This window comes from Gossypium raimondii, chromosome 7 (genome assembly GCF_025698545.1).
Source record: "Gossypium raimondii isolate GPD5lz chromosome 7, ASM2569854v1, whole genome shotgun sequence".
Taxonomy (NCBI): domain Eukaryota; kingdom Viridiplantae; phylum Streptophyta; class Magnoliopsida; order Malvales; family Malvaceae; genus Gossypium; species Gossypium raimondii.
The window spans coordinates 1,081,741-1,151,167 of record NC_068571.1 but is presented as its reverse complement, the minus strand read 5'-3'; the positions used below and the strand labels follow the sequence as shown (position 1 = coordinate 1,151,167).

Genomic DNA, 69,427 nt, shown 5'->3' with positions numbered 1-69,427 from the left:
GCAAGCAATTTCGGCTTTTCACCAAATCCCATTTTCTGCATTTCAAGTAAACACCTGGTATCGTTTTCTGATGCATAAGCACTCCTAAGCCTACAGAACCTAAAAATCGACCAACAAATCTCCAGATTAATCACTTAATTCATTTTTAATCAACCAATTATGGAAGGAACTCGACTAAAAACCTAACAAAACCCTTACCTCGCTTGAGTAACCACGACTTCGCACAATCATAGCATCAATTCAAAATCACTAGCCCCTTGATTAACTCCTAAACACCAAAAAGGAATCCCCTTTTCAGAGATTAACCAAGAACGATTAACAATAGACAAAACCATTACTTACCGAACACACGCAACCAACGATGAACAACCAAATCAATTGGAAAATAAAGAAAGAAACAAAAGGGGAAAAAATAATGGAAATTTTGGCAGCAACTAGGGAAAAGAATCGGCAGATGAGGGAAAAAAAAGAAGAAAACGTTAGAAAAATTTTGGGTAATTGGAGAGAAAACCGAAACTCTAATCTATTTTCTGCAACAAAAAGATAATCAAATTATTTTCTGATAACCTCTCCTCCATTATCTCCTAAAATCACTCCCTATAAACTCACTAAAACACAACTACTCAGAATTTTGCCCATTAAAGCACAACTACTCAAAATTTTGCAAAAAATACAGTCTCCACAACATCACAAAGAATTGAACACAGGACCTCCTTCACACTAACACTCTACTTAACCACCAAACCAGCAGACCCATTCTATTAATTATTTATCAACTTTTACTTAAAAGTCTGCTGACCAAAGATAGGGCTTATTCATTAAAATACCAAAATTTGCTTAAGTCCTGCTTGAACTTGGGACCTCTCACACACCCATAGCACTTAACCACTAAAGCAAATACACAGTTGTGTCAAACCTTCATAAGAACAAAAATAAAAATTATGGGGCGTTACAGATTACATGCAGCTCCATTCAATTATGCAAACTGATCACCTATGGCCATCCTTGCGGGCTACAAGAGAAATCAACACTAAAAAAAAATTAATCAATAACTACATGCGGTGTTTGCAAGTATGACAGGTCAGTTGTAATATAATTGTACAACGGGGTACGAATAGTAACAGCTTGATATTCAATGGTAACGGAAACGATAATTCAAGGTCTCCAATTCTGATGAGTAAGCTCGTAAATTTTATTATTTAGTATTTATGAGTCAAATGTGGTTTTAGGAAGATTTTTAAATTAGTAATTTATGTTTTATAAGGATTTATTAGGTTAAATGGTTTAGAAAACAAGGTATCGAGACAACAATTCTATAAATCGAGCCTTAAATATTTTTATAAATATTTACAGAGTGTCATTATGGTAGTATTAAAGTTCCGTTAGAAAATTTTAACGTTTTGATATCTAATTATTTAAAAATGACTAAATTGAAAAAGGTATAAAACTTGCTAAAGTGATTAAATAGCATAAATGGTAAATAAGGAAGGACTAAAAGGACAAATATGCCAAGTGGAATGGCTGAGGCGGCATAACCATAGAAAAGAAACAAAAATCATATGATTTAGGGTAAAATGGTCATTTGGGGATTTAAGAGAAAAATTAAAATAAATTTTTAAGGATGATTTCTAGATATTTCTTCATCAATATTCAGCCAAAGACAGCCATAGGAGAGCTCCTTAAGCTGGTTTTCATATTTTAGCTTCATGTAAGTTCAATTATTGCCTTTTCTTATAAATTTTATGCTTTTAATACTTTTACAATTAGGTCCAACTAGTTATTTCATTAGTTTTAATTTTATTGAGAATTTTAAAAGTTACCATTACAGGATTTTTTTATGAAATAACATGAATTTAGAGCTTTAATTTTGTTTTATGATGGTTTTATTAAGTGATTTTGATAGATATTAATTTTAGGACTAAATTGTGAAGAATTGAAGAATTAGGGTTTGGTATTAAAATTTCTATGTATCAAGGGCTATAAGATAGCCTATAATATTTAGGTAAATTATCAATTAAGGAAAATTAGTTCATTTGATAGAATTAATTAGTAAGGGTCTAAATTGCAAAAGTTGTAAAATTAGGTAATTGTGTAATTTCAAAAATTAAGGGTATTAATTGTGAAGTGAATTGGAACTGAAATATATGCTAATGAATGGGTAATTATATATTTTAGATCAAGATCCCGTAGATACTCGTGAAAAAAAATTAGCAGAATAGTCCCTGAACTTCTACAAATTTTACAATTTAACCCAGGTAAGTTCGTATGGTTAAAATTTAATAATTATATTGAATTGATGAATGATATTATGTATTTAGTATATTTTTGAAAAATGAAATATTGTTAAATTATAAATTTGAAGTGAATATCCAGTTTAAATGGAACGCGGGATTGAGTACAATCGTTGTGTGGCAAAAAACAACAAAGGAAGAATTGATGGCAAATTATCCAAGTAAACTGAGGTTCAGCATTTTTGCGAACTTTCGTGTTTACTTTCCGTTTAACTCTTACGAGCTTCTGTTTAACTCATTTGAGTTTTCGTTCAACCCTAATGGGTTTCCGTTTAGCTCTATTGAGCTTCTGTTTAACCCTAATGGGTTTCCGTTTAGCTTTTATGAGCTTCCCTTCAACCCTTATGGGTTTCTATTTAGCACTTATGTGCTTCTGTTCAGCCTTCAGGCTTCTGAAAACAATATACTCATATCTGTAAGTCGTTCTTCGATTTGGTAAGATTTGGTAAGTTACCTACATTATTAAAATTGGAAGATTGGTTATTTATTGTTGGAATTGATCTGAAATGAGTGTATTCATCAACTGAATTTGTGATTGGCAAGAAGTGTACATTGAATAATTTACTTAATTGATTGATTATAGTAGTTCTGTAAGATTTATGTTTAACCTATTGAACTTACTAAGCTTCATTAAGTTTACTTGTGTTGTTTAATGTCCTTGTAAATAAACGTGAGGTCGGGAGATCAGATCAACACATCAAGTCATACTATTCAACTCATCCCAGTAGTTTTTGAAACGTATTTTATGGTTTATATGGGATGTATAGAGGGTTGGAATGGTTTTAAGTAAAGTTAGTTTGTGCAAATGTTTAAGAATCACATTTTGTTTATATTCCCAATCAAACTTATATATGTATGTGCAGTTTATCATTCTTGATTTTGGGTTGAATGTGAATTGAGGAATGGTTTATAAGAATGTTAATGAATGATATAGTATGGTACAGATGTCAAAGCATGCAAACATATGTTTTGATAAGTTTGGATAATTGAATATATGGGTTAATATGTCATACATAAGACTTAGTTTTGGCTTGGTTTAAATGTCTTGGATTGGCTTGTAAATGTGTTTAAGTGTTTATGTAGGTGAAAGACAAATTGGGTGAGAAATATGGATAGGAAATAGCCCTATTTCGTCCACACAGGCAGAGACACGGACGTGTGTCTTAGTCATGTGTGACACACGGCCTAGCACATAGGTGTGTGGTCCGGCCATGTGTCCTTTGTCCCTTTAAAATTGAGAAACAGAATGCACACGGCCCAGGTTTTTGCTCACGGCCTGGCACACGGGCATGTGGCTTGGCCGTGTGACCCCTACACCTTAATTTTACAAATTAATATGTTCACACGGCCTAGCACACGGGCATGTGGCTTCGTCGTGTGACCCAAGCTAGAGAGTTACACGGGCATGGACACGGGCTGAGACACGATCGTGTGCCTCTCATCGAATGCCCACACGGCCTAAGACATGAGTGTGTCTCTTGGTCGTGTGAGCAACACGGCCTGGCCACACGAGCGTGTGTCCCCTGCACTTTTGAAATTCTCCATGTTTTTCGAAAAATTCTCTAAGTTTCCGGTGTAGACCCGATTTACTTCTAATGTGTATTTTGGACCTCAATGGCTCATACAAGGGACAATATGAGTGATTTATAATTGGTTTCTAATATGTATATTAAATGTTATGAAATGTTCGTATATGATCTAAAAAGTCAGGCAATGCTCCGTAACCCTGTTCTGGCGACAGATAAGGGTTAGGGGTATTACACGGAGTACTCCAAGGATCGAACACACAAGAGTTGGCGATTGAACCAATTTTAGCTACAATCATGCACAATAAAGAGTCTAACCAACTAGTCACTAAACACGATAGCATGGGGAACCATAAAGTCAAAGGTAATTATACTAATTTACGAGCTAGCTACAAAAGACTAAATTGTAAAGCGTGTAAAGTTATGAAATTAACAAGTAAATAACAAATGGTGGTTGATTGATTTCGATGTGGTTCACCAATCCTCAAATTAGGGATATAAATTGCTTAAACTTCTAAAATGGTTTCATTTTATCTCTCAGTCTCAGTTTTACCAGATTAGACAAGTTAATCTGGTTTATCTCTCGATCTTACCAGCTAACCTGAGACTAACGAATAAATGCTCAACAAGATTACCTCTCGGTCTCACTTGCTTAGATTTTCCCTTAAGGGCGTCAATTCTAAGTTTTTAGATTTATTCAATTTAGCCCAATTTAATGCAATTTAGTCTCTTACTCAAAAATCAGCTTACCCACACCTCCATCAGTTAACCCCCTTAAGGTTTAGTTACTCATGAAAAAATCTAAGCTAACAAACAATAAAAAAAATAAAAGGAAACATGGCAGCCATTAACATCAAGGTAAACAAGAAAATGAAAGTTAAGATTTTTAACCTAGAAAACTTAAAAGAAAAGTAAAGACAAGTTTCTAACAACCAAGTAGTAAACAAAGAACTAGGGGTGAGTAAAATTTGATTCGATTCGAAAAACTCGATAAAAAATTTAAATTTTGAATTAAATAGTTTGAGTTATTTGAGTTAATCAAATTATTCGGATCAATTCGAATAAAAAATTAAGTTTTTGGCTTAACTCAAATATGAATTACACAATTCGAGTTATCCAAAATTGAATAAAAAAAGGCAAAACTACGTTGTTTTCATAAATATTTACCTTTTCTAAAGTTAAAAGTCAAAACTATTAAGTTAAAAAGAAAAATTACGTTGTTTTGATAAATATTTACTCATTAAGTTAAAAGGTAAAACAATTATATTGTTTATGTAGTTAAATAATCTTATACTTCGTCTACTAGTTAAATAATCGGTCCATGTAAACCCAACATTGAGTATAAATAATATGATCCGTTAACTCGACTCGACTTAACTCGAAATTTTTTTCACTCGATTCGATTCGATTCGAAAAAAATTCAAATTGAGTTCGATTGCTAAAGTATGATTCGTCAACTCAACTAACTTGAATTTTTTTGACTCGATTCGACTTGACTCGATCGAATACTCACCCCTACAAAGAACACTAAAGATGAAGTTTTTAATAGATGAAAATAAACGAAACTAAAATAACATTAACATAAAGAGTTAAATTCATTACAACTAAAGAAGAGGTACTAAATGTGAAAATAAACCCTAACTATAGTAATAACTAACTTAACTAACTTAGGAAATGGAAATAACAAGAAAATGCAGAGAAAATGAAACTACGGCTATGGAAGAAAATAGAAAATGTAAAAGCCTAGAAAAGATGAGAAAACTAAGAGAAAACCAAAAAAAAAAACTATCTAAATTATGCCTATTGCTCCCCTTCTCTCTCCTCAGCCAAAATTGGTTGTTTTAGCAGCAAATTTTGACCCACAATTATTGAGCGAAATTCCCTTGAATGTGTCTTTCTGATTGGTGCTTCGGTTGGACAAGAGCTACCCCTGGTGTCATTTTTTGTCTCCTCATAATGTCGATATCCCGATACCTAGGTCTGGATGTCACGATATCGCCGTCAGTTCCAAAATGGGAAATCCTTGGGGTGTTGGGTATCGTGATACCATTGTAGGTGATTTATGTTCTCTTCATTGTAGCACTGTTTAGGGTATCGCGATTCACAAGCTTTGATATCGTGATACCCCTTCGATTGGTAATGCTTTCGCTCGAATTCGGTCACCACAATGTTTCTACAACACTCAATCAGTCGTTAGGTCCCCAATAGCAGAATTGGCCAATTTGGGTCTCAAAATGAGTAAAAAGATACATGCGCACTTATTTAATTGCAAAAACTAAAATTAAGCTAAACTACTAAAAAGACATTTAAATTGCTTAAAAACAAGCTCGTTAAGTGACACGATGAGCCTAATTTGACTTATCAAATTATGGTAAATCAAAGATCTAATCACAAGAAAAGTCTATTCAACCTCAAATTTGTGCACATTAAACATGGATTAATACTCTAGAATTATCAACCTATGAACAATTAAGCATTCATAATTAAAAATAAATAACTAAGATTTTATTGCATAAAATTAGAAATCATCCTAAATTTATATCCCTGGGTATTAAAAGAATTAGTTCATAATTACAATAACAAACATCAAAAATACAATTTTGACACTACACCAAAACAGGTCTTTAGCGGCGTTTTTTTAGGCCTTTAGCGGCGCTTTTTAACGCCACTAAAGGTATTTGCGGCGCTTTTGGAAGCGCCGCAAAAAGGCCGCTAACGAAAACGACGCAAACGTTTGCGGCGTTTACAAACAAAAACGCCGCTAAAGACCATGTTCTTTAGCGGCGCTTAGAAAAAAAACACCGCTAAAGACCATGTTCTTTAGCGGCACTTAGAAAAAAACGCCGCTAAAGACCATGTCCTTTAGCGGCGCTTATAATAAAAACGCCGCTAAAGACGATGTTCTTTAGCGGCGCTTAGAAAAAACGCCACTAAAGAACATGGTCTTTAGCGGCGCTTAGAAAAAGACGTTGCCAAAGACCATGTTCTTTAGCGGCGCTTTGAAAGAAACGCCGCTAAAGAGCATTGTCTTTAGCGTTTTTCTAAGCGCCGCTAAAGAACATGGTCTTTAGTGGCGCTTTTTCACAAAAACGCCACTATTTTTAGGATTTTTTATATTAAATTTTTATTTTTCACCCTCTGTAGCAACAAATCAAAAGCAAACAGATCTAAACCAACCAAAAGTAATAAATTTATATAATATTCTAAATTAAACGAATAAAAATAATATTAATATAAATAAATAAAAGTGAATTCATATTATTTTTGCAAAATGTTAAATGTTAAAATGATAAAAATATTTATGTAATACACTATGGCGGAAGTTTCTGATGAAACATCTTCATCATAATCTGAAGCTGCTGCTGGAGTTCGTCGTACTTTTTGCTCTGCTCTGCTTCTCTCGCTGCGACCTCTGCTTCCCTCATTGCTAGTCAGCTGCCTCTGCTTTAAGTTGTAGCCGAGTTCTTCATATTTCCTTTGAACCTCAACTGTGGTCGCTTGCATCCGAGCCATCGGTCTTTTAACCTCTGAACTTGACTTGAGCTCGACTTCGAAGCCATGTATTGGTGCGAAATGGATCCAAAATATTAGGTTGGGCTAACAAAAGATCCTTGAAATCGAACTCGACCATACCTTTCGGGACCCAAAACTTCAGAATAATCGGTTATCAATGTCTTCAAGATGAACAGAACTATCACTAGAAGCAATCGCCGTACTCCACCTTTTATCCTTTAGTTTTCCTAATAAATAAATCACATAGTTAGGAACATAATATATATTAAAAACATATGCAACATAACAATAGTCGCATTAGAAGCAATGAATTAAACCATTAGAAAATAAACACTATAAATAACTAAAACAAGTCAAATCGTATTAAGTAAACATATCATTATTTCACCAGCTTCAGGAGTCATGGGAGATCCATCTTTCTTCCTATGTGTAATTTCAAAAAGTAGAAGGCGTCCAACTTTTTGACCGGACGACAGTTCCTACAATATATGTGTAAAAATGTGTAAAAATGTTATTTAATGGACGACAGTTCCTACAATTTCAAAAAGTTGAAGGCGTCCAATTTATGTAAGTTATGTAAGTTATGTAGGCTATGTATTATCTAAATAATGTAAGCTAGGAAGGTTTGTATTATCTAAATAATGTAAGCTAGGAAGGTTATGTGTTATGTAAGTTATTTAAGTTATGCAAGTTATTTAATTTATGTAAGTTATGTAAGTTATGTAATTTATGTAAGTTATGTAATTAGAAATTTTATCTTAATATTATATAAGTAATCTTAATATTGTATGAGTTATGTAATTCAAATCTTACCTTAATATTGTATAAGTTATGTAATTTATGTAAGTTATGTAATTAGAAATTTTATCTTAATATTATATAAGTAATCTTAATATTGTATGAGTTATGTAATTCAAATCTTACCTTAATATTGTATAAGTTATGTAATATTATATAAGTTATGTAATTGAAATTTTATCTTAATATTATATAAGTTACGGAAAATTATATAAGTTATGTAATTCAAATTTGATCTTAATATTATATAAGTTATGTAATTCAAATTTTATCTTAATATTGTGTAAGTTATGTAATATTATATAAGTTATGTAATTCAAATTTGATCTTAATATTATAAAAGTAATCTTAATATTATATAAGTTATGTAATTGAATTTTATCTTAATATTGTGTAAGTTATGTAATATTATATAAGTTATGTAATTGAAATTTGATCTTAATATTATAAAAGTAATATTAATATTATATAAGTTATGTAATTGAATTTTATCTTAATATTGTGTAAGTTATGTAATATTATATAAGTTATGTAATTCAAATTTGATCTTAATATTATAAAAGTAATCTTAATATTATATAAGTTATGTAATTCAAATTTTATCTTAATATTGTGTAAGTTATGTAATATTATATAAGTTATGTAATTCAAATTTGATCTTAATATTATAAAAGTAATCTTAATATTATATAAGTTATGTAATTGAATTTTATCTTAATATTGTGTAAGTTATGTAATATTATATAAGTTATGTAATTCAAATTTGATCTTAATATTATAAAAGTAATCTTAATATTATATAAGTTATGTAATTCAAATTTTATCTTAATATTGTGTAAGTTATGTAATATTATATAAGTTATGTAATTCAAATTTGATCTTAATATTATAAAAGTAATCTTAATATTATATAAGTTATGTAATTGAATTTTATCTTAATATTGTGTAAGTTATGTAATATTATATAAGTTATGTAATTCAAATTTGATCTTAATATTATAAAAGTAATCTTAATATTATATAAGTTATTTAATTGAATTTGATCTTAATATTATAAAAGTAATCTTAATATTATATAAGTTATGTAATTCAAATTTTATCTTAATATTGTGTAAGTTATGTAATATTATATAAGTTATGTAATTCAAATTTGATCTTAATATTATAAAAGTAATCTTAATATTATATAAGTTATGTAATTGAATTTTATCTTAATATTGTGTAAGTTATGTAATATTATATAAGTTATGTAATTCAAATTTGATCTTAATATTATAAAAGTAATCTTAATATTATATAAGTTATGTAATTGAATTTTATCTTAATATTGTGTAAGTTATGTAATATTATATAAGTTATGTAATTGAAATTTGATCTTAATATTATAAAAGTAATCTTAATATTATATAAGTTATGTAATTGAATTTTATCTTAATATTGTATAAGTTATGTAATTAGAAATTTTACCTTATTATTGTATAAGTTATGTAATTGAAATTTGATCTTAATATTATAAAAGTAATATTAATATTATATAAGTTATGTAATTCAAAATTTTATCTTAATATTGTATAAGTTATGTAATTAGAAATTTTACCTTAATATTGTATAAGTTATGTAATTCGATTTTTATCTTAACATTATATAAGTTATGTAATATTATATAAGTTATCTTAATATTATATAAGTTAAGAAATTGTAACTTTAATTTATGTATGTTATGTGAATTTTAACTTTAAAACAAATAAAAATAACTTTGAATTAAATTATGTATGTTATGTTAGTTTTAACTAAATTTTGTAAGTTATCTAAAATTAAACTTAAAAATCGGTCAAAGTTTGAAATTTTTTCCAAGATTCAAATTAAATAAAAGAAAACAAAACAAACTAAATTTCCGTGATTAAAATAGCAACTAAAGGAAAAACAAAAATTTTGGAGGAAAACATATAATTATTTTAAAACTATACAAGCTTTTAACCAAATGTTTATATTATTTAGAAATAAATAACCTTCATTTTCAAATAATTTACTTGCGATATAGAATAATATGTATACAACAATTAAGCATATTTGATATCAATGAAACTGAAATGTGAAAAGAAAGTGGACTAATTTGTTATTGAATGTAACGTATAGTTCCGAAATTTCGAATAATTTTAAAATAAAATATTTTAATGTAATTCCCGGTACAATTTATTAAATTGCTTCTATTTTGCTCAACATATATAACAATCGTTGATGGATAATACAAGAAAACATAAGTCAGAAAAGTACATGGCAGTTGTAAAATAAGTAAAATGAAACATAAGCTAAAGGAAAACAACCAAAACCAATTGCATGTATACAAAACCAGTGCCGCAAAAGAAACATTTTTCAAAAATCATCATGATAAAACTAGATCTGATTTAAGCTATGAACTAAAACATACCTTAATATTTCACTCAACTTTGTCTACTTCACTCACACCAACAAAGACAGACTGCAGTCAAAAACATGAATTTGGTTAAGTAATTTGGGAAAATGCATATAAATAAGGGAAAATGTATATGAATTTTTATGTACCTGCCCAAACAATAGTTTGGCCAAAACACAGGCAGCAAACCAGATTTCAATGGTCAGATATGAAAACAATTGCACCAAATATTAATTCTGCCTACAATAGATGAACCATGATCAGTTAGCAGCAAATATTTTTTCAGTTTGTAAAACTTTATCAATATGAGAACCAAATATGTTAAAAAAAAAGAATGCCATCTATGCACAAACGATTTTAAAAAAATTCAAAGACTTAGAAAATATTAAAACACTAAACCTTTACTGCATATATGTGTGCTGTCAACTTTTAACATTGAAAAAGTAATAACGAATAAATAAATTAGCAGTACTGAACAAGCTAACAAGTTAACAATTAAATAACCCCACATCAAGCATATCAAAAATCAAAATGACAACAAATCATTGTTTTTGACAACTTGGTAACATCATCTCTGCTTCCACTTCCAAGTGATTAAAAGAAATATCAAGTTCATTTAGCCTTGACAAATTGACAAAAACACAGAGCAAAATCATGCCTTGAAACTCATTGCTTGATAGAAAAAGTGACTCAATATTTGTTAATATTATATAATTAGCAATGAAGGAAAAGTGCTATTGAATTGATTGTTAGAGAGATCCAAGTGACAGAGTGAGATCATATTTCTCAAGCATGAATTGATACTTCCAAAGAGATTATTAAGAGAAAATTAGTTCTTTCAAAAATAGGTTGTCACGTAAACAGTTTGGAAGATTCTATCGTAATTAGCGAGCAATCTAAACTAAGGGGCGGTTGTAACTAAATTATTGAAATTTGGCTAAGTGCTTTAATAAGTTAACATTTTTTCCAGCTAATATCCATTGAAGGGGTTCTACTGGTTGTTGAACCCTAAAAGAGATAACAGAAGGCGGCATGCAGTTTGACGTCAAAGCAAAAGACTAGCACATGGGGACTGCAAGCTGAACCAAATCCCCCCAGAACACAAGCAACAAGTACGGAGACGCACGGATAAGAAGCATGCAGTTTGAATTTAAATCGGCATTCCAGTCTCCAGAAAATGTTCACGCATGAAGAAGAAAAAGGAAGTTGACGAACTTACCGATGGTTGCAGTACCAGATACGCACGGAGGCTGTGATGCAGCAAAGAAATCGGCGCCGTTCTGGACTACGTTGGGGAACTGTTAGGGATTAGGGGAAATTTTAGGGATTTGGGGGAGATGTCTGTTTTGGGGGGGTGGAGAATCGGGGAATTAATTTGGTTTTGTTTCGGTCAAAATGGTGGAAAACAAATGACGTCGTTTACGTCAACATATTTAACCCCTTTGCGGCGTTTATAAACAAACGCCACTAACTATATCGCCAAACGCAGTCGTTTCCCCATCAAGCAACTAAACCTCTTGGCGTTTTAGAAAAAAACGCCACGAATAATATATAGAAACCGGCATCGTTTGTATTAAAATTAAAACAACATTGCGGCGTTTTAAGCAAAGTGCCACTACTAACAATGGAAAACGACGCAGTTTCCTTAAGTTATAATGCAAATTTGCGGCGTTTAATAAAAGCGCCACTAAAACCAACTAAGTAAACGGCGCCGTTTTCCGTAACACCATTTCGATTTTGCGGCGTTTATATATAAGCGCCACTAAATATAAGGTCAAACGCAGTCGTTTAAAGCAAACTCCTGTAATCTTTAAAATATATTTGCGACGTTTTGGGTGTAACGCCACAAATATCCTTGAAAACGACGCCGTTTCTGTAACAAAGAAAACATACTTGCGGCGTTTTAGATAAAACGCCACTAAATGTAATAAGAAAACGACGTCGTTTTTCGTAACACCATTTCGAGTTTGCGGCGTTTATATATAAGTGCCACTAAATATAAGGTCAAACGCAGTCGTTTAACGCAAACTCCTGTAATCTTTAAAATATATTTGCGGCGTTTCGGGTGTAACGCCACTAATAACAAAGGAAAACGACGCCGTTTCCGTAACAAAGAAAACATACTTGCGGCGTTTTATCTAAAACGCCACTAAATGTAATAAAAAAACGGCGCCGTTTTTCGTAACACCATTTCGATTTTGCGGCGTTTATATATAAGTGACACTAAATATAAGGTCAAACGCAGTCGTTTAACGCAAACTCGTGTAATCTTTAAAATATATTTGCGGCGTTTTGGGTGTAACGCCACTAATAACAATGGAAAACGACGTCGTTTCCGTAACAAAGAAAACATACTTGCGGCGTTTTATATAAAACGCCACTAAATGTAATAAGAAAACGGCGCCGTTTTCTTCACAACTTATAGTATTTTACGGCGCTTTTATAATAAACGCCGGTATTATTTCATCTATTGCGGCGTTTCATGTTTAACGCCGTTAATTCTAATGCAAATCCACTAGAAAGCGGCTGTTTTCAATGAATACAATTTAAACCCTAAAACCATCTAATTTTGTAAGCTTCGATTTAATCCTTTTCATATATATATTTATTAAATTGATAATTTAAATTTAATTTAATTCGAATTATATTGTAAAATATCCACATTTAAACCCTAAAACTCATGACCCGTGACCCGTTAGCCGGAACACCGTACCTGAACCCAAAAACTAGAAACAACCATAAACAAACCCCAAAATCAAATATTATATCATAACTTATCTTTAAACCCTAAACCCCAAACCGGCCCTTAAATTTCCAAACCCCTAACCCCAAACATTAAACTCTAAACTCAAAAACCCAAACCCCAAACCACAAACCCTTACCCCCGAAAACTAAACCCCAAACTCAAAAACCAAGAATCCCAATCATAATATTATTGTAGTACAAAACAAATATTTTAGATTCTTATAATATCAAATGGTATGAATCTCAGTAATTAAATATAACATATATTAATATATATCTCTTAAGCCATAATTTCAACTATATATACTCATAATTTCAGTTTATTAAATTTATTATTATCTCTTTTACAATTACGTACATAAAGAACATATATTTAAAATATAAATTAAAAAAATTAATCTAGACCCTAAACCCTAACCCGACCCCTATAACCCTAAACCCCTAAACCCTAAGGCTTAAAGCCTAACGTCTAACATCTAGACCCCTAACCCCTAAGCATCTCACTTTGCATATCATTATCTAGAGAAAAAGATCGATGTTTCAACCCATTCTACCGGGGCATGGACTACAAAAATATTATTAGAGTTTGGTGCCCACTCCACATCGTTTTAGGAAGCTATATGCCATGCCCCATGCATATTATCATAATTATTCATCATTATCCGTACTAACCCGACTAATTAAATAATATATAATATTATTAATCACGATATTAATTTGGTGTTTTATATTACTTTGTTTGATTTATATATTAATTTAGTCGAACTATATATCAAAATTTTTCTATTTTTATTCTTTACAACACAACAATTTAAGTTTTATTATATTTTATTTTACTCATAATTTTATATATATATTTTTCTACTAAAGTAGTTTAAATAAACTGTGATTGAAAATAATAATAAATAGTTAGGACTTAATTAGGACTTCTCTTTAATTAATAAAAACATTTTGTATTAAACATTAATATTATTTGTTATCATTTAAATGTAAATTTGACCAATATATAATAAATACAACGAAATATTCATCTTATAATAAAAAAATATATCAAATCATGAGATAATTGGAATGGTTTTTTATTACTATTAGCGGCGCTTACAGAAAAACGCCGCTAAAAAACATATCATTAGCGGCGTTTTTAAGAAAACGCCGCTAAAGGCCCAAAAACAAAGAAAACGGGTCGTTGCCCTTAGGTTTTTTGCGGCGCTTCTCAGAAAACGCCGCTAAAGACAGGAGCATTAGCGGCGCTTTTGTAAAAACGCCGCTAATGGCCCAAAAACTCAGTAAACGGCGTCGTTGGCCTTATTTTTTTGCGGCGCTTTTTGTGAATCGCCGCTATTGCTTATTATTAGCGGCGTTTGTTGTCCAAACGCCACAAAATACGCCGCTAAAGACCTGTTTTGGTGTAGTGCGATTGAATGCAATTTTTGGAATAGAGACCTTTTACGTTTGAGTTTATCACCCGATTTGACTAAATGATTTTTAATTTTGACAACCTTATTTATTCTTCTTCCAAGATATAAAAAAGGCCATTGCCCTTCTTAGCCGTCCGTATTGAACAAAGGAAAAAAGGGTTGTGGATGAGAAGCTATGCCATACATTAGTTTAAAGAAGACTGGATGAGAAGCAACCCATAATTTCAATCGTTCAACATATTATCATATGATTTCGAATAAGAAAATTCCTAAAGTCCACCTTCCCACAATACCTACTTCTTTTAACAACTAATTTTAGACCTTTTTCTCATTCTAATCTAATAAAAAAAGAAAAAAGGTTTAGATTCACGTTATTGTCATCTCGTCAGATAAAAGCTGCAAATCCTTTGAATAACTTGCTAATGCAAAACCATTTTTGGATTTAAAAGAACTCCTAACGAAAATGTTGATAGATTCAAGCTAAAGATCTGTCAGAGCGAGAAGTAGTGTATGTCCGTTATCTCTAATAAAGTCTTCTACCACTTTCTTTGTATTTAGTGATGAACTTTCTGGTTTGATTCTCATTACTGTATTCTCTTGTTCTTGAATTCCTGATGTTTTGTCATCGATACTGGATTCCTATTCCTTAGTAAGTAAACTCGACACTTTCCTGCCATCCTGGCACCGGAGCACCAGCACAACAACGAAGAAAAATGGGTGCGTGTTATCCACCACTTCTGTTCGTTTTAGTTATGTCGTAATCAAAGAGTATGTTAAGACTAATTTTCTGCGGTTTGATTTTCTCCCTGAAACATGGAATTGCTTGGCTGATTACTAAAGAGTTTCTCAAGTTGATATGACTGTACAAAATTCTATCATGATGGTTAAAATCAAATAAAGACTCGGCAATTAGTTGAAGCGATCAATTGTCTATCATCTTTCTCTTGTTTCAAAGCTAGAAGATGAATATATGACATACGTCAAAACGAAAAAGTCAATTTCATCTCTAGATTTCGCATACTAGAATGAGGGTATCTGAACTTCCTGTTTATGTCGCTGACATCAAATATTGCAGATGGTAGGAAGCAGAAAAGGAGAAGAATGAAATCTGATTCAGATATCTCTCGCCCTTCTCCTATGCAGAGTCATATTGACGCTTGTGTTAGTTTCAAAGATAAACAGGTAAGCTTGTAGTGCATAGTCGTCCGTGTAGCTCTATCACAATCTTTGATATTTTTTCGTAGACCCAATTTACCTTTGCTTTTGTACTCAGGTAGCTGCGAGAGTCACCTCGGACGCCAAGATGGATGAGTGGTTTGTCGTAAAAGTGATGAATTTTGATGAGAAAACAAAAAAGTAAGTACAGTTCATATAGGATGTTTCGTTTTGGCTCGTACGAAAATCCCATCCAGGGTCTTCTTTATTCTTGTTTTTAAGCTGAATCTCCATATGCAGATTCGAAGTACTCGATGAGGAAGCAGGTGATGATGAAGAGGGCGGTGTCCAGAAGTAAGCTTTTCATACTTTGTTCTTTATCATGCTTATATTGGCCGGTCCGGAGGACTCTATCGTGGTTTAACTGTAATTACGAGAATACCTATATCGATGGCTCAATTTCTTTTATGTAGTCAGTCTTAAGAATCAAAGCTTTTATTTTTCGATTATTTGCATAGCTGAAGTTGATCTTGAAGATGTCATTCTTTTTTCCGGTTATTGCGATTTCAGGACGTACAAGCTGTCTGCATCTTGCATCATACCATTCCCGGAACGAAACGATCCTTCCGGTACTCAAGAATTCCCTGCGGGGAGAAATGTTTTGGCTGTTTATCCGGAAACAACTGCACTTTATAAAGCAACTGTCATTAGTACACCTCGAAAGGTGACTATTCTGGTCACCACCTTCATCATTCAGTACGCAATATATACGTTTCGATCATTTCCTCTCCTTAATAAACTGACTAACAATCTTCTTTGTGCATATTTGCGGGGGTACTCTCCACCAGAGGAAATCCGATGAGTAAGTGACATTCTCCATGGCCTTTTATTTAGAAGAACCCGGAATTGTTTTACCTGTTGTGTGTCACTGAAATGCATGATACCCTTTTCCAATCGTCTGTAGGTATCTATTGGAATTCGATGACGATGAAGAAGACGGAGTTTTGCCGCAAAGGACGGTACCGTTTCACAAGGTGGTTCCATTGCCAGAATGGCATAGGCAATGAGATTTGTGTATAAAAATGCGTCTTAATTCAGAATTTGGCGTTTTAAACATGTGAATCTGAACCCTGATTATCATGTATTGGCTTAGCATTGAAAGATTTGACAATCTGATATCCATTTTTGTTACTTAAAGCTCTGTATTGTTTCTTCGTTAGTATGTTAGTATGTTAGGGTAGCCATTGCATTCGATTCCACTTGAAGATGCTCGTGTCGGACATATAACCAAAAAATACACAGAAACAAATTAGGTAAAAGTACTGTGTTAAAAGTTGAATTACATTTTACTTATTTTACTCAAAAAAATAAATAAATTAATCTATATACATCAAATCAAGAAATAAATTAATTTTTTATTAAAATTAATCATTGTACATCAATATGAGACACACATAGTTTGATAATTCCGTTAGTCATGCTAACTTTAAGGGTAAAATAAATAAAATTTTTAACAAAAAAAATTAGTTTATTTTTCTTTTAAAATACAAGGATTGCGAAATTCAATCTGGTTCATAGTAATTGTCTATCGGTGAAGTTATATGAAAAATGAAGGAACTCATTTGCAAATGATGACATTCCACGTAAGCTTCAATATTTTCTATTGGTCCCCAACATTGTTAAAACTTCTCATTAAGGTCTTTTTAATATGACATTTGAGATCATTCTGCACGTAACAGATCTTTCGATACATCAAAATGGCGATTTCAATACATTTGAGATCAAAAGACTCTTTTACTTACTGCTTATGACATGCTTGAGTAATAAGAATTGCAGGGTCTGATAATGAGCCATTGAGTGTACGATCTGCAACATATTGATTTGCAGCCTGAGTGTAATGAACTCCATCCCAGCTTACAAACATAGACGGATTTTTGCACGAGGCTCCAAATACTTCGGTTTTGTTGATGATTGCTTTGTTCCCACACCATACATGATCGTAGTTCACGTGATATCCGCAACAGGGCTTTAATGGATCCGCCATTCCTGTAAAAAATAAGCACAAACTGATAAATAAAGTTACCCTTGCATAGCATGGAGATTAAGGGTCAGACATGATGGTGATGACAATGATGATTACCTAGATTCTTAGCATTGCCAATCATTGCAATCTTAGCGGTATAGACGTCTACAAGAGTAATCGAAGCTTCTGGGAGCTCGGTTCTTAACTTGATTACTCTGTCCTTAAGCTGTCTATTGAATTCCATGGCCATTTCATTTTGTTTCTTGACACAACCGTACTGATCAACATAACCAGGTTCGGGATTAAGAATGTAGAAAAAGTTAACTGGCAAGCAACCGATCGGACCCGTGTTGTGTATCCAGAAACTCCTCCCTCCTTGCTCATACAGATGCTGGATTTTAACATACTGATAAGTTAGATTTTGTTCCTTATCACAAGTATGGACTAAAAAGTTGCAATTACTTATGAAAGTTCTAAGAAAGCCATTGACACACAGATATTAGACCATCAACTGTAAAAATATCATGAAAACCATTGTACTAAGAGTCAGATTGTATTTTACTTTTTTTTCAAAAAATGAGTAAATTAGTCTCTACACATTAGAGCAAAGAGCAAACTAATCCTTTTATGTTAAAAATTTCATTCATTTTTACCATTAAAAACTAGCATAGCTGACGGAATATGCTTCATGTCGGCGTATACAGACTAGTTTTTAACGGTAAAAATGGATGGAATTTTTAATAAAATAACCAATTTGCTCTTTTATCTAAAATACAAAAATTAATTTGCTCATTTTTTAATAGAGAAGATAAAATACAATCTGTCTCCTAATACAAGGCCATAGTACTTTCTGACTATCAACATGTTATTCAAAAAGACTACTATTTGCACATATTTGATGAGGCAAAGTGTTAGAAAGCCATTGCCACACGCATATTAGACATTGCTAAAGACGTCAAACACAGGCAATTTTAAAACTAGAAGTTATGTTACTCGTACTTGGGTGTGTATCCTATTTGTTCATTTTTCTCTAAGGCTTCTCACTATATTTGCATGAATATCCTCGAAAAAGGGAAAAGTCAGAGCAACATAGACTCGAAAAACGAAACATACATGGACAGCTGATGCTAACTGGTTTATGATATCTGGGATGGAAGCACGCAGTTGATCAAAGCTCAATTTCCTAAACCCAACAGAAAGATCATTTTGGCCAATGTCAAAGGTGTAAAGCGCCTTTGAAAAGTCCTCAGGTCTTGGAAGTTTATCTTTTTCAGAAGGATCTTTAGCTAATAATTACCAAAAAAACAAAAAAAAGGGGTTAAAATAATGTCCAAAGATCAAATTATTAACTTCATATAAACATTTTATCAAACAGATAACATGAAAAATCTAACCTTGATTATACATTTCAGTAGCCCTTGCCTTGAACTGTTCGAATTGTATAATCTGCATATCTAAACCAAATGGACTTATCCCATATTCATAAATGGTTTCATTCGGTCTTCTTATGGTTGATCCACCAGTAGCAAAATTTGCTCCATGCCTGAAATTTGCTCCCAAGGAATTCAAATATGCATGAAGATATGGCAACTTAAGTCTCTCAGCTGCCACAAGAAGAAGAAAACAGCAATCAATAAAATAAAAGTTCACTGTGAACTGTGTTTTTTTCAGCTTTTTTACCTATGAAGTCAATGATGAGGCGACCATCAGAGTCTCTACCAGATGGTTTGTGAAAATAGGGCACACCATATGGAGCTCTAATGGGTTCAAAAGCAGCTGAAATCCCACCAGTGTCTGAGTTTGAGTCACCAAAGTTGTAAATAGCAGGGAATTGACATGGTGGTAAATTAGCACCATTTACACTCAAAACCCACCAAGAAACTAAAACCCCAGAAATTAAAACTCCCCAAAACTCCATTTTTTTCACTGCTAGTTTAGCTCATTTCTAGGAACTTCTTTTATATATGTATATGAAAAGCTATTTCACTTTTTACTACTTTCCCATTTTTAATGTATTGGACAGTAATCTCAGCGTAGAAACTTATCCACCAGCCTCACCATCTACCCTTTTTAATGATATCCAGCTAAGTGTGGCCTAGAATCAAGCCTGCCAGAGTGACAGAGTAATCTTTTATGTCTCTTTTATGTCAAGGATTGCAGCAGACTGTATGGCGCATGGACCATGTGCTTTTTCATAGTTAAAACTCGTTTTGTACTGAGAGCTATGCACCGTTTGATGGGGGATTTTGTGGTGCTGATGAAGTGTTTTTACTGTCTTAGATTGCAAGTGATTATTACAGGTGGAAGTAGCTCTACTTTAGAGGTTGATCAAATTAATCCATTTACTGTTGAAAAGAATGTTAAATTATGTTATAACTTCCTATATTCCTCATCAATTTATATATAGAGACTAATTTAATCCTATCCTATAATATAACTTGTTCATCATAGTAACAAGCTTCTTGTCGGTGCTAGGGAAAAGGGAGAAAAGAATAGTGTGGAAAAAAGGGTAGTATTTTCTTGGGTCTAGAAAATGGGATACATCATCCATGTGCGTATACACTAACCCACCAATTTCTAAGCTAAACTACAAATCAGGTGCCAAATCTCAAAATATATTATTTTATTTCTTTTGAAATCTTATGCTCTTCTTTCTAAAACCAAAACATCTCTTAATGATCCAAATGGGAATATTCTTAATTTACTCTATTTTTGGACTTTCTTCAATCTAATTATATTACTTTGTGGTGTTTTAAAAGGTATGAAAAAAGTAAAAGTAGAAAGGAGCTATTTATCATCGGTGGTGGAATTAGAAAGAAAAATTTGAATCGAATTAAATTGTACATTTTACGATAGTAAGAATATAATTTTATCATTTTAATAATCTATATCTTTATAATTTTAAAGAATTAAATCAAATTTTATTATTTTTGAGGGCTAAGTACAATTTTATCATTACTAATTTAAATTTTTATAAATTATAAAGGGCTTAAATAGAAAATTTTCCATTTTAGGCCCTAACTCAGCCATTGTTTATCACTTAAAAGGGAATATTTTTATTTTATTTACTTTAATATTTTATTATCCTGTAAAACTTTACGTTTAAATTTTGATTTTTTAAAAATTAAGGATGAAATGAGAAAAAATTAAAATTTATATATATTTATCAAACAATCTAAATATATTTTGTAATTAATTTTAAATAATATATCAAATAATTTTATAACTTAAATTTTCAGCATTTAATTTCAGCTACTTGAGAGTGGTTATTTGAAGGCATCAAGTAGAAATCATTTACAACTTACGAAGATCATGAAGCCACGATGCCAAAATTAGATTAATGAAGGGTAAAATGAGGATTTCATTACTCTAGATTCTACCCTATAAATAGGTGACCTCTACTGATTTTCATAGAAATTAAACGAAGTTAGATTTTATTGTGATTGGATCTAAACTTTCTATTGTTGATTTTCTCATTGCTTGCTTGCGATCTCAGTTTGCCATGCGAAACCTTGATAGAAATAACAATTTTTCGAAATTGATAGCGAGATAAAAAGAGAGACATCAAGTGTAAAACTTGAAAAATCAAAATCGTGTTAAGGTATGTACAAGACATTGTTTTCAAACCTATAAAGCCTACTTTAAGCTGTAACACAATCCAAATGACCAGGATGAGGTTGAGTCATGAATACATCCTCATCATCAAGATATTAACTTCAGCTTAACCATCAAAATCAAACTCTAGAAATGGGCACTAGTATATATAACAAGAAAAAAGAATATAAAAATGTATCAAAAACAAATATCAGTATGATATAAATGCGTATATTATTAATATTTTAATCAAGTGATGTTTTCTTCCAAAATTGATTTTTTATAAAGAAATATTTCTTAGGGCATAAATATAGTTGGGAGTCCTTCGCTCATGAGGAGACAAATCAGAAATAGACAGAAATGCGTTTTGCATATCTTAATTATCACTCAAGGTAAATATGAGCTGGGCACTCTTGAATGTTAAATTTCTTAAAATTATTGACTTATTACTTCATCTGTGAATTTGACGTTTAATGTACTTTTCAGAAGTTGGTGAAATCCTCCTAAAATGTCTGCAGCCCTCAAGAGCATGGACTGAATGTTGTTAAGCTAGAATGGTGTCTATCGAAACCAAAAAAATTTGTTCTAAGTTCATAAAACAGTAAAAAGTAAAAAAAATAAATATTGATTCGAATATGGGTAAATTCTTAAAAATACGTGGTGTGACCTTAAATTTACAAACATTTTAAATATTTATCAAATAGATTATTAAAACATATAACTTGAAATATGTTCTAAAAATTGGATGTAAATATCTCCTAACCTTCTCACAAGTGGAAAAGATAATGGATGATAAGGGATTTACATAATAAATGGCATTAGTATCCAGGCCGAAGTTCAACTGTTGTGATTTTTAATCCGTCTCATTGTCAAAAGGCCCAGTATAGGAATGCCAAAATTATGGACCTCCAGTTGTTTGTGTCGACACGAGCGATGTCCTCCAACAATGGCAGATACATTAAGCGGTAGGTTTTTGGATTTATTTGATGCGATGATGCACAGTATGTATGCTTTAACATATTTTTCAAACTCTTCGTTGTTGACATCGCTTGCTGGTGGATGCTCGACTTGTCAACTTTACTCAATTGCCTTTTAAATATCCCTTGTTGTCGAGGTTACGACCGAGTAACCTCTTCATCTTTGGCTCAAGCTCAAATTCAACCACCCTACAATGGTTCCTTCAATTTGAAAGCCTATGATTATCGTTGCATCTTGTAAAGTTATTCTTGCTTTGTCACGGGAACTACCTTTCTACTGATGCCATGAGCAACAATGGTCGCAACGGAATATGAGGCTTCGAAACCCTCTATATGTAGATATTTTGCAAGCTAATCGTACTCATTCGACATCCGATGATTTATATTAGTTCAATTCTAGAGGTTTCGTTTCAAATTTATGAATAGTGCATGGATTAAATTTCAAATAATTTTAATAGCGTTAATAGATGGACCTAAATTTTAAAATCTAAAGAGTAGAAAAATTAAATACTTAAAAAATATATATAAAAGATATAAAAATGACGACATGTTTTAACCTATTCAATATGATTCAAGCAGGCGGAACACCAACACATCATAAGGGCATTGGTGTGCCCAAGCTTGGCCCATCAAAATACCCATCTTTACAAATACCAGAATTCTCTTCCTTTTTGTGCCATTCCCCCCTCTTCAAGAGTCAGGTAAATCAATTACTTTTTCTAACCCTTTTAAGATTATTTTAATGATGGGTTTCCTGATTGACATTTTTTATTGGGACTTGTTTGTTTCCTACGATTCTGTGAAAAAGTAGAGAGGATAAAAAAAAATGAGTCACCCATCAACAGGGCCCTCTTCAAAAGCTAAAGTTGAGTCTTCACAACCTTCAGAGACTTCTTTCAAGCGCAAAAGAGGAGTTTTTCAGAAAGATTGTAACCCAACCTTTTTTATTCCCAATTCTCTGAGTTTCTTTTTTCCTGCAAGTTTTTAATGATTTACATTGTTTTTCTTATTTACAGTGCAGCATATGATGTATGGTTTTGGAGATGATCCCAGTGTAAGTATAATTCCTCAGAAATTTTGAATACTGCCCTTTTCATTACTTTCTATTTTTCGTTTCAGTTTATGGATTATGATTGAAATCTCAATGAAAATGAGAGCCCCTCATATGAACCGATCAAATTAGTCCCTCTATTATTAAATGTATCAATTTAATCCTTGTACTATTAAAAAAATAAAATAAGATCATTTTGAAATAGAGTTAGCAATTTTATGATTATGTAAATGGAATTTTTATTTGGACTTTAACTATTATTAAAATAATAATTTTTCAGGACATTTTTATCTTGTAAATGTTATTTGGACTTATTTGATTCTTTTTAATAGTATAAGAACTAAATTGATTTATTTAATAATAGAGTGTCTAATTTGATCCAGTCCTAACACCCCATAATACAGGAACTTCCCAGGTACTTTCACCCATTCTTTTATGTTGGAATGTTGTTTTTCATACTTGTATGTTCATCTTTATTGGATACTGGCTTTTTTAGGGAGCTCAATTGATCACTTAACCTTAGCCTATGTTACTTGGATTCGGGTTTCATTTTTTTGATACTTTCCCATATATTTGGAGGATTTTTTGAGGGTTACAACTCGATACCTTACCGGAAATGAGTACTTAAAAGAAAAATAAAGAGTCAGAACAACATGGATCTTAGCGGTAATCAATTTCTTCCCCGTGTTACTGCAATGAATTACAACTTATTTCACTAGAAGTGTAGAGGTTGTGCATCCATGTAATGTCATCGATGAGTTCGTATATCGTTCGTTGGCGTTGCATATGGCCGTTTTGTACCTTTTGGTAGACTAAGTATTAGTAGTTATCAATTCCTTCCCATGTTTTTGTCTAGAACAATTGGTTTTCAATGTCGTATACTGTAAATCACGATATTGTCATATGTTAGTGATTGTTTTGAGAAAGCTGAAAATTTCCAGTTGCAGCATATTTGTAACTTTGCTATGCGTAGCTCGACATATTCTTCCATCAAGAATTCAAATGAGTTGCTCGATACCGGCATATAAAGTTTGAAATCTCATGTTATGGATGCTTCATTGTGAGAAAGGTGCATAACGTGCCTACCATTGTCTGCTTTTGTTCACTGAAGTAATGAAAACGACACTTTGTTCGTGTATAATTTTCTGGAAATATGATTGTTATATGTATTTGATCATAATTTTGAACTCCATTTCTTGCATTTTCAGCCACTCCCCGAGACTGTGACCCTTGTCGAAGACATTGTCATGGATTATGTAACAGATCTGGTAAGTTTCTGTTTACTGATTTATATCTTTGGTTAATGAGATGCCATTGTTGGTAACATGTCGGTGTTTTACTCGCTCAAAGGCGCATAAAGCTCAAGATATCGGATCAAAGAGAGGAAAGTTATCGATTGAGGATTTTCTGTTTCTAATTCGCAAGGTAAACTCTTAATACGAATACGTGAGGAACTATAATCTGAGTATGTTCCTGGAATTGGTTGTTTGTCCTTTGGTTTTTATTGAAAATCAATTTGAATCTGCAGGACATGCCGAAACTAAATCGGTGTACGGAATTGCTGTCAATGCGAGAGGAACTGAAGCAAGCAAGGAAGGCATTTGAGGTTGATGAAGAGAAGCTAGCAACATTAGAGTAGCTTAATTGGCCTTTTATTTGTTTAGGTCAAAAGGCTAAGTACGTTAAGCGTTGCAAACAAATGTTTATAATGATTTTGTTATAAGATAAAAGGGGTTTAGGGTTTTAGAAATAATTTTTGGTGTAATTAGGTCTACTTTGGTACATTGGTATTTTTTTTTTTTTGGTCCACTTTGATTTTTGAACTTGACAGCTAGATCCATTTTGGTCATTAAATTGGATTCTATTAAGATTTAATGATGTGACCAGTGTTGCTATAACAGGAACTTGATTGAATGGACCGAGAACTAGTAGATATAACAGTCTAAGCAAATGGGTTGAATTGTTAGACTCCAAAACTACTTGAAATTGTTAAAAGTAAAAAATTAGGACAAAAATGGATTGTTGAATGTGTTGAATCGGTTTAAATTTTTTTTTTTTAGATTTTTATAAATTTGAATTATTTATCTAACTATTGTCAGCTTGACTGTTAAACTGAACAAACTGGTTAAAACAAAAATAGGTGGTTTGAGTTGTTCAACTACTAGTCCGATAATTAAAACACTAAATGTGATGCTTTGAGACTATATTGCACCATCACCTAAAAAATTATATAAATTTTTAAATTTTCAAGTGATGATATGACACAATATCATAGTGTTACATTATCAAACTTTTATATTTTTCAATTTTAAGAATTAATGTGGACTTAGTTTTACGTCCAAGTGCCAAAGTGGATAAAACAAATATAGATATCAAAGTAAATCTAGTTGTTAAGTTTAGAATCCAAAAATTATATTATTTCTAAGATGAACAATAGACTTTGTTGATGGGTCGAGCCATGATCCGATATATATTTTTTTTTTTGTCTAGGTGTTATTTTGCGAGACGCAACTTTTAAGCTTAAATTATTGTTTATTTAATATTAAATAATAATTATAGTTCTTCAAAAGAAACTATAATAAAAATAAATAAAGTGATTCAAAACAAACTATAATCTTAGAAATTAATACATGGTAAAATTATAATTTATCCCATCTTAAAATAATAAACTTTTGATTTACTCCTCCTAAAAACTATAAAGATATAAGTCAATAAAATAGTGAAATTGTAGTTTAATTCTTATAAATGGTCCCTAGAAAAAATCTAACTTTACCCTTGAAGTGATCGAAAAAATAATAAAAGGACCAAATTAAGAATTTCACTAAAATACAAGTATGATAAATAATATTCCATTTGATAAGTTGTCAACTTAACTACATTTATTTATTTTCATACCAATAAACTTTGACTTTTAGATGCCCAATTTCAACTGTTTTACATAAGACTCCTTTCACGTTGTTTTTGGAATTTTCAACGATGGAATGCTTCATGATACATATTTGCCATTCTTTTTATCCTAAATTTTCGTATTTTCCATATTAAGAAATTATTAATACCTATTAAAAAATCTTTTTTCCAAAATCATAACAGACACGTCAATTGGATCAGTATAGAATAAGGGTTAGACCAGTTATTCTACAAATTGGTTAAATTAGGAGTTGAACTGAGATATTTTAATAATTTATTCAATTTAACCAGACAAATTGATCAATTTGAGAACCAATAAGCTGACTGATTTAACTATTGATCTAGTTCTGAATACCTTACATATATATATATATATATTTCAATTGATAGATGCTTCTATAAAAGAAGACCAAACAAAGACTTTGAATAACAAAATTAACCTTTGTCATACTGATAACCCAAAGTCTAGAAACCCTAACATAATTTCCCCACACAATGTACCAAAATTCAACAATTATCCCCTAAACATTTTGACTTTCCATTGGGCAGCCAGCCATGCACGTCAAATAGTTTATATACTTTCAAGTACTTCTAGAAACTACAATATTTCAAATATATTTAGGGTAAATTACGCTTTTGGTCACTCAATTATCATCAAGTTTACACTTTAATTACTTAATTATGAAATATTACAATTTAATTACTCAAATACTTGAAATTGATCATTTAAGTCACTCCTCTATTAACTTGTCAATGTGGAAAATTAGGCAAAATTTTAAAATTTCAAGAAATTTTCATATACTTATACTTTTTTAAAAAAATTCCAGAATTTCATAAAGTAAATTTTGAATTTTCATATTTTTAAGAATTTGTGATATTTTTAAATTTTTTTTGGATTTAACTTTAAAAATCTAAAAGATCCAAATTCTATTTTAGTTATAGTTCAAAGGCTAAATTAGCTATTAAGTCCAAGAGTTAAAGTGTCATGTCATCAGTTCTTTATTGAGTTAACAGATGAGTGATCAAAATGTTAAAATCGATAACATTATTGATCATTTTGTAACTTTATATATTTGGGTGATCACAACGAAAATTTACCAATAATTGGATGACTAATGATGTACTTGAAGAATAGTGATTTAATGACCTACGTTGACTTCTATTAGCAAGTTAATGAGAAGTGACTTTATTGACCAATTTCAAATAGTTGAGTGATTAAAATTGTAATTTTCATAATTATGTGACCCAAGTGTAAATTTACTAATAGTTGAATGATCATCAATGTAGTTTACCAATATATTTATTATAAGTGGATGTCCATAAACAAGTTTGATAACTTTAGGACTCTAATATTCATTAGGAATAGAATTTTATATCATTTATAGTTTTTATATTAAATAGGTTTAATGCAAACTTTAGCCTATAAAGTATATCACTTTTCCCACTTTGATTGTCTATTGATATGATAAATCAACTTTGTTTAACACTCGTTGTGATGACTGAAAAAAATAAGAGTAGAAAAGAGTCGACACAACCAATTTTTATTAACGCGGTTTAGATAAAACGGTCTTAAGCCCGCAAAGCCTCGCTTAGTGAATAATTTTATTCAACAATCGTCTGTATCACCTATTGGCTCACCAAAATACCTCCCAATACAATCAATAAACTTTTCAAAAGAATACTTAAAAAAGTGCCACAAAACAACCATAATAAAACATAATAAAGCTGTCTACAAAGACACTTCAAAAATTGCTCTAACTTATTTATATACTTATACAAGAGTCTATTCAACAGAGTCTTGATAAGCTTTAAACACTTATTTAAAAGCTGAAATTATCATAAAAGTGTTTATAAAACAATCTTCCAATTGCTCCAAAACTCCCTTAAATAAATCTGATAGTTATTTCTAAAACATAGCATTTTAATCATCTAAGAGATAATAAGACTTTAATCAATCACTTCAAACAATTCAATTGAGAGTCTTAGCACCTTAGTCAATCCATGCTTCTAGTTTTATCAAATATACCACAATCAAGTGGACCAAACTCATAACAAACGAAACCTATTCAAGGCCTAAGTCATAATAAAAAAGCATTAAATATTACAACCAAATTATAAAATTTATAAAATTATTAAAAAATTAAAAGTTATTAAGAAATTATAAAAAATCAAAAGTTATTAAAATTATTTTGGTAATCTTATTCCGCTTGTTCTTCCCTTAAGCCTAAACTAGGCTCCTTATTTATAATTCCAATCTTTTCTTTTCTTTTTTTTTTTTTGCAATTTTATAATTTCTTATTTTTTATGATTTTAGTAATTTTAATTTTATAATTTTAATTTTTTACAATTTTATATTTTAAAATATTTTTACCATTTTAATATTTTTATTTTAAATATTTTTTACAATTTTTGTAATTTCGTAATAATTTTAAATAATATTCTAATTTTTTATAATTTTAATAATAAAAAATTCACAATTTTAATACTTTTTAAAATTTTTATTTTTATTTTGTAATTATGGAGAAAGATATATCTAACTTAGAATAAATTTTAAGATATAAAATTTATATTAACTATTAAAGGAAATAAATACTCTGATAGCATTATGTTATTTAAAATAATAAATAATAATATTTTATCAACTATTCCAATATCCCCTGTCCCGACATCTTTTGAAGTTGATGAAAAAAATAATTGAAAGAAGGATAAGACATGATTGAGACGTGAGTTTAGCTTGCAAACATCAAAAATGTTTTTTATTTGGTTAAATTCTGCTATTAGTCCCTATACATTACAGAAGTTGTTAATTTAGTCTCTATACTTTAATTTCATCATTTTTAGCCCCTATATTTTCAATTTTTCAAATTTCATTCCTCACCAAACGATAATTTATTAAATCCATTCAGTTTTACTATTTTCGAAATTTGTTGCGGCAAACATATTATCATATGTGCAATGCCATGTCAACATATTATTTTCACATATTACTTACTAAAAATTCAGTTAATAAATTAACAACAGTCATTTGTATCGAAATTGAAGTTTCAAAATTTGAATAGTATAAAGACTTAGAATGATGCAATTAGCGGATATGGGCCAAATCTACGACTATACGCATAGTACAGAACTAGCAACTGAATTCAACCAAGTGAATTTAAATGTTACTTTCGTGGCAAAAAGTACAAACCCTAAAATTAATCAAATTAAAGTATAAAGACTAAATCCACAACTTTTACAAAGTATAAGGACTAATAACACAATTTAACCTTTGTTTTCCTTTTTGGGTTTCAATCAATAATTGATCTAAAAATTCAAAAGCAAAGTAGATACCTATCTTATCCTCCATTGAAGCTATGTAAAAAACTCAGCAACTTCCTATGATTCAATCAAAGCCATGAGAATTATTTTCTCTTTGATCCCGTAAGTCTTAAAGTTGTTTACTTTGAGAATATACTTTTAGCTGGCATCCGTTTCTGAATTGGTCACTTAATTGTTTGGTAAAGTAGAAAATTTTGAACTTTCTTGGAAAGTCACAAATATTCCATATCCTTTTAACTCTTCATTTCTTACTAGCTGGTATATATATAGTCGTTTTGGTTTAAAGGGTATCCTTATATTTTAGCCTTACTTGTTGATCTTCACTGGTTTTCGGAATTTCTGGAAAAATTTGGAGTTGATGGGAAGTACTAATTCGAAGGAGGGAAGTTGGAGACAAAGTTCGTCGAATCGTTCCAATTCATTATCGTCATGGGATTCGTATTTTTTCTATCCTCAGTCTTCATATGATCTAGAAAGCCCCAAGTACAGCTATGCTTCTCCGCAATATTATCCGCATTCGCAACACGAGCCGCCATATTATCCGCCTACACGAGACCATGGAAATGATAAAACGATGTTGCAGAGGAGGTATTCAAGCATTGCAGATAGCTACAACTCCTTAGATCAGGTATGTATATCTATTATATTGGTTACTTGTGTTACAAGTTAGTTATTTATTTTTTTCCCCGGTTGATTACGTAGGTAACGGAGGCTCTTGCGAATGCTGGACTCGAATCGTCGAATCTCATTGTCGGTATCGATTTCACGAAGAGCAATATGTGGACAGGTTAAGATCGATGCCTTAAAAATGCGCGGCCGCGCCGGTAATATATGTCATGTGCCATTTTACGTACTGAATGTGACTTGTTTTGTAGGTAAAAGATCATTCAATGGCAAAAGTTTACACCATATCGGAAATTATTTGAATCCATATGAACAGGCAATATCGATCATTGGGAAAACCTTATCTGTCTTTGATGAAGATAATTTGATTCCTTGTTTCGGATTCGGTGATGGTACGGATAAATTTCGTGTTTGTTTTTCCCTTTTGAGATGCCTATTGGCTTAAATTTCGACACTATCCATTGACAGCATCAACACATGATCAAGATGTCTTCAGTTTTTATCCGGATAACCGATTTTGTAACGGATTCGAGGAAGTCTTAAGCCGATATAGAGAACTCGTGCCTCATCTACGCCTTGCAGGTTTCGGTTAATCTTCCCTTTTTAATCCCTGTTTCGAGTTACCTTCCGCAGCTAATCCGATTAGTAATTGTTACTTAGGACCTACGTCGTTTGCTCCTATCATCGAAATGGCAATGACCATTGTCGAGCAGAGCCGTGGCCAGTACCATGTGTTAGTGATAATCGCCGATGGGCAGGTAACTAAAAGTACCGATACTGGACGGGATCGGCTAAGTCCGCAAGAGCAGAAAACTATTGATGTCATAGTACAAGCAAGGTAAACATTATGGATCCTGCTTCGTTCAGTTTCGTTTTTCTCATTGTCTTATATGTTGTTTTGTATATTACAGCAAGCTTCCATTGTCGATTATATTGGTTGGTGTCGGAGATGGACCGTGGGACATGATGAAAGAGTTCGACGACAACATTCCAGCTCGAGCCTTTGATAATTTCCGGGTAATTTCTGATTGCACACAAAATGTTTAACGTTCAATATCGTTCATTCTTCAGTTATTTAGCTCGTTCTTGCTGCGATTCGGTTTTTCTAGTTCGTGAATTTCACGGAAATCATGTCGAAGAATACAACTCCGTCGCTCAAGGAAACGGAATTTGCACTAACTGCCTTAATGGAGATTCCATCACAGTACAAAGCTACCATTGAGCTTAACATTTTGGGGTAACAATACTTACTTCACTATCCATTTTGAACCTTTTGCAAACTCGAAGCTACGATGACGATTTCCGATTTATTTTCTGGCAGCAATAGGACAGGAAATGTACCGGATAGAGTTCCCCTACCTCTGCGTACTTACGGTGCCCCATCTTTCAACAGCTCGAAACCGTCCTGCCGTACCGGTTTCCAACCAAGCGTCCCTCCGTGTCCCGAAAGTACTAGTCTTGTCAGCCCAACACCCTCAGCTCCAATTTCCATTTATGATAGCCAGGTATGGAATTTCATATATACATGTACATGTATAACTGATGTTGAAATTTAATCCTATTTACGGTTGTTTTGGAACAGCTTTGTCCCATTTGTCTTGATAACTCGAAAGACATGGCATTTGGTTGCGGCCATCAGACATGTGAAGGATGTTCGAAAGATCTTGAGACATGTCCGATATGCCGGAGTTCGATCGGAACGAAACTGAAGCTATACTTGTGATCATATTCTTTTAGTAATTTGTTGTTGATAAGATGCAAATAGTAAATAGGTTTGAAGATGTTAGATTTTCTGATATTTTGATTGAAATTTCATTTGTTTCTCATTGTTTCCCTTCTGAAATTACAATCAATTCTATTTTTCAAGCTCCACTTTTTGTCGATTGAGTCCTAGTTCGATTGGCATGGGCATTATTGTCAATATAGGAGGACATAGGCTCAAGTGTATTGAAGCGCATTATCCTCCTATTTAAGGCTTGAGAATAAGCTATGGGTAGTTCTAAGCATCATAAGAGCATATATAATCAGAACTTTTAACAAGATTGTTCAAAAAAAAAAACACCTTTTCTACTTCACTCACAAGTCTATACTTCAAACTTAATATCCATTTTAGTATCTCTAGTCTGAATTTTTTATAAGAATCTTTACTTTCATGTTGTACAAAAGTAAGATTATTACGTCACTATATTTTCATATTTCACGTCCTTTGAAGTAACATTATTCCGTCAATTGAAGTAATTGATGTATGCAAATAGATTAGACCGATAAATCGTTTCAACATTTTGTCAATTAAAACTATAAAATGTTAAATTACATTATGAACAATGTTAACAAATTCAACAATTATTAATAACAAAGAATCCAACAAAATAAAATTAATTTAACAAAACTTATAATATATACAACATTAATTGTATGCATTAATAAAATATATTATGATTTTTTTAAAACTTACCACTAAATTTTAAAAGTACATTTTATTTGTAAAATTGTCACTATATTTTACGTGAAATTAAAAATTGCCACTATTTTACATTTTAATTGATATTTATCATCGTGCTTATAAATTAAAGGTAAATTTACCGCTATACTTTAATTCTATATTAAAGCTTGTCACTTTACATTTATTTAATTGAAATTTATCTCTAAAGTTTGATATTTTTTGAAATTTTTACTCAATTTTAATTTAAAATAACTTAAAAATAATTTATTAAAATTCTTTTTTTGCAATTTTATCTTAATATTTAACATTAATAAGTAAAACAATATAATGTCAAAATTATTAAAAACAGTTATTTTAAAAATAATTACTTTATATATATATATATTTATTTTTCAAATATTTATTTCATTAATTTAAAATTCAAAGTTAATTTATTAATTGTTGATATTTTATAAGTTATCTATTGAAATAAAATATTTCAAAGAAGTTTTATTATTAAATTTATTTTCAAATCTTCAAAATTAATATTGAGTGATAGAATTTAATTTAAAAATGAAAGTTGGCTGTAAAATTAATAAAATTTAACGTTTAGTGATAAAATTTAATAAGATAAACATTTAGTTTTAAATTTACTCATATTTTAAAAACAAAAATGTCAATAAAAATAAAATATAATGGCGAATTTTATAGTATGATGGTGAATTTGTACTTTTAATTTTTTTAAAATAATATTTAAAATATTTTAGTAAAATTTTTCTTTTTAAAATTTAATAGTATTTTAAAACATATTTATTGTACCGTTGTTTTAAAATTTTTACCAAACATAATTTTTCATATTTTTAGATAATTTGGTAAAAATAATTGTATTTTAATTATTAAATACTATGGTAATTTAAAATAGTTTTAGTAAAAAATTATATATATTTAATATAATTACTCATCATTAATTTGAATAATAAGTAGAAATTAATATTTCATTAACATTATCAATGTTATATAAATTAGTCTAGTAATATTAAAATATAACATTATTTAATTTTACATTTTAATATTATTATATTAATTTATATAATAATTGCATACCCATATATATTAATTAATTTAATGTACATTAATTTTATTATATATACACATATTATGTGTACTAATTAATTTATATAAAATTATTATTATATATTTGTATTATCTATTTGTTCACATTGTGTAGATTTTTTGGATTGTGTTTTAATTAATTTTCTTGTATTTTTATCACTTGAGAGTTTATTTATATTATTTAATTTTAGAGATTGTTAGAAATATTTAAAGAGGTTTGACAAATTATAATTATTTTAGGTTTTGATTTCTTAGTTTATTGTATTTCATTTGAATATATTTCTAAATTTATTTACATAAATATTAAAAATTATTATTATTATTATAAGATAAATTTATTTATAATTAATGGTTGACATCCCAAATAAAGTGGGGGTGTAAAATCTAATTATTATAATTTTAAGATTATCTTCTATTAATTTTAAAAAAATGGATATATAGATAGATTGTGTTGCTATGATAAGAATACCATATGTCAAAAGCATGTCAATTGGGACACTGAGACTACTATTGATCATGGGTTGGGTTGTCCAGCCCGGTCCGAAGGCTCACCCAAAAAAATGAGAAATTTTGGATAAAAATATAAGTTCGAAAAATGGGTTTGGACAAAAAATAACAGGCTTTGCCTCGAGTAAAAATTTTTTGGCCCAGGCCAGCCGGAATAAATTAATTATTTTTTAATAAAAATTATCTTACTATTTTTTTTTTGTTCCTGGTGTTTTGGTGTTGTTTTTGCTACTTTACTTCTTTTTTTGCTGATGTTTTTGTTGTTTCGGTGTTTTTTTGTGTGATTTTTTTATATTTTTTGCTACATTTTATAATGTTGTTTTGCTGTTGTTTTTAATATTATTTGGTTATTGTAGAACTTATGTTTTATTATTAATTTTGCTCTGTTTTAGTTGCAACTATCTTAATATAAAGAATTTTTAATATATTTTCAAATTGTTGTTGTTTTAACATTTGTTTTAATATTTTTAAGTGTATTTGATATTATATATATATATATATATTAAATTTGTTGTATATAATAAAATAATCTAAAATTTTTTTAATATGGGCCGAGTCGGGCCAGACTTGAGTTTGACTTCTATAATTTAGGTTAGGATAAGACAAAAATTTAAACTCATTTTTCAGGCCGAGCTTGGACCTAAAAAGGGCTTAAAATTTTGTTGAGACCCAACCTAGACTAGTCCACAATCAGCTCTACCTAGGACCTTGTAATAATATATATTAACAATTGCTAATAATAGTAATATCATATTGGCAAAGAAAAAAAAACACTATTTTTAGAATTTTTATTAAATTCACAATATTTGGATAAAAAATATAAATATTTTTATTAAATTAAAAATGGTATGTGTGATAAATTAATTAGTTCATAACTTAAATTTAAATAAAACGAGCCGGCCTAACTAAAAAATCTTTAAAAACCCGGCCCAATTCGAATCGAACCCATTGGGCCAGACAGGCTACCCACCCAGATTATATACAAATTTTTTTTTACTTCCTTTTTTTTTTTCTAAATTTTCCTTCAAAAATTCTCGACCCACTCTCATATCTTCACATATTCCCCGCCGCCAAACAAGCTTCTCACCGCTCTCCTCCAGTGCCTCACCGGAGCCCTCTTTCTCCGGCGGACCAAGATATTAAATAAGGTAATTTTTTAAACCCTAAACTTGATTAATCAAATTTTGAGTTATCTGCTGTTGAGTTCTTTAGCGCTGGCTGACGGCGCGAAATAGCGGCCGAGACACCGCTACTGTACTTCTATTTGGATCCCTTTGAAGGGTATTTGAAATCTGACTATGGGATTTTTTGCTGAAACTGAAAAAAAAAAGGAAGCTTCAATGACTGAAGAAGAAAACCGAGAGTTTGATGTTGATGTTGATGATAATGATGATGATGGCTTTGAAGATGAAAATAATATACCCAACAGCCAGAATAAGAAGAGGAAAAAGAAGAAATTGTTGAATGAAGGTGGTGATGCTGATAATCGTGGGGTTTGTTATTTAAGCAGAGTTCCACCACATATGGATCATGTTAAACTACGCCAATTGCTTTCTCAGTATGGTGAAATTCTTAGGATTTATCTCACTCCTTCCGGTGAGTTAATATCAGTGAAATTCACACCTCAAAAATGGCTTCTTTTTGTTCTTCTTTAGTTATTATATTTGAAAAAGGATTGGGTTTTTATTAGTTTTATTAATGCAGGCCATCAACCCCAAGTAAAAGTTAAACGCCCTAGACCTTCTAAGGTTCAAGAACAAGAATTTTCTGAAGGGTATGTCATTGTATAGCTTAGCTAACCATAGTTTATTGTGAACTTTTAAGGTTTTTTATGGTTTAACAATGAGTTCATTGGGTTTTTTTTTTTTCTCTAGGTGGGTTGAATTTGCTAGAAAAGGGATTGCAAAGAGGGTTGCTAATATGTTAAACGGTGAACAAATTGGTATGGAAAAAAATTGTTATATTTTGTTTCTTTTTTATAATCTCTATCTATGTCCGTAAGACTCTTCGTTTTGCTTGAAATACCCGTGTTCTACACCCATGTCTAACTCTTTCATATATGGAATGGGGATATGACCCTCCAAGAATCCTTCAAATATATTGATAAACTTTAAAAAGAAAATTTAAATATGCTTGTGTCAGATATATACACATATCAGAAAATTTAAATTTGCTCTTTGATCTAATGTACAAGTATTAATTTGCCAATTTTTTGAGTAAAGGGAGCGAAATGCATTCTGATTCCTAATACAGGGGCTTCTGTGATTCTTTTACCTCATGTATTAGCATTTTGTGATGATATTGTGTGTCCTTACATTTTTGGTCTTTTTCACTGTGATTAGGTGGGAGGAAGAGGTCATCGTTCTATTATGATATTTGGAATATCAAATACTTGAGTAAATTCAAATGGGATGATCTTACTGAAGAAATTGGTAACTCATTGGTTTATATTTCTCTGTTTTGCAATGATTTTGGTGCTATATATAATTATACATGTGTAATGTTTATATTGATTGTGTCTGAGTTGATTTCTTTTCTCATATAGCTTACAAGAGTGCAATTAGGGAGCAGAAGTTGGCTTTAGAAATCTCCGCTGCCAAGAGGGAGCGTGATTTCTATCTTTCGAAAGTTGACCAATCTCGTAAGCTAAGTTCAATTGAAGAGCGAATGAAGAAGGTAAACAACTACTTTTTGGATATAACTCATTGCTTGTGATCGATGTAAATCCAAATCTACTTGATGCTTCATAGTTTCTTGGCTGAATTTCATGTGCTTAGTTTACTCTTGTAATTGCCTCGAACAAAACCGAATACATTATTTTGCATGCATGTTTGATTCCTTTGTGTTGGACTTTCTGCAGAAGCAAAAGGTGCAAGAGGAGTCTGGAATGAACTCCGAGCTGCCGGTTAGCCATAAGAAGGTGATCCGCCAATTTCCACAGAAAAAACCAGTTGCAGTCGATACATCTCAAGGCAAACCGACACTCTCTAAAGATGTTCTTGCAGGGGTGAGTATTGCTTGATAAGCAAGTAACCTACAATTTTATTTGTTTTCTCTTGTATTGATCCCTGAAGCTTTCTTCCAATGGCTTTTGCAGATATTTTCTCAGGTTTAGTAATCAAGGTCTAAAAGCGCTAGGTTGGCACGGCAAGTCATATTATGTAGGTATTTCTCTATTTATTATTCAATTACTTTATGTTTCTCATCAGGGGGTTTTGGAAATAGAGTGAGCCTCTGATACCCGATTATTCTCGAACGAATATTTGCTCTTAGCTTAGGTCCATCGAACTTTTGTAGTCGTTCAACTTTTAATCCGGATTTACACCAATGTAGAACAACTCTATCCTTGTATTTTCGATATGATGAATGTCTCAATAAAGAAACAAGTCTTGGTTGAATTCTTTCTATTTCATGTATCAATTAGTTACCCTCGGGATAACAATCATTAATATGCAAATAACTCGAATTAAAAATTAGGCAAATATGAATATTTCGATTCGAGTTCGGTACAAAGAAAAAAAGAAGACAGTTTTGTACATTCAGTGTGCTTGCTATAGTTCAAGAACACCATTAAGAATATATGAATCAAAGCAATGTGATGTGGTAATGAATTGAAGGATCAAATACAGGCACATAAATTCTTTTAGCCTGCTAACCGCAACAGCCGCCTGTCTGACCAACGGTTCCACTTGTACCCAATGTACCTTGTCCACGTCCGTAGCCGATCTTGATGCCGCATGACTGCATTTAGTTCATCAGTCATTTCAGTAAGATACACGAGAAGCTGACACTGTTTACGGAGTAAGGCCTACTTGGACTTAGGTGAGAGTATTGGACGTGGGAATAATGTGTCCGGCACGGTGTTTAAATTTTTCTAAGATTTTGAGGGTCTTTTAAAAGAAGATAACATAAAAAACGAAAAATCAGAACAACATTGATCACTTACCTCATTGGATGGATCAAAGATTCCTTCCTGAATGTTCTGAAGGATCTTTGCAGCAGTCATTATGAATGCCTACAAGACAATACGATATTACCATTTGATCATTCATCAAAAGTAACAAAAACAATGGTAAAAGTAGCATGTGACTTTTACACATTAGCATGAGATATATGCGACTTTCACGTGCCTTTGTCTCGTTATTATGCCAATCACCCTAATTTTTAACAGTACAAATGGAGAAAATTTTAACAAAAAAGACCGATTTACTCTTCGATTTAATGTACAGGGACTAATTTGTTTATTTTTTTAATAAACGAGGCAAAATGCAATCTGACTCTTAGTACAAAGCCTTCATGGTACTTTTACTAATATAAAAACAATATGATACTATATTTGGAGATCCTTGGAGGATAACACTTACCTCTTCAGCATTTTGAGATGTCCTTGCAGAAGTTTCCAAGAATGACAGTCCATAATCCTTTGCAAACTGTTCACCCTCTTCTTTGCTAACAGCCCTCCGTTGAGAAAGATCACATTTGTTTCCGATGACCGTGACCGCCATGTTCGGATTCGCATGCTGTCGAGCATCCTCCAACCAGCTAGCTAGATGATTAAATGTCTCTCTCCTGATCAAGTTTACAACTTGCAGTTCAGTACAAGACCCTTCAAATGTACAAGAACTGTTGAAAAATCTCGAAGCAAAAGCTACAACAGGCAAGACGCAAGCTGTTGGAGCGTTCATTTCTTCTAATCTATATCAAGCGGTTATAACATAGAAGCCAAAGATAACTGATATCTCACCTGGTTATATCATAGACAAGAAGAGCTCCTGCTGCTCCTCTGTAGTAAGATCTGGTGATGGATCTGAAGGATTCTTGTCCAGCCTGGTATATATATAGAGAGAGAGAGAGACAGAGATAAGCAAAAGAAAAGCTCCTTTCTAAAAAGATCATCAAATTATTGAATAACGGAAGGAAAAATGATCAACAAAAACATTGAGATTGAGATAAAAGAAGCCATTAAGTTCATTAGAAAGCTACATTTTACTGATTCACCGTTGCTTGAGTAGGAAGTAACTAACAAATGAATAACTATGATCTCCTTTTCATCAAAAGGAACTCCCAAGACACAACTGAACAAAATACCTAATGCATTGATGTATTGCTAAAAATATAATTTCATAAAAGGCATTACAAGGACTAATGCAGTTTCTATACACTCACAAATTCCCAACACATAAACCCTAAATCCCTTGTTTTGATTCTTTATTTAAAGTACCCATGTCTGACACTTATGTTTAACACCTCAGTAAGACCATCATGGTAAAATTATAAAAAAAGGAAGTTGAACGTGTTAAATATATACCAATATCCTACACTCACACTCAGATAAACATAATCCATAAGCCAGCCAACACTATGTCAATCATTTCACATAAAACAAAATTAAACTCCTATGGAATTCTGTCACCATCTTCTTTGTACCCTGAACTGAAATCATCTAAGCCTAACAGCCATAAACTCCATTAATTTTAAGCACCCATTTCTCTAAACAGCCAAAGAAAACATATAAAATTATACAAGAAAAGATTTTAAAAGAACCCAAATCTTTCCTAAGTTATTCATACCCTTTTCACCAAAAAATACAAAAATGAATAATAATAAAAATGTGACTTAAGAGAGAAGGTAATTACAGTATCCCAAATTTGAAGTTTGATGGGTCTGCCATCAACGGTGACCATCCGAGCACCGAATTCAACACCGATGGTTAGATCATGAACCGGTTGGAATCTTTTATCTGTAAACTGCAAGAGCAAACATGATTTTCCCACGCCTGCACCAACACACCAATTGAAAAAGAAAATTAAAAAAGAAAAGAAAAGAAAACCCAAATGGGGAAATTTAAGCAGACGCACAGAGAGAGAGAGAGAGAGAATAACCAGTATCACCGATGATAATGTACTTGAAAAGATAGTCGTAAGACATGGTTGAATAAGATGACGTTTCTCAAGCTTTCTTCTTCTTCCTTCTATCTGTAAATAATACTTTCAGACGACGAAAAAGAAGGAGATTAAAGAAGATGATGATTTGTTTTCATTTTAATAATCTCTTTTTTTTTTTTTAATAATACTCTTTTAATTAACAATCAATTAAAGTTTTAATTACTACAATACTAATAATAATAATTAAAAATAAAAATATATATTATAGTTTACTAAAATCACTGTAAAATAATTAAAAGGATTAAAAGTAATAATGATTATATTTTTTAGAAAATAGCATTTTGTGAGATAATGGTCATTTTAAAATTAGCAGTAGTTTTCATTGATGAGGGTGAAAAGTTAATTTTATCATTCGTTGTAAAAGTTGTGTAGATGCGATTATAGTTGTAAAGTTAATTGTTTATTAGATTTAAATGATTATTTTTTATTAATTTTAAAATATAACTTAATTTATATGAGAGTAATTTCATAACTGTGTTCATCTGCTCGACCTTTGAAAACCTTTTTAACCCAAGTGAAAATTACACATGCGATAAAGAATGATTTAACCATCAAATCGTTAAATATTTTAAAATCTTTCAAATAATTTAATTACTTTTTTTTATAATTTTATTTTTATTTTAGTCAGCCAACCTAAAATAAAAAAGTAAATCACAATCCGGAATTTTATGTATTGAAATATTAGGCATAGAATGAAGGTTTTTGAGGGTAAATTACCATTACTGCAATGTTAAAACAAACTCAAAAGGTTTGATTACCAACAAAATCTTAGGTCAAACAGATGAGCAATTGCACAACACTGATCAGAAAATAGTTCTTTGATAGAGCATAAATGAAAGCTAGAGAGTTGATATACTAATCATCAGTTACATAAGTGCTTCATTCTTCCATGGCGTCGCCTCCTTCGATGATCTCCACTTTCTCCTTAAGCGGTATGATTTTTGTCAAGAGGACCTCTGCAACCCATAGAAATTAAAATCAAACAACATATCATACTCAACTTGGAACATGCTACATGAAATTCTGTAGACTTCACTTGATTAAAATCAAACAACATTCAGATTAAGTCAACCAAACTCAACCCAATCTAATTTGATTATGAAAAGCCAAAAACCCGAAAATAACTCAAAACTCAAAATTACTTAAAACCCGAAATGAGCTAAACAACTAATCCAAAATGACCTAAACCTGAGACGACCTAATCTGAAAAAACCAACTAGCAGAACTAAATAATCCGAGCAGAAAATGACCCAAACCGAAATAACCTACACTTGAAAGGATCTGGACCCTAAATAACCCGTAAATTTTAAAATCCAAATTGACCTGACCCGTCCAAATGATAGGTTTACCTTCGCGTCTTAGTTTTTCTTGAAGCACCTAAGTCCAACACCATTTTGGACACAGTTACAAGGATAAAACCTTTTAAAAGCCCTCCAAATATATAGAAAAGTTTCAAATAATTGGATATACTCTGTCAGATGCATACGCATATCCAACACACGAGTCTGAATAACGTAGATTAAATCACTTATTAAGGTCATTTGAGTGGACTTGCTTGACATTCAAATTCTTTACCATCAACAGAACATATTAGTAACCACAGTTTTATTATGCTACATCAAAACCTCTGATAATAGAAATACGGCATCTTCTTGTTTTTTTCAAAAAATAGAAGCAGAATGAGATTGTTCTTCATAGTTGAAATGGATTGAAATTGTAAAGCACACAACTAACCTGTCTTCTTGGGAAAAGAATAGCCTTTGGAGCTGGTGTAAGTTCGAGGATTAGGTTGTAGATGGTTCCTCAAGTATTCTTTGCCACCCTGAGACATGATTCATTAAAATGAGAAGCTTGAGATCAAAATGAACCTAGGATGTCCCTTAACAAAAAGAGGTTGGTTCATAACAACAAACCTTAGTTATTACACAAATATCAACATTGCTTCCACTTCCGAGGTCATTGAAGATACCAGAGCATATAGCCTCAGTGACAAGTTCTATTCCTTCGTTTCTCTGAAAGAGAAAAATCAGTGACCATAGTATCAATGGATCAAAATAGGTGTAGTTGCTGCAAATTGAATATTGCTGTTTTATTTTTCATTTGTAGCTATAAAGGCATGAAATATTTTTATTAAAATGGAAAACATAAGAGAACCCGATAATCATAGAACATGTTAGGGTAGTCTAACTCTTTAATCTTCAAGAGACCAAAAGAAGGGAATAGGTGAACTTACAGTAAGGCCTTCCCTGTATTTTGATTCAAATACTGCCATTGCTGCCAGGGAACCAGAACCCATTGTAGCAAATGGCAATGTGTCAGTTGACCCATGGGGATATATCTGCAGAATTTTAGCATTGCAGAAATAAGAATTAAACTAATAGAGAAAGCAGAAAGCTATTGTCATTTTGAAGCCTAGATGGTTAGAGAAAACTCACAGTATGCAAATGAGGCCCAGTGACATCTACACCACCAAGTACCAAAGCAGCAGAAACATAGCCTTGGTAGCTGGACAAATTGGTAAGCAGTTAGAATCACATGACCATGCAGAGTTATGTTGTCAGTCAAAAAATATCAAAACACAGAAAAAGATTACTTGAAAAGGTGTCTCTTGAGAAGGGTCAATGCTGTCACAACCCTGGACTCTCTACCAGTATGATAGCGGTGTAACTGGAGCTGTGAACTGACCATGTCTGAGCATAAGCATAAGAGTATAACAATGGCTTAGTAACAGTAAAATGAGAATGTGAAAATAACAGTTTATAACCGAGGTGTTCAAGCATTCAAGTTGAAGAAACTTCTGATGTTTGTATAACTATATTAAAGGCCAATTTCAAAAAGTACCAGTTACTGCCTCTGTGTCAGCAGCAGTTCCAGCTCCACAACAGTAAATGTTTGGGGCCATGTAATGAATTTTCTCACAATTCTTATCGCAAACTATAGGTCCTTCAGTTGCTCTAGTGTCTGCTCCAAGAATTACACCATCCTATACAAAAATTCAAGTAAAACCAATGGCATTGCATAACTAGCATCACAACAAGTGTCAACATAATAACCTAGATATACAAAACAAATAAGGGGAAGTAAGTTCCAAATATCTGCACGTCAATTTATGACATGTTTGAAGATAAAAAGAAAAGATAAAGCAATTGGCAAGTTCACAATAACATGGTGTCAACTATTGGTTTTTTAAGTTCCGCACCAGATATTAATCAACAATCACCATCTCAGTTTCAGTCTTATAAACTATATATATCAACATTATAAACCACAAAGAAACACGATCGCCATTGAACTTAAACTGACCAAGAAGCCAATCACGTCAGTTAACTTTCCAGCTAAATTTCACATAATTATTCTCCTTATTTCAGCTTTTCAAGGGGCTCATCATTAATTGCAGTGATAAAAATCTCGAGCCTGAATTCACGATAGCACAGACATATCTCATGAAACGGCCACTTTAACAAAAATCCTAAAGCCTACAACTATAACCAAAATGTTTCCAGATTCACCTTCACATAACCCACTCAGAAGAATCAACCAGCAGGCAATGGCTAACAACACTAAAAATCAAGCTTCACTATGTCATATAGCAAACTTGAGTAGTACAATTCATCTCTTCTTCGACTCCTTAATCTAAAAATCAACAGAAACTGCAATAAAATATTGAAACTTCCCACTATCAACCAATCAAAACCCCCAAAAAGTATCCATATAATACACTGAATATAGCTAAAAGAGTGGAACCTAAATATATACTAAAATCAGCTAAAAAGAACAGATTTTTCATGGTAAAACAAGCAACAAGTCTAAAACCCAGAAATTAACTTTTCCCCTCAAATTCAGTACCTGGAAGATCAAGCCAACAATAGTGGTACCCGTTTTACGAAATGACGGTGGATTAACGCCTTTCTTTGAAAGCATCTCGTTTCTTTTACAAAGATCGAAGCTAAACCCACCCTTCGGAGGCGTTTCAATCACCGATTTCGACATGTTTGGTTTTTTTTTCTTCTTCTTTTTCCCCTTAAATTGAATGATTCTTCGACCTAAAAAAAACGGAACAAATTCAAATCTGAATAAAATTTAAAGCAGAAAAAAATAAGGAGAGATTAAAACTTTGATTAGCAAAGACTAACTGCCGCAGAGCTCACCGGAAAGCTGAGAGAGAATGCAAACGGAGATCAGAGACTGGAACTTGAGTGAAGGATAAAAAGGGAAGGAAACCTATTTGACAAGAAACAAGTTTTTCAATTGATTGCAAATAAGGGTCTCTTTTATAACTTATTTTCAATCAGGTGCTCTTTTCTTGCGGCTTGTTATTTTATTTTGGTTAAAAAGTTACCTATAGTCCCTGTACTTTTGAAAATTATGCATTTAGTCTTTGTACTTGTATATTCAGGAATTTAGTCCCCTACTTTATAGATTTCAAAATTCAAGTCTAGTCTAACTATTAACAATGTTAATTGTTTTGGGTTAAATTTGTTGCTGTGACATTTTGGTAGCATGTAGTTAAGAAAATATTGTAATTAAATTGAATTTAACAAAAACAATGATATTAACAATTGAATTTGAATTCTAAAATCTAAAAAATAGAGAGCTTAATTTATTAAAAATACAAATATAAGGATTAAATTCTTAAATTTCAAAAGTACGAGAATTGTAGGCATATTTTAACCTTTATTTTTCTTTCAATGACTTTTATAAACTCTGAAGTTATAAAAGAAATTTATAGATATGGCTTGATAAACTTGAAAAACTATTGCCCCCATGCAGGATCGAACTACAGACCTTCAGTTTACAAGACTGACGCTCTACCACTGAGCTATAGGGGCTTTTGTTGTCACTGTACAGTTAATATTTTATATAGCACAAAAGGTTTACAACTCATAAAAACGTTATAATATCTTATATTCCTTCATAAAAATGTCCTCTATTTAACCATTTTAAAATATATGACCCTTATACAAGTAAATTTTAATTTTTTTATTATTTGATCATTTTGAAAGATATAACCGTTATATGAATAACTCATAAAAATGTTTAGCTCTAATTTGAACTTGTAGCATATATATGTATTAAGGTATTATTTTCATTATTATCACATGATATTACTTTCATATACTAGAGAATTGTATATCTTGAACTTGTATATTTTAAGGGTTCAAAGATCATATTTTCATATGCATGTTTGAGTATAAATCAAACACAGATGTTAGACACAAGTATTTTAAAAAACTAGTAATGTTATTTTTAAAAAAATTTTGATTTGGATGATAATTAAATATGGTACTTTTGGAACGCAAAGATGCAACAGATAAAGAAGCTTGATTAGCTATGGTAAAGAAAGTGGATGGAAAGTGCTTAGCAAAGGGTGTAGCATAGTGGTGAACGTCCATTCTAACAAAGTTTTGGCTGCTTTGAGTGATTATGATGAATGTGGATGAAACCATGACAAAGCTTCCTCAACCTTATTGCCCATTTATACACTACTCATTGCATGGGACTTGAATATTTAAAATTCTCTTATACCTTAGCCTCACAAGGTTTGTGTTTGACAGGTAATGTTAATGACCATTATTTGATCTGATTTGGTAACTTATTATTATAGTTAAAATAAAATAAAAATATTATGTTTGGGTTTGACATGTAATGTAGGGGGGGAAATCAAAATCTTTTCCAAGATTAATTATTAAAAATCATCATAATATATGCAGCGAACCAATTAATATATAAGATATATAAGATATCTCTTTGCATCTATAACAAAAGCCCCTATAGCTCAGTGGTAGAGCGTCAGTCTTGTAAACTGAAGGTCTGTAGTTCGATCCTGCATGGGGGCAACATTTTTAAGAAGTGCCTTCTGTCATTGTTTTTTCCGAATCTTCTCTGTTTATCGTCTTATAATTCAATTGCTGCTTTTCCTGCTCACTTTTCGACTTGAATCTTGTTGGTTTTTATATTACTTTATTTCTTAGAATCGAACATGGATTTCGCCACACGTAGAGGAGACACTAGTTGTTCCACCGTTTAAATGATGGAGGAGGAGAATAATCCTCCTCGAATGTGCAAGAATAGGGTGACTGGGCCCTTGATTCCTTGCCCCACCGGAAAAAAGGAGTACGAAGCCCTTCTTCCTTGTAGGGGTTGCAAATTCCCCACTTCGTACAACTTTTTCCATGCCCTGAACCGGAGCCATTGAGTGCCCTCTGTGAGTATGACCTTGATCGTCCTGGGTTTCTTATACCCCTCCATGCTTGGGAGGGTGGGTTCACACTTCCCCTCCATCCAAGGTGCTCAATTCCTACGGTATTGCTCTAGGCTAGACTGGGGCCTCATAGTGGATCCTGTCTGGATTCATCATTCTTCGCGGGCTTTGCCAAAGGTCAGGAGTGTGACACCCCACACTCGACCTAGTCACTAAATTTAAATGTGTGACATCACTTCACATTGCCGAAGTAACTTAGATTTATTCAATTCTCAAAGTTTGAAACTATACACAAATAGCCACTAATCAGATATCAATTAATCTTGTTATACTGAAATAGGAGCTTAATGGAGTTAATTATGGAATTGAGAATCAAAACAAAACTTAATCTTCAAATTTAAACAGTGTGTCTTGAGATAGAATAATTCTTGTCTCAAAATCTAAATAGGGCAAACTATGTTTAGGGTTCTATATTGCTTTGTCTCGAGGCAATAAGATCCTTATCTTAAGATTATATAGTACTTATCTTGAGACACGATTATTATGTCTTAAGATAGATCTATCAAAAGTATAACTTTACAACAATTAAATGACTCAAGACACTTCCTTAAGATTGCATCAACCAAATACATCCAAATAACATAAGAGAAGCATAATTAATATTTTTAAAATTATGGCATAATATTTATACCTAAAAAAAATTATGGCATACTATACCTCTCATTTCAAAAGTAGCAAATTAATACTTAAACCGGTTAAGTACATATTTTAACTATTTAATTCAAATAGCAATTCAACTAAATTCAATTATATTAAGCTACGGTCTCAATTCATGACATAACTTTCATGACTTAGTTTATTTATTCAAAGAAGTAACTTTTAGCTTTGATGTTTGTCTGTCGCGAGGCACACTGCTACAAGTTGCATTAAATGTGTGAAACAAATGCTCCCAATGGCTAGAATTCATCCCCAACAGTCATAAACGTCCACAAACTTATTCCTAGGTATAAATACAAGTTAAAAACACATCAAGACACAAAAGATGAACATCCAAGCATAGAAATAAGGAGAAAAACATCAAATTCCTTATTTCTTGATATTTTCAGTTGTACATATCTTTTAGGTGCTTATTATTAGATCTTTTTTATCATTTTCATTTCAATTCTTTGAGAGAGCTAAACATTTGTAAACACACACACCTCTTTGAGAGGCCTTCATATTTACATCTTTTCTTGCACTTACAAAAAACTACTTAAGGTTTTTGAGGCATAAAACCTTAAGTAATTTATAAATAGTTTTAGTTGAGCCACGAAAACTAGGAAGGGTGCTAATTTAGTTATAAAAGTTTGGGGAAAAGGTTCTATCTAAGCCTCAAGTAAAAGATAATGTTGTGAAGTCATTATCTTTTCCTTAAAAAGTAACAATTCAAGTATAGTGGATTGAGAAATCCTTGTTTGAGGTAGGCAATTGGGGCTAAACCACTATAAATTAGAACGTTTAAGCTTTTCTTTTATTTCCTCATCATTTAAAAAAGTTTACGAAAGATTTAAATATGACTTCACCCCCCTCTTGATATTTTCGAGTCTAACAAATTATGAACATCACAATTCTCTCCTGATCTGATTATCGACCCAAAGCTAAATTGGAAACTCAATTACTCATGGAATGAAAGTGTATGCCTAAAAAAGAATGAATAAATTAATTAAAATAATAATTTTTTTTAAAAAAATGGCTTAAATTTAAAGCAACTTAGTGACATGAGTGAAAAATAGAACATTATGGCTAGATCAAGTGTGGTAGTTAAATTTAAAGCAATGACCCAAAGTATTTGTATGTTGTTATGGCGGAAGATTATATTACAAGGTTTGAAGATAAAATTGAGTGAACCAATGAAGTTAACCCCATGCGACATGATCTAAGCATATTGATGTAGATAGACATTTTATCAAAGTGAAGCTAGAGAGTGGGCTTATTTGTACTCCATATATTCCTTCGAGGGGGAAATTGATAGATGTCTTTACAAAAGGGCTTGATGGCAACACTTTCCAATGGAAGACACATATTCACCGGCTTGAGGGAGAGGGTGGAAAATACTTATCTTTCTATTTGTCAGGTATATGTTGTAAATATCTTGTTCTTAAAGTATAAGGATTAGATCAGTTTTTGTTTCCTTCTTTTTATCTTGTACTTTTAGTTTATATTTTACTGAGACTCATGTATGAGCGTCAGATATGGATACATGTCCAATAGGACCGGTCCATTCAGACATTTACACAAACAAAGGAATTGCAAACCAGTTGCTTACATTAGTTCTGTTAATGACATCTGAACTTTCATTACATGAACAAAGTTTTCATCATTCAACCATATGAACATCAATATATATATATTATATGGGAGAATAGTATACCATGAAAAGAGTTGAGCTTGACTGTGTTAGAAGCAATGAGTTTAGCAGCAACACTGGCCCAGTTGGCACTACCAACAACAGTGACCCTTGATTTGAAGCCAACGTGAGTGTCACTGCCACCCTTGTTTAGAGTGTTGGATGTGTTGTGGGGGTATTTTTCTACAATAATACCAATAATTACCAACATAGAACAATTTTTTGCATTTGGATGCAAAATGGGTTTACCTTAAACCCATTTCTACAATTTCAAAAGGAATATTTTCGGTTAAATCATCAGGAAATGAAAAATTTTCTTAGAGAAATGAATTTTATCTTAAAATTGAAGAACCAAGGTATCTTCCTATTCTATGATGCAAAAATAGGATTCTTTTCGAGAATTGTTTGCAATAAAATGGCAAGTAAAAACTGGTCTTTCAAGGAGCTCTGTCAAAGGGCTTTGCGTCATTATAACAGATATCCCACACAGCCTCCATGGCATCCTTTGCAGCTGTTTCGGAGCAGAAAGGGTTAACGCTCAGCGATCCCATAACTTTTCTTCTCATGCATTCCTTTCGAACCAAAACATAAATTACTTAGATTCGATAGAGAATATAAAAGAAACCATATCAGAAATATCATAACCGAGTTTAAAGTAAATCACAAACATGATATCTTCAACAAAATGTAGAGAAGAACACATGGGTTAAGACTCAGTAGGAACCAAAAAATAAGTCCTTAGTAGGATAAGTCTTTATTCTAGCTCACAAAGTGCAACACTATAACAAGCTGGAACCATGGTGGGTAAGTGGCAACTTTGTTGCTCAGACTCAAGTTTGAGGGTCGGATATTGGGATGAGTCCAATGCGTTCTTTTTACTATGTACCAGAGGGTCCTTGAAAGTCATATCCTATACCCATTTCTAAAATTGTGTCAAACACAAGTACTCTAAGAAAAATGAAAAGTCAAAGCAGCATAGATTGGGAAGAAGTAGATGCGAAGGGAGGGTCAAACGTGTATTTCTCAACATGAACCTGTTATGCACAGAGGTGTCGAGTCCTCTTCCTCTTCCAAATATCTGCCAGTTACGGCTATTTTCATATTTTATGCAAAGAAAGAAATGAAAAATTGAGGCTGAGTTCTTTTTAGGGAACTCAACCCCTTAATGTTTTATTTGAATCATGTTCATAGCACAATTCCTACTTGAGAGTTCGGTTCATACAATGCTAACCCACTTGCAAGATAATCAGACCTTTGCAGTCAAACCAACTGATATACGGTTTAATTCAATGCTTGGAATGATTGTTACTGATCGAATTGTTGAGATAGTTGCAGCTCTAAAGTTTCTTAATGAAACAAGATAAGAGGGGAAAAACTCACTTGTTCATGGCCCCTTATCTTCATAAAATCCCGCAGCAATTCCCGTTTGTAGTGGCAATCACCACTTAGATGGTTAGCACGAATTTCCAATCATAGAAGAAAAAAAAGTGAAGACATTTACATACCAAATGTACTGAGAAACTAAGTTTTCAGTTTGACAAACCCCAATACAAGCTTGATGAGCACAATTTCTCAAATCTAGCTTTCTCCATATGCTCCCTCGAAAATTTCACCATTGGAGCTATTCCAAATATACACACAAATAATAATAATAATAATAATAATAATAATAATAATAATAATAGACTCATTCAATCATAGCCCAAAGCAAATAAAAAGGCCGATTTTAAAAATATTAAAGAAATAGATCAATTTTTCAATATTTAAAAAATAAGTAGATTTTAGAAAAAAATAGAAAAGACAATCTATAGAAAACGTTTTAAACTGAAAGCACGCCCAATAGAATGTGTTTTCGAAAACGCTTTCTATAAAATGCACTTTCTTTTAACATATTAATTTTTTTGGTTAGATGATTAAATATTAGTGATTTTGTTCTTAAGTCTCAAGTTTGATTCCTTTCTTGCACACATTTGTGTTTTTTTATTTCATATTGTTTTAATTTTTTTATTTTCTATTAATGTTTTAATGCATTCCCTCCTCTGGTTAACTAATAGTAATTTCATCTTTGAGTTCGAGGTTTGATTCCTTTTCTAAATACATTTCTATTTTTATTTTTAATTAATTGTTTGAAATAATTATTTGATTTCATAAATAAAAGAGTTATTAATTAAAAACATCAATTAAAAATAAAAAGGACTTGGTGATTAAAAATAAAAAATACAAATGTGCTTAGAAGAGATTCAAACTAGAAATTTAAAAATAAAATCACTATTATTTAACCATCCAACAAGAAGAGTTTATGTGTTAAAAGAATTAATAAAAAATAAAGCAAAAATTTAGAACAACATGAACTCAAGTCCAAAATAACTACAATTTAACCGTTTGACTAAAGGAACGGATATATTAAAAGAAAACGCATTTTGTATAAAATATTTTAGAAAGCACGTCCCCTAAGCTGAAAATGCATTTGCTAGAAGCACTTTTTATTTCTCTCTTCAAAATCGAGTAACCTAAATATTAAAAAAAACGACCTAAAACCCTAAATTCCCTAAATAAATACCTTTTTAATTTTCACTGTTGGGATTTTGAGCAAGGAATCAAGCAACTCTATGGCTGGTGAGTTCTGGCTTTCTCCTTATTTCTCTTCTTCTCAAGAATTGCCAACCAGTTTCTGTTATTCTCAGAAGTAGAGAAATAAATTGAATTGATAATTTATTCCTCTTAGCTTTACATTAGCTAAAAAATCTCTAACAACTAAGTAATCCCTAATACAGTCCCAACAAAGTTTCTGTTAACGACATCTGTAAGCTTCTCACCACTTTGCAAATGTCTCCTTAAATACCCACATCCTAACTTCTTCTGAATTTTCATTTCATCACTCAACCATATGAACATCAATACATATAGACTGTGAGATTAAAGGCCAAGAAATGCAAATCAGGCAAATAAATCCAGAATCTCACAATGAAACAGATCTGCTAATGATTTTACGGTTTTGGAATCATAACTTTCAACTCCAAGGACACCTCGTGTGAAAATGAACAATTCTGAAACCAGCATCTTATTGACTCAACTAGGTTGAAATGGTATACTGAGGCCTTCTCATTCTCTGAAACCTGACCTCAAATAACATTAGCAATGGTACAATCCTTTCCTCTCCAGCCTTCTCAAAGAGGCGGAAAATATTTTCTTAGGGAAATGAATTTTCTTTTCAAGATTGAAATGTGCATGTAATTGAAGAACCAGAGCATTTTCCTACTCTATGATACAAAAAGGATTTGTTTGAGAATTGTTTCAAATAAAATGCGAAGTAAAAACTGGTCTTTCAAGGAGCTCTGTCAAAGGGCTTTGTGTCATTATAACAGACATCCCACACAGCCTCCATGGCATCCTTTGCAGCTGTTTCGGAGCAGAAAGGGTTAGCTATCACCGATTTCATAACTCTTCTTCTCACACAGTCCTTCAAAATCAAAACATAAATTACTTGGATTTGATAGAGAATACAGAAGGTAAAAACTTTAAAGTAAACCATAACTGAGTTTAAACTTTAAAGTAAACCATAAACATGACATCTTCAACAAAATGTAAAGAAAAACAACACACAAGGTTAAAACTCAATAGGAACCAAAAACAAGTTTAGCATAAATAAGTCCTTAATAGGATAAGGTTGGTTTCCATCACAAATTTCTTTATTCTAGCTTAGCTGGAACAAAGGGTAGGTAAGTGGAAACTTTGTTGCTCAAAATTAGGTTTGTGTGTCGGATATGGGTATGAGTCCAATGCATTTTTTAAGTTTTTCCATGTACCAATGGGTCCTAAAAGAGTCATATCCTAGACTCATTTCCAAAAATGTGTCAAACATGGATACTTCAAGAAAAATGAAATGTCAGAGCAACATAGATTGAAAAGAACTAGATTCAAAGGGAGGGCCCCAACACGCATTTCTCAACATGAATATGTTATGCAAAGAGGTGTCAAGTCCCCTTATCTTCATAATGAAACACTAAAGTTTCTTAATGAAACAATATAAGAGGGGAAAGAACTCACTTGTTCATGGCCCCTTATCTTCATAAAACCGCGCAGAAATTCCCGTTTGTAGTGGCAATCACCACTTAGATGGCCAGCACGAATCTGCAATAATAGAAGAAAAAAAGTTAAAACATCTACTTACCAAATGTACTGAGAGAGCCCAAATACAAAGAGAAACCAAGTGCAGGACATTAAACCAAGTTCAGTTTGACAAACCTCACTACAGGCATGATGAGCACAATTTGTCCAGTCCAAATTTGAAGCACGGCATTCATCATATGCATGAATAAGCTCATGTATAACTACTTGATTGACATCATCTTGTATCTTCACTTGGTCGCTACACACCACTATCTAGAAACACACACACAAAATCATATAAAGAGAAGGCATCTGTTAAAACAAACCACTAATCATATTGCATTAACTGATCAAGAAACTGTTTTAATTGGATTAATTTAAAGCAATATTTCTAACATAAAGGAGCATAAAGATAATTACTCCTTCGCCACGAACATAGCCTCCACCCATCTTCCTATTGCAATTAACTGCCTTGATGAAATTATCTCCTACCTTACACCCTGTTTTCTCCATATGCTCCATCAAAAATTTCACCATTGGAGCTATTCCAAATATACACACAAAAAATAATAATAATAATTAGATCCATTCAATCATACATATACCTGTTCGGTGCTAGGAAATGCGGGGAAAAGGAGAAAAACATAAAACTTGGAAATAGTTTCGTAGCAAAAAATCATGAAAACCTTAAATTATTTGACTTCCAAATATATTAGCTAAACCCCCCAATTTTTTTGAAGGAAAAAAAAACCCTAAAATGAAAAAAATCCTGAAAACTCCATTCAAGAAAGTAAAGCAACAACATTTAACTTTTCCCATAGTTTTCCCAATGAATAACCACCAATAATTCAGAAATGATTATTACCCTAAAACCCCAATAAAAGAAAAATAATACATTTTGGCAAAAAAAAGATTAAAAAAAGAATTGCAATATTACTCCGTAGACTTCTTTGAATCATGTCTTGGCATTCCTTAATGGTGCATCCTTCAGATTTCTTGTAAGATTCTTCTTCCATTTTGTACTGTTTTGGTTTTTGGGGAAAAAATCGAGCACCTATATAGCAAGTGTATTTCTGATTGTTTTTATTAAGAAAAAAAGATTACTTTTTCGGTTGTGTTATAAAAGAATCAATCTAATAGATGAGAGATAAAACCTAAAGATCAATGGCTGCCGAAGAATATCGTTGGCTTTCGAAAGCAGAATTGAAGATGTCGCAGCACTGTGTAGGAATTAAGTCAGTGCGACCCGTGAGAATCGAAGTCGGTGTGAGGGGAAACAGCAGCCGGAGAAGAAAAAGGAAGTCGCCTGAGAATGTGCCGGGGAAGTGGTGAGGTGAAGGCGGCTTAGAGAGGAAAACAGAGTGTTTAGTTTTATTTATTTATTTATTAAGAAATAGAAGGAAAAAGGAAATATAAAAATATTATAATTTTTAATGTCAAAATTTTAATGTATTTTTAAAAAAATTAATTTTTAATTTAAAAATGACAGGTGAGTCATGCCACATCAGCAAACCTAGAACAAAGAAAAATGGTTGACCCCTCAAATCAGCTTCTTCATCTAAATTTCATCTATGTGATAAAAATTGAAAGAGTAAAACTGCAATCTAAAAAAGAGATTAGGGTGAAATTCCAAAAAAAAAAAAAATCCAAATATTAAGGTTGAAATTTGCAATCAAGCCACTAAATGGTAATGAAGAAAAAAACAACAAGCTTAATTGCATTTGAGGTTATTTAAATATTATTGAGTTTACACTTAGGTCACTCAACTTTAAAATGTTATAAAATGGTCACTAAACTGATGTAGTCATTAAATCATTGTTTATCATATATAATTGTTTATCAACAGAATTAGAGGAGAAGAGAGGGGTGTCGAGGAAGGTCGGTTCACCCATTCTAGGGTCGAGAGCCTATAAAGTAGAAGGACTCAAGATAAATGCTTAAATTATTCATCTTTGAGTAAATTATTATTTTATTATTTATTATAGGTCTATGAGATATTATTAAGGTCGTATTAAAATTTTGTAAAGAAAATTTGATGTTTAAATGATTAATTAAGTGAAAAGATTAAATCGTAAAAAGTGTAAAAGTTGAGTTCTAATAGTAAAGGAGTCAAATGGCTATGAAACTTTAAACTGAAGGACTTGAATGGTAAATATACCATTTAAGGTGATACTGGATGTGCATGGACATGGTTTTGATGAAATTATGATAGATTTTAAAGGTTAAAATAGTAATTTGGTAAATAAAACTAACATAACTAAGAAAAAAGGTTCATCTTCTTCATTTGTGTACATCTCCACTAAAAACACCATTGAAACAAGCTAGGGTATTCAGCAAGCTTATTTCCTTGCATGTAAGTGATTCCGAGTCCCGTTTTTAATGATTTTTATGTTTTTGAGTTTATTTTAGCTTAATCTAGCTAGCCTGGGGGTTAATTTGCAAAATTGTTAAAGGTTGAGGGACTTACCATGAATGACTTTGTATGAGTTTTGGTGTTAGTTGATATATTATGAATGTTTGTTGAAAAATAAACAAGTTTTGTTAAGTGATTTTTAGATGAAAATGACATTTAGGGATTAATTTGTTAAAAGTATAAATTCTAGGGTTTTATTGTGAAATGATAGTAAATATGAGTTTTTCCAAAGTTCCTTGCATATATGGTTAACATGGATTTAGATTAAAATGGTTAGATTTTATGTTATGAGCTTAATGACTAAATTGTAAAAAGTTAAAATGTTAGGGGTAATTGGTATAAATATGAAATATGGACTAAATTGAATTCTAGAAGTAATTAATTGACTGAAATTATATCTTTAGATCAAGATAAACCACGTTCAGACTTAGATCGAGGAAAAACTAAAGCTTCAAATTAGTTCGAGCTAACTTCTACACCCCTATTCATCGAGGTAAGTTTGTATGAACAGTAATTGTGTAAATGTTATTTAAATTGAATATTACTATGTTATGTTTAGTGTAAATGGATCGATATATATATATATAAACATATCAATGCTATGATGAATTGACGGATATTAAGTCCCGGTTGAACCTTAGGAATTCTTAGGATACAAATGACATGTCATTAGGGATTTCATGTTTCAGGTGCTGGTCTTGAATGTCCTACCGATGGTTGAGGTTTTATATTTTTTTGTAAATACTCCTTAGCTCGTGTGAGCAGCATCGTGTAACTTACATTGCAACCTACAGCTCGTGTGAGTAGACCCATTTCGCAGCTCGTGTGAGCAATGTTGTAAAGGAAATGTTACGGTTATATATAAAGGCACACTTCGTGTGAGCTTTTTCGAGTATCTGTTGTAATTCTAAATGGTTCAATGAGTAAGAAAAGAGAACTGAATGGTAAGTATGTAAATGGATTGATTCATGACTTATGAAAAGGAATTATGAGCTAAGTGATGCATTTATTTATGGAATTTACATATTTGATGGTTGATTTCATTTGTAACATGAGCAAGTACACTAACTTGTGATGTGGTGATGTTGTACAGGCTTTTACTAAACTTATGACATTGGTGATTATTTATGTTTAACCTTTGAATTGTTAAAATGACATGGTAAGTTTAGTTTAAGTTTATACGAGCTTACTAAGCACTCATTGCTTACGTATTTACTTTTCTATGTTCTATAGGTCATCAGAAGCTCGATTTGGTTGGAGGCTCGTTGGAGACCTAGCACACTATCCAGTAGTTAATTTGATAGTTTTTGAGCATTTTGGCTAAGGTTTATAATGGCATGTATAGGATGGTTTATAATGGTGCTTTGATGAATATGTAAATAGTAATTTGGCATGTTTGTGAATTGATGTTTATGTATGGTTGATGGACTTATAATGCTTGTTTAGGTAAGTCCTTTTGATCACTTTTTGGATAATTGATGTGTATGGCATTTTGGTATAAAATGATGGTTTGGGAACGGTCATTTATGATGTGCTTTAGGTACCTAACAGAATGAAGCATTTATGCATGGAATTGGATAATGCTATCATGTTAGGTAAGTGTTGTTTTGTTATAATTGTGGTGTCGTTAAATGACATATTGGTTGGTAGAAATAGGATCTTAAAATGGTATTTTGATGTGTATTTAGGTGATGCTTAGGTCCTTTCAAAGTGTGCATGAATGGTTTAAGAAGTTAAGCATGATATGGTATTAAAATGGTTTGATTCTAGGTGAATTTTGGTTCACACGATTTGAGACACAAGCGTATGACTCAGACATGTGAGGCACACGGCCTGGCGACATGACCGTGTGTCATCTGAGTGTTCTTTTGTATGCAAGTTAGTAAGTTACATGGCCTAGCACACGGGCATGTGACACGACCATGTGAACCTACTTAGAGAGTTACACGGGTGAGGACACGAGTTGGGACACGATCGAGTGTCCCTTGTTCGAAAGTTACACAGCCTGGGAAATTCCACACGGCTTGGCCACACGACTCTGGGTCCCCTGTTTTCAAATTTTGCTACTTTTTCCTAAACTTTCTGATTTGTTTCAAATTAGTCTCGAATTGCTCCCAAGCTATTTTTAGAGCCTTAAAGGCTTGATTCAGGACAAAATGTATGTGATTGAATGGTTTATAATATATTTAAGTTATTGAATGTTATGTTGTTGTATGGATCTTGGTTGATCGGTAATACTCCGTAACTCTAATCTAGCAACGAATACGGGTTAGGGGTATTACATTATCTTTCAAGCAAGATTCACATTTTGAAAGATTAACTTCCTTAAGAAAACTTAAGGTGTCATCTCTCACAAGTCTAATGATTCTTTCTTTGTTAATATGACCAAGTTTCAAATGTCAAATGTACGCCTCGTTAGAGTAAGAAGTCTTAAGTCTTTTTCGTTAATTCAGTTTTAAGTAATGTGTACATTTTTGGTTTGATAAAGTAGAGATTATTAGAAAATCATCCATTACATATAAGAACACGGTTTCTAAATTATTATTAAAAGTCACAATCAAGTTATCTTTAAATAAACATACAAAAGAAATTAAGTTTCTCTTGAAATTAGGTACATATAAAACATCTTTTAAAATAATATTCCTAAAATTATCAAAATAAAGATGTACATATTCCACTGCTTCAGCTGCCACACTTATCCTATCTCTAGTTTACAATGATAACCTTTTTATCTCTAAGATCTTTCATTTCCTTGAAATCCTTTGCCCTTAATGGCTAGGTACTCCTTCCGTTCTTTACAGTTGGCCTTGAAGTGCCATTTCTTATTGCAAAAAAAAAAAAAAAACACTTACACTTAGATAAGTCTTTAGGCTTTTTAGTTCTTTTCCTTTCCACTTTAGGTGGCCTAGAGGACTTTATCTTGTTTCTCTTAGTATACTCTCTCTTCCCTTTAGAGGAAGAAATAACTGTTAAGTTAACTTTTGCTTTTTGGATCGATTGACCACCATTCAACATCAACTTATAGGATTGTAACTTCTTCATGAGTTGTGTAAGCGTCAATTTCTTGTTTTCAAGGTTATATGTGGCCCTAAAGCCTACAAAGTCTTTAGATAAGCTTTTGAACACCATTTTCATTTTTTGTATTCTAGTCCAGATTGGCCTCATTATTTGCAACCTAAGTAAAACAACACAAGTAATCATATGGTCTTTGATCAGAGTACCGGGTTTCTGTCGGGCATTCATCAAACTGATTATAGCTGACTTTTTAGCCAAGGTATCTTAACCTCCAAGCATGTCCTCTAGTTTTTCTAGAATCACATTGGCAGTCTTACAACTCTCTAGCTGCTTATAAAGGGTGATGATTACACTTGCTAGCATGTAGCAATGATCTATCTCATTAGATTCCTCCTAGTGATTTCTAGCCTTAGCTTGATTGGCCAGAGGACATTTATTATCAAGAATTGTCTTCAGTTTCTTATATTTTAAGACATTCGTGAGTTTCCTTTTCTATTCATTATAGTGATTTCCATTTAGTTTTTTCTCAGTGAGTATGTTTAGTAAGGGAGTTGGTGTTATTTTCGAATTGAAAATAAAACATTCGTTTATTAATATATTTGTATTAAGCAGATATTTGAAAAACTTTTTGCAACATTCAATATGCATTAAACTGATGCATGTGTCTTACATTAAACCTTGAAGAAGAATTGTAAGCCAGTGCAACGATAATTCCTACACCTATTGAATTAAGTCACCTTAGGGAAATCTTAATCAACTAGTAAGAACACGGATTTCCTTCCAATTAATACATGAACTTAATCCCTTAATTATTTACACGTACTAATAGTTGTTTCACGTTTGACCATCATTATAACTTAAGTAGAGATTCATAGGAAGTTACTTAACTAAAATGATCTTGAGTGTATAACAATCAACTCAACATCTATCATAACATGTACCATGAATGAGTCATCTTGGGACAATTTCAATGAGTAACATGTGTGACTAGTTGTCCTCTATAAAAATAAAAGAAAACTTCTTTAGTGAATTCCATGTGATAATACCTACCTTAAGGCGGACAAATGATCATATTCTATCATAGGATAATTATCTTTTTTAAGGAAATCTTCTTAGTGAAACCTACATAACAATATCTACCTTCAAGCTGAAAAATTGTCATGCTATCAGAATAGATCATTGATGGAGGTTGTAGGTCTTGTTTAGGGACATTCTTTCACCCAATCTTTTAGAAAACATGCAAGTTTTTTATTTTCGGTTTAAATAATGAATGATTAAGATGTCATGACAAGTACAAGTGACATTCTTTTCCTGAACTATATGACATGTTTGTCAAACATATCCATAAACATATTTTTTCTAGTCAATTTAATTATCATCATGCTATCATATAAAAGCATAAAAATAAATGACTCTGCCCATCCAAAGTTTCCATAATTTTATCCTAGAAAAAAAGATAATAAAATAATTTACATTTATTATCTCAAAGCATTCTTTGGGTCTTTTGGTTGAAAGCCAAATATCTTGGTTTTGGGTTTCTTGAAATCCAAAATACTTGAAAAATCATTGAAAGGATCTATGGTCGAACCACCGTCACTATTACATGACACATAACAAAATATCCCTAAAATTACACTATATATTACAAATAAAAAAAAAATCCTCTAACAACTACCAAAATCGTCAACTATTTACTTAAATTCCTAATAAAAAACATAATTTTCTAACCAAATACTCAATTGAAAACCCAACATTGTAGAAATTCTTAAAAAATATTAATTAAAATTTTAAAATTTATAACGCTAAAAAGAGATAATTTTATGATTTTTAAAATTTTTAACAAGACTTTACAAACTTTGTAACGCCCCTAACCCATTTCTGTCACTGGAACAGGGTTATAGAGCATTACTAAAGTTTACAGAACAAATATAGGTAATTCATGTCATTTACTATTCATATTCAAAAACAGACATATTCAATCATATTGTCCCTTAAATGGACCCTCAAGGCCCAATTCATGAGTTAGAAACAAGTCGGGACTAAATCGAGAACTCAAAAAAATTTTCACGAAATTTTTAAAAAAATTTCCTAAATGCAAGGGACACACGCCCGTGTGGCCAGGCTGTGTGACTCGCACAGCCAAGTGAAACACCCGTGTTCCAGGCCGTGTGGGCATTTGATATAAGACACACGGTCGTGTCCCAGCCCGTGTCCTTACCCGTGTAATTCTCTGACTTATGTCACACGGCCAATCACACGCTCGTGTGCTAGGCTGTATGGACAATTTAATTTTTAAAAATTAGGTGTAGGGGACACACGGCCAAACCACACGCCCGTGTGCATGACCGTGTGTCACGAGACACATGCCCGTGTGTTTACCCGTATGGATGAAAATAGGCCATTTTGAAGGCCACTTTTCTCACCCAATTGGTCTTCCACCTACAACCGTATTTAAGCACATTCACCAACCAATCCAAGACATTTATACCAAGCCAAAACCAAATTCTTATGCATGATATATCATGACCTTTATTTAAATATCCAGCTTACTCAATTGAACATATTCTTACTAAGCATATTTAAACCTATAATACCAATCATGCACACTTACATATCAAACATAGTATAACCTTATACATATACATTAACCATACTATCACTAGCCATTCCAATGGCTAGTTACAACCAAAACATGTCATCAATTTTTCCTAACTTAGCCTATACATAGTATACATGTCATTTTACCAAAATAAGTTTGCTATTTGTACCAAAACGAGCTGAATGATAGTGTGATGATACTCTGACTGATTTTCAACCTTTATGAGCTTTCGAGCACTGTAAAACAGAGGAAAATTAATAGAATAAGCATATATGCTTAGTAAGTTTGTATAACAGGAAAATTCACTTACCAATCATATTCATTTAAAATAAGCACTTATAGTACATCCAAACTAATAAAATCAATAGCCTAAACACATACAAATCTTCATCAAGCACGTTAGTCATGAATTCCAAGTACTTTTCATATAACAAAGATGAGCTCATCATATAACAATTTCATATACATATGCTTTCCTCATCTTATATATTTATATAAATTTTACATTTAAAATAATTCATCTCAAATTAAGATTATCCCATATCGAAACTTTACCTGTTGAATTTATTTGAAATTTCAATGGATACACCGGTAGTACACTTGAAGTGTACGAAACTGTAATCCGTCAATTCATATTCGGGAGTGCTCAATAGAGCACATAATCAGCAAGCACACTCTCGAGCCATATAACGGGAAGCTCATGTGATCCATGTAACGGGAAGCTTATCCGGGCTAAATAATAGGAAGCTCATGAGAGCCATAGTCGAGAAGCTCGTGTAAGCAAATAACAGGTAGCTCCGAAGAGCCATTAATCGGGAAGCTCCTAATAGCCATATATTGGGAAGTTCAAGCGAGCCATATCGGAAAGCTCTAGAGAGCCATTAATCAGGAAGCTCACAAAGAGCCTTTAATTAGGAAGCTCACGAAGAGTCATATAACGGGACACTCATAAGAGCTACGGTGTGCCTACAACACATGCAAGATCACAACCGATCGGAATGCTCCGAAGAGCTATTAATGGGAAGCTCGCAAGAATCGTATAACGGGAAGCTCGAGAGGGCTTATACGGGATGATCTTTTGAGCTATGGTGTGACTGCAACATATGCAAGACCATAACCAATACAGGAAACTTGTATCCATCGATTTTCATTTGTTCAAACGAGATTTAACACTTATCGGGCATTACCGGATATTCAATCAATTTCATATACATGACAATTACATAATTCTCATATACAACATTTAATCCAAACATATAGATATACACAATTTAGTTACACGAACTTACCTCGGTACTTGTTCGTATACAAGAATCTACTAATCTAATACTTTTTGTTTTCCTCGATCCAATTCTGTATTTGGCCTTTCCAGATCTATATAAATGAATTTAATCATCAATTTATTATATTTCATATTCAAATCAACCCAATTCACTTTTTAAGCAAAAGTACCATTTTGCCCTTATACTTTTGATTAATTCTAATTTCGTCCCTAGGCTCGGAAAATGAAATTCATGTAATTTAATCCTTAATCCAAGCCTAGCTGAATTTTTCATATAACATTGTATTTCACAAAAATCAGAAATTTTTCATGAATTTTACATCTTTACAATTTAGTCTCTAAATCACAATTCATCGAAATTCACTTTACAAAAGTTGTTTATCTATCAACAACCTTTCATTTTCTACCATAAATTTCAAAATTTCAGCATGTTCATCCATGGAAAAACTTTGATACTTTGATAACTTTGCAAATTAATCCCCAAAATAGATAGATTAGGTTATTACGATCTCGAAATTATAAAAATTACTAAAAACGGGACTTAAATACTCACCTAATTTGGCCCAACAAGTTTTATCTTTCTTCAAGCTCTCAAACTAGGGTTTTCATGGCTTTTTAATTGGGAAAGATGATATAAAATGATGATATTAAATATTTATTTTATTTATCATCTTTTATTTATTTCAATTTCCAATTTAGTCCTTTTTTTCCTAATTTTCCATGGATGAATCATCAAAAAATATCTACTAACTTCTCTTAATGGTCTAATTGCCATATAAGGACCTCAAATTTTGAATTTTATAGCTATTTGCTACCTATAGCTACTAGAATTCAACTTTTACATTTTATGCAATTTGGTCCATTCCTCCTAATTAAATTTAAAATCGGTAGAATTCTCTTATCAAAATTTTCATACGTCTTTTTTATCATAGTGTTGATTATGCAATATTATTAAAATAAATTTTCTTTCTGACTCAGATTTGTGGTCCCGAAACTACTATTCCGGTTTCACTGAAAATAGACTGTTACAAACTTGGGGTTTAATTAGGACTTTAAGTATTTGATTAGAAAATTGTGTTTCATTAGGAATTTGAGTAACTAGTTGATGGTTTTGGTAGTTGTTAGAGAATATTATTATTTGTGATATATATTGTTATTTAGGGGATATTTTGTTATGTGTTACAATAAATATGTAATTATACAATGAATATATATAATTATATATATCATAAGACCATATTTGTAGCGTTAGAAAGAAGGTATCAGTTATGAAGAAACCTTTTATCCAGTTGTCATGCTCAAGTCAACCCACATATTGTTATCCATTGCGACGACTCTCGATTACGAGATCTAGCAATTGGATGTCAAGACAACGTTCTTGAATGGCTATCTTAAAAAGAACATTTATATGGTGAAACTCACTGGATATATAGCTAAAGGAAATGAGAACAAAGTTTGCAAACTGCTTAGATCCATATATAGACTTAAGCAAACATCCTGCTCATGAAATCAAAGATTTGATCAAGCAATCAAAATTTTTGAATTTGAGTAAAATGCTGATGAACTTTGTGTTTATAAACGTATGGACATAGTCATCGGTTAAATTGTAATTAACTTAATAGTTTAGCATGAAGGATTTTGGAGATGCTAAGTTTGTTATAGGTATTTAAATCCTAAGGGATCAAAAGAACAAAGTGATAACATTATCTCAAGCTTCATACATAGACAAGATAATAAACTTTTATGCAATGATTGATTCTAAGAAGGGAACTCAACCCTTTGTATCGAGATTTCATCTTTTTTTTAGAGGACTATAATAAGACAGCGAAAAAAAGAGAAAACATAAGAAATGTTTCATATCTACTTCTCTAGGGAAAGTGGGAGTTTTGAGTCAAAGTTGCATAAGAGGACAACTTTTTGGACCTATTTACCAAAAAATTACTAGCTAGGAGTTTTAAGAAACACGTAAAGAGCATGAGAATACAAAATACGTCTCATCTAGTACACTAGGGAAACTAGGTAACTGTTGGATCTAGTTACCTAAGTATAGTATATTCGTTTGTACACTTGTAATTTGTTCAAATTGTTTGGTTAATAAAATTAGTCATGAATTACATTAATACTATTTGGATATTGTCCTTATGTGGTTTTCACATGTAAAGGAAAATAGAAGCAAATATTAACTCATTGGTTTTAGCGGTATTATGTTGTTGGATTATAATATGGAAAGACAACTTATATTAGTAACGAACCTAAACATACCCTTAGTTTAATCAGAAATGAGCAAACCAATTAAAAGACTAATATGTTGTCTATCAAGTCCAATTGGGGAGATGCTTTATGTTGAGCATCAGAGCGGATGACTCCCAAAAGATAGAAACATAAATGTGACTGAATGAAATGATAGTACATCGGATTAGACCCAAGTTGAATAGATCTTGAATCCATTTATGGATTTATTCACTTGTGACGTTCATAGTGTGACATACATTAATCCCGAGTGGATGATAGACTATGTATGTGTGACTTGTATACTTTAATGTAAGTAAAAGTCAGGGTTTGAATAGATAAGGAATTGAAAGCTGGTGCATTCGGTATACGACTTCTACAATATGTATCATCATTCACAATAGTGGAATTCATATCCCAAGACAAGGGTAAATGATATCCTCTCATTGACATTACATGATAGATGAAAGGTAAATGTGACTATGAGCTGTTTTTCTTTGTGGTGAATAACTTAATTACTATTTGATAGTAGTTGACTTTTCATGAAGGAAGATGTAATGGTTACCATGAGATTAAATAAGATCATATTGGGAGAATGTGTAACAGTCCGATTTTGACCCTAATAGGAACGGTGGTTTTGGGACCACAAATCCGAGTTATAAAAATATTTTAATATTATTTTATGTGTTAATTATGTGTGAATTTACATATGTGAAAGTTTCGTGAATTAATCTTATTGTTTGTGTGCTTCATTTAATAAAATGACTTAATCGCTTAAAATGAAAAAGTGGCTAATTAATGTGTAAGTGATAATTTGCTCATGTCTTTATAATGTGAAGTCCTTAATAGGTAATTAGCCCGCTATTAAAGTGAGTGGACGGCAATGGTCAAGAATGACCTTATATTATAGGTTAAAAATGTAAAATGAATATTAAGTTATTATATCATAAAACATTAAAGAAATAAGCCATGTTCTTCATCTTTTCATCACCGAAACTAGAAAAGAAAATTAGGTTTGAAGCTTTGAAATATTCGCCCATTGAAGACTTTGATTGAGGTTAGTTTTTGTTTCGGTTTTTGATAATTTTTACATTTTTGTAATCGTTGCTTCGAATACTACAAGACCCATGCTTGAATTTTTGAAATTGATGATGATTTTGTGTTTTGCCATTGATGATAGTTTGTGATTTTTGTTTTTTGATGATGAAATATTAAAGATATGTGAAAGATTAACATGTTTTGTCTTTAAATTTTTGGTGAATTTGAGTATTTAGGGCTAAATTATAAAAATAATATTTGAGGGACTAAAATGTGAAATAAATGAAATGTGTGGACTTAGATGGACTATAGGAAGATTCGGCCTAGCTATGGTATATGCAAATTTTGTGTATTTTGTGTTTTATGAAATAGGGACTAAATTGTAAAATGTGTAAAATGTTAGGGGCAAAATGGTAATTTGCATATTTATGTGTTTTTGGATTAAATTGAATGAATGTGTGTTTAAATTAATTAAATTTGAATTTATTTAGATCAAGAACGGAAGAAAATGGAATTAGATCGAGGGAAGTCGAAAGTAGTCGAATAGTCGATTATACCGTTCGACAACATCCGAGGTAAGTCTATAAGCATATAAATGTTGTTAAATTTGATAATATATAAATGTTACATGATGAATGGAATTTTTGTGAATATATTTGTGTATGGCCGAATATGTATTGAACAAAGGAGCTATATTTCGAGTTCGATCTGATCGAGATTCAATGTTTGAAAGCCCCGTACGAACCCTAGGAATAGTTAGGATACATATGTCATGACATAGGATTTCGATATGTGTTTTCGTGTAAGACCACGTCTGGGGTATCGGCATCGATTTGTGTTTATGTGTAAGACCATGTCTGGGACATTGGCATTGTACGAACTTTTTGACTATCCGCGTAACCTTTTTAATTCTGAACGGTTCAACGGGCAATGTGAAGTAAAGACCGAATGTGAAATTGAATTATAGGTTTAGGTATGTGTTAGTAAATTATTTATATGAAAAACATGGTAAGTTGGTTACTTGAAATGATAAAAAGTTATGTGAATATGAATTATGTGTTAACATATTTGAACATATAAGTGATTCGGCCTATTGATGTGTTTGTAATAATAAAAGTGAAAATATAAATATATGTATATGATTGATTATATTCGACCATATGGTATAAGTCTGTGAGGTTAAAATGTGATCTAGTAATAAATGATAACTTCTATTTGATATTATGCAAATTCGGCATTGTTAACAAAATGTTAATATGTAATTGTGGTTATATTTTTTTTTGCTTAAGACTTACTAAGCTTAAGTAGCTTACTATATGTGTTCTTGTTTACCTCTGTGTTATAGATTTTGGAGTCACGTTACGAGCTCGGGGATCGTCAGTAAAGTCTATCACACTATCGATATCTTTTAGTTCTTTGTTAAAGTTTGAATTTGATCTTATGGCATGTATAGGCTTGCTTATGTTTTTGGTTAGTTTTGGATCATGTATATAAATGACCATGCGAAAATGGCTTAATTTCCATGCTTATGTTCGGTTTGGTTTAAAAATGGCTTGTCTATGATCATTTTGCTTAAGTTAGGTTTTATGCGTTTGAATAGGTGCTTGATGTGTTTTTTTTTTTTTATACTTGAATTTTGAATATATATTTGATCATGGTTTGAGCTTGCTTTCGAATGAAATATTTGAGTTTCATGTATGTGATAAATTTGGTTTATGCTAGGCATTAAAGTCTTGGAATATGAGTTGAATAAATGTGATATTAGTTATGTGTTTTGGTAATAAAGTTAATATTAGGTGTTAGTTGAATTAAGATTATGTTATGTGATAATTATGTATTTGGAAATATTGTATATATATAGGGTGTATTTGAAACATGTTTGATTTGAAGATGTAAGTGACTATAAGATTCGGTTTTGGTGTTTATATTATATTGATGAGCATGTATTGTGTCTTAATAGATGTAATGGTATATTTGGCTAAAGCTTGGAACTTATAATGACATATATGTGTTTTGGTGAATATCATGAAAACATAAATATGCTATGGTTTGAGAGTTATACAATGACCGAATATGCATTAATTAGCTTTGTAATGATAATGAAATATGGATGTTTGAAAATAGCTCAAATGATATGGTCATTTATACATGAAATTCTTAACAAGAAAAGATGTATGTTTGATTTAAGTTTATAAAGTTATTTTGAATGGTTTTATGACTAGGAAAATGGTAAGTTTGGTATTTGTTAAATAAACAAAAATTGGACTAAAGAATGTCTTAATGTATGTTTGATATGAGATGAATATATGTTCGAATATGCTTAGGTTATTTGAATTTTATTGTAATGGCAAAGTATGCAACTTTATTTTGTTTGAATGGTTCAAGATATGTATTTTGAATTGATTATAAAACTTATAAATTTGGTATTCTATGAATTGTACTTTGGGATCATAAATGTTTAATGTGACTATAGTGTTATGCGAGTTATAATAATATCAAAGGTATATACTGGCCATATTATTATGTTGCATATGTGATTAAATTTTAAGTTGTATACATACTAGTTCGAATTTGACAATTATGGAACATGTTCAATTGCTTTGATGTAAGTTCAAATTGAATTAATTGGAAATTTAAGTTCAAATTGAATTAATTGGAAATTTTCAAAAGTGTTGATTTGTAAGTTATGATTAGTGATATGATTGATTTGAATTGGAACTATGATGTATGTTTCGAATTTTTAAATAATTGATTTGTGGATAGTTAAGTTTGATAATGTTATAAAGGTATCGTTATTCTTTGGTGCATAAAGTGTGTTTAATGATTGTGCTAAATCATGTTATGTCCGGTAATGTTTCGTAACCCTAATCCGGCGACGGATATGGGTTAGGGATGTTACAGAATGAATTTATCCCAAAGAGATTAAGGATATCATATGAGGGTACCACATTTGTGACAAAGTCATTGGGGAGAGTTCAGCCACGATACTATAATGGAATGACTTCATGACTAAATGAGTTTATAATTAATAGGCGAAAAACTTGAACTTAATTATAAATCATTTGAGCCCTAATCACATATGTCTAATCGATTCTTCCGCTAGTTCGTTGAAACTAGAAATGAGTTGCATTTGAATTCAATTTAAAAATAGAATTAAATTAATTGGTTATTGTGAATCCGTTGAATGTTGAAATTAAATATATTTTCTCATAGATTCTTTTTCGGTAAAGTTGTCATGATTTTAACATAATTAAAATCGTTTTGAAAAAAGTATTTAAGTGGACAAATTAATTAATTTAAATTAATTTAATAAATAATGCTTATTTTGAGAAATAGAAAAATATGTACTAGGTTGAATTAAATTATAAAATGTTGGATTAAAATTTTAGGAAGCACATATAGATGTGCCCAATACAGGAGAGGCTCAAATGCTCATCATAATACATATGAGGGAAGGCACACCCTATTAGTCACCCTCTCTCCTAATTCAACTACAGGATTGGCTTTTTTTCTCTATTAAATAGGAATTAAACGCATTCTAATAATTCAACTAGGGTTTCACTTCTTCTCCCTATAAATAGATTGCACTGTTAAGGCTAAAAATACAAGAAGTTACATACAACTTTTGAGATGTTATTTTGCCCAAATATAGTGAGAATTTATTTCTACGAAAAAAATTATTTTCTGGTAATAGAAACTCTATCGATTTCAATAAGAGAGATTTGTTTTCCTATTGAAAGTAAGAAAATTATTTATGGTTCTGTGTTTGATTTAAAATTGTTCGAGCCCACACTCGAAGCAGTTCGTGGTACG

The 69,427-nt window shown here is 31.6% G+C and overlaps 8 protein-coding genes and 2 non-coding genes across 17 annotated transcripts; 5 read left to right on the top strand and 5 right to left on the bottom strand.

Moving 5' to 3' along the window:
• Positions 1–15,147: 15,147 nt before the first annotated feature.
• Positions 15,148–17,056, top strand: LOC105769213 (SAGA-associated factor 29 homolog A). The gene is made up of 7 exons (XM_052634055.1): positions 15,148–15,421; positions 15,780–15,886; positions 15,978–16,060; positions 16,160–16,213; positions 16,430–16,583; positions 16,708–16,721; positions 16,824–17,056. Exons 1-7 carry the CDS (start codon positions 15,418–15,420, stop codon positions 16,924–16,926), a joined length of 519 nt encoding a protein of 172 aa, XP_052490015.1. The 5' UTR covers positions 15,148–15,417; the 3' UTR covers positions 16,927–17,056.
• Positions 17,057–17,480: 424 nt separating this feature from the next.
• Positions 17,481–19,976, bottom strand: LOC105769175 (GDSL esterase/lipase At5g14450). The gene is made up of 5 exons (XM_012589640.2): positions 19,563–19,976; positions 19,277–19,486; positions 18,996–19,168; positions 18,000–18,273; positions 17,481–17,905 (listed from the first exon to the last, which is right to left on the bottom strand). Exons 1-5 carry the CDS (start codon positions 19,798–19,800, stop codon positions 17,658–17,660), a joined length of 1,143 nt encoding a protein of 380 aa, XP_012445094.1. The 5' UTR covers positions 19,801–19,976; the 3' UTR covers positions 17,481–17,657.
• Positions 19,977–23,049: 3,073 nt separating this feature from the next.
• LOC105769227 (transcription initiation factor TFIID subunit 13) lies at positions 23,050–25,382 on the top strand. 3 transcript variants are annotated; one of them, XM_052633630.1, is made up of 6 exons: positions 23,050–23,154; positions 23,262–23,382; positions 23,470–23,507; positions 24,713–24,772; positions 24,855–24,929; positions 25,033–25,382. In XM_052633630.1, the coding sequence occupies exons 2-6, from the start codon at positions 23,280–23,282 to the stop codon at positions 25,141–25,143; spliced, it is 387 nt and encodes a 128-aa protein (XP_052489590.1). In that variant the 5' UTR covers positions 23,050–23,154; positions 23,262–23,279; the 3' UTR covers positions 25,144–25,382. The 3 variants fall into 3 exon arrangements, with proteins under 3 accessions (XP_052489590.1, XP_052489591.1, XP_012445169.1); XM_052633631.1 differs by having other exon boundaries at positions 23,077–23,154; positions 23,265–23,382; XM_012589715.2 differs by lacking the exon at positions 23,050–23,154 and having other exon boundaries at positions 23,210–23,382.
• Positions 25,383–29,728: 4,346 nt separating this feature from the next.
• On the top strand, positions 29,729–32,219 carry LOC105769236 (E3 ubiquitin-protein ligase RGLG2). Of its 2 annotated transcripts, XM_012589734.2 has the most exons (10): positions 29,729–29,831; positions 30,085–30,357; positions 30,432–30,516; positions 30,605–30,745; positions 30,822–30,935; positions 31,014–31,191; positions 31,265–31,370; positions 31,463–31,590; positions 31,675–31,858; positions 31,936–32,219. In XM_012589734.2, the coding sequence occupies exons 2-10, from the start codon at positions 30,088–30,090 to the stop codon at positions 32,074–32,076; spliced, it is 1,347 nt and encodes a 448-aa protein (XP_012445188.1). In that variant the 5' UTR covers positions 29,729–29,831; positions 30,085–30,087; the 3' UTR covers positions 32,077–32,219. The 2 variants fall into 2 exon arrangements, with proteins under 2 accessions (XP_012445188.1, XP_012445181.1); XM_012589727.2 differs by lacking the exon at positions 29,729–29,831 and having other exon boundaries at positions 29,844–30,357.
• Positions 32,220–35,405: 3,186 nt separating this feature from the next.
• Positions 35,406–37,793, top strand: LOC105769257 (pre-rRNA-processing protein ESF2). The gene is made up of 8 exons (XM_012589769.2): positions 35,406–35,543; positions 35,727–35,991; positions 36,100–36,169; positions 36,270–36,337; positions 36,738–36,827; positions 36,941–37,071; positions 37,256–37,402; positions 37,493–37,793. The coding sequence occupies exons 2-8, from the start codon at positions 35,736–35,738 to the stop codon at positions 37,508–37,510; spliced, it is 780 nt and encodes a 259-aa protein (XP_012445223.1). The 5' UTR covers positions 35,406–35,543; positions 35,727–35,735; the 3' UTR covers positions 37,511–37,793.
• Positions 37,794–37,840: 47 nt separating this feature from the next.
• LOC105769267 (ras-related protein RABB1b) lies at positions 37,841–40,443 on the bottom strand. The gene is made up of 6 exons (XM_012589793.2): positions 40,278–40,443; positions 40,032–40,171; positions 39,140–39,222; positions 38,760–38,964; positions 38,342–38,410; positions 37,841–38,136 (listed from the first exon to the last, which is right to left on the bottom strand). The coding sequence occupies exons 1-6, from the start codon at positions 40,321–40,323 to the stop codon at positions 38,047–38,049; spliced, it is 633 nt and encodes a 210-aa protein (XP_012445247.1). The 5' UTR covers positions 40,324–40,443; the 3' UTR covers positions 37,841–38,046.
• A 627-nt stretch (positions 40,444–41,070) lies between these two features.
• LOC105769249 (proteasome subunit beta type-7-A) lies at positions 41,071–44,640 on the bottom strand. Of its 2 annotated transcripts, none has more exons than XM_012589748.2 (9): positions 44,489–44,640; positions 44,187–44,383; positions 43,182–43,323; positions 42,934–43,030; positions 42,776–42,845; positions 42,574–42,678; positions 42,254–42,352; positions 42,075–42,162; positions 41,071–41,296 (listed from the first exon to the last, which is right to left on the bottom strand). In XM_012589748.2, the coding sequence occupies exons 2-9, from the start codon at positions 44,328–44,330 to the stop codon at positions 41,220–41,222; spliced, it is 822 nt and encodes a 273-aa protein (XP_012445202.1). In that variant the 5' UTR covers positions 44,331–44,383; positions 44,489–44,640; the 3' UTR covers positions 41,071–41,219. The 2 variants fall into 2 exon arrangements, with proteins under 2 accessions (XP_012445202.1, XP_012445212.1); XM_012589758.2 differs by having other exon boundaries at positions 44,474–44,492.
• Positions 44,641–45,097: 457 nt separating this feature from the next.
• Positions 45,098–45,169, bottom strand: TRNAT-UGU (transfer RNA threonine (anticodon UGU)). The gene has a single exon. It is a non-coding gene; the product is annotated as a tRNA-Thr (tRNA).
• A 936-nt stretch (positions 45,170–46,105) lies between these two features.
• TRNAT-UGU (transfer RNA threonine (anticodon UGU)) lies at positions 46,106–46,177 on the top strand. Its single transcript has one exon. It is a non-coding gene; the product is annotated as a tRNA-Thr (tRNA).
• Positions 46,178–51,960: 5,783 nt separating this feature from the next.
• LOC105769278 (mitochondrial inner membrane protease ATP23) lies at positions 51,961–54,426 on the bottom strand. 4 transcript variants are annotated; one of them, XM_052633064.1, is made up of 6 exons: positions 54,193–54,426; positions 53,976–54,092; positions 53,531–53,580; positions 53,174–53,311; positions 52,976–53,059; positions 51,961–52,388 (listed from the first exon to the last, which is right to left on the bottom strand). In XM_052633064.1, exons 2-6 carry the CDS (start codon positions 54,052–54,054, stop codon positions 52,254–52,256), a joined length of 486 nt encoding a protein of 161 aa, XP_052489024.1. In that variant the 5' UTR covers positions 54,055–54,092; positions 54,193–54,426; the 3' UTR covers positions 51,961–52,253. The 4 variants fall into 4 exon arrangements, with proteins under 4 accessions (XP_052489024.1, XP_012445274.1, XP_012445266.1 ...); XM_012589820.2 differs by having other exon boundaries at positions 53,459–53,580; positions 53,976–54,111; positions 54,193–54,424; XM_012589812.2 differs by having other exon boundaries at positions 53,459–53,580; positions 54,193–54,424.
• Positions 54,427–69,427: the final 15,001 nt, after the last annotated feature.

What these genes read in the sequence shown, in the direction of transcription:
- LOC105769213 (XM_052634055.1), top strand. An exon ending in TTAGTTTCAAAGATAAACAG is followed by an intron (nt 15,887 to 15,977) that starts GTAAGCTTGTAG and finishes TTTTGTACTCAG; the next exon opens with GTAGCTGCGAGAGTCACCTC. An exon ending in GAAGAGGGCGGTGTCCAGAA is followed by an intron (nt 16,214 to 16,429) that starts GTAAGCTTTTCA and finishes TTGCGATTTCAG; the next exon opens with GACGTACAAGCTGTCTGCAT.
- LOC105769175 (XM_012589640.2), bottom strand. Translation starts at nt 19,800, where the DNA reads ATGGAGTTTTGGGGAGTTTTAATTTCTGGGGTTTTAGTTTCTTGGTGG. An exon ending in CCTCATCATTGACTTCATAG is followed by an intron (nt 19,487 to 19,562) that starts GTAAAAAAGCTG and finishes TTCTTGTGGCAG; the next exon opens with CTGAGAGACTTAAGTTGCCA. An exon ending in AGTTAGCATCAGCTGTCCAT is followed by an intron (nt 18,274 to 18,995) that starts GTATGTTTCGTT and finishes GTTAAAATCCAG; the next exon opens with CATCTGTATGAGCAAGGAGG.
- LOC105769227 (XM_052633630.1), top strand. Translation starts at nt 23,280, where the DNA reads ATGAGTCACCCATCAACAGGGCCCTCTTCAAAAGCTAAAGTTGAGTCT. An exon ending in TGGATTATGTAACAGATCTG is followed by an intron (nt 24,773 to 24,854) that starts GTAAGTTTCTGT and finishes ACTCGCTCAAAG; the next exon opens with GCGCATAAAGCTCAAGATAT. An exon ending in TTCTGTTTCTAATTCGCAAG is followed by an intron (nt 24,930 to 25,032) that starts GTAAACTCTTAA and finishes TTGAATCTGCAG; the next exon opens with GACATGCCGAAACTAAATCG.
- LOC105769236 (XM_012589734.2), top strand. Translation starts at nt 30,088, where the DNA reads ATGGGAAGTACTAATTCGAAGGAGGGAAGTTGGAGACAAAGTTCGTCG. An exon ending in GAGCCTTTGATAATTTCCGG is followed by an intron (nt 31,371 to 31,462) that starts GTAATTTCTGAT and finishes CGGTTTTTCTAG; the next exon opens with TTCGTGAATTTCACGGAAAT. An exon ending in ATTGAGCTTAACATTTTGGG is followed by an intron (nt 31,591 to 31,674) that starts GTAACAATACTT and finishes ATTTTCTGGCAG; the next exon opens with CAATAGGACAGGAAATGTAC.
- LOC105769257 (XM_012589769.2), top strand. Translation starts at nt 35,736, where the DNA reads ATGACTGAAGAAGAAAACCGAGAGTTTGATGTTGATGTTGATGATAAT. An exon ending in TGATCTTACTGAAGAAATTG is followed by an intron (nt 36,828 to 36,940) that starts GTAACTCATTGG and finishes TTTCTCATATAG; the next exon opens with CTTACAAGAGTGCAATTAGG. An exon ending in TTGAAGAGCGAATGAAGAAG is followed by an intron (nt 37,072 to 37,255) that starts GTAAACAACTAC and finishes GACTTTCTGCAG; the next exon opens with AAGCAAAAGGTGCAAGAGGA.
- LOC105769267 (XM_012589793.2), bottom strand. Translation starts at nt 40,323, where the DNA reads ATGTCTTACGACTATCTTTTCAAGTACATTATCATCGGTGATACTG. An exon ending in CATTATCATCGGTGATACTG is followed by an intron (nt 40,172 to 40,277) that starts GTTATTCTCTCT and finishes GTGTTGGTGCAG; the next exon opens with GCGTGGGAAAATCATGTTTG. An exon ending in AACTTCAAATTTGGGATACT is followed by an intron (nt 39,223 to 40,031) that starts GTAATTACCTTC and finishes TATATATACCAG; the next exon opens with GCTGGACAAGAATCCTTCAG.
- LOC105769249 (XM_012589748.2), bottom strand. Translation starts at nt 44,330, where the DNA reads ATGTCGAAATCGGTGATTGAAACGCCTCCGAAGGGTGGGTTTAGCTTC. An exon ending in TTGTTGGCTTGATCTTCCAG is followed by an intron (nt 43,324 to 44,186) that starts GTACTGAATTTG and finishes ATTTTTGTATAG; the next exon opens with GATGGTGTAATTCTTGGAGC. An exon ending in CTCAAGAGACACCTTTTCAA is followed by an intron (nt 42,846 to 42,933) that starts GTAATCTTTTTC and finishes CAATTTGTCCAG; the next exon opens with CTACCAAGGCTATGTTTCTG.
- LOC105769278 (XM_012589820.2), bottom strand. Translation starts at nt 54,054, where the DNA reads ATGGAAGAAGAATCTTACAAGAAATCTGAAGGATGCACCATTAAGGAA. An exon ending in CTCATCATGCCTGTAGTGAG is followed by an intron (nt 53,060 to 53,173) that starts GTTTGTCAAACT and finishes CTATTATTGCAG; the next exon opens with ATTCGTGCTGGCCATCTAAG. An exon ending in AGATAAGGGGCCATGAACAA is followed by an intron (nt 52,389 to 52,975) that starts GTGAGTTCTTTC and finishes TTGATTTTGAAG; the next exon opens with GACTGTGTGAGAAGAAGAGT.